This window comes from Equus caballus, chromosome 27 (assembly GCF_041296265.1).
Source record: "Equus caballus isolate H_3958 breed thoroughbred chromosome 27, TB-T2T, whole genome shotgun sequence".
NCBI classification, from domain to species: Eukaryota; Metazoa; Chordata; class Mammalia; order Perissodactyla; family Equidae; genus Equus; species Equus caballus.
In genome coordinates, this window is record NC_091710.1 from 37,767,894 (window position 1) to 37,828,841 (window position 60,948).

General features: G+C 37.0%; 1 protein-coding gene across 1 annotated transcript; it reads right to left on the reverse strand.

The window, feature by feature from the left end:
• Positions 1-32,030: 32,030 nt before the first annotated feature.
• Positions 32,031-41,210, reverse strand: FGF20 (fibroblast growth factor 20). The gene is made up of 3 exons (XM_001488229.7): positions 40,481-41,210; positions 34,986-35,089; positions 32,031-32,893 (listed from the first exon to the last, which is right to left on the reverse strand). Exons 1-3 carry the CDS (start codon positions 40,764-40,766, stop codon positions 32,648-32,650), a joined length of 636 nt encoding a protein of 211 aa, XP_001488279.3. The 5' UTR covers positions 40,767-41,210; the 3' UTR covers positions 32,031-32,647.
• Positions 41,211-60,948: the final 19,738 nt, after the last annotated feature.

A 60,948-nucleotide genomic window follows, 5' to 3' on the forward strand; every position in this document is an offset into this window, starting at 1 on the left:
AACTTTTTTCAAATTATGTGACATTCACATATAGTCTATTTCCCTTTTATGTTTCATCACTAGCATATATTTTAGAGCATATGATAGCTTTAACTAGCAGAAGCCAACTATACAGGCTATTTGTTACAAGGTCCTTAAAGCTAACCATGTCTCTAGTCCTGTGATATATTTCATGCAAAGTTGGTGTCTGAATAAAAACAATTTGGGTCCAGTCCTTCTAAAATTCCAGGCCCAGGTAAGCTGTTTTTGAATCCCAGGTGCAGAGAAGAAAATAAACAATACTTTCACTCTCCCAAGTCTCTTGCCAATTTTCCCCTTAGGCTCCGTTTTATGTTAAAGAAATTCCCCATGTTTCAGTTCAGTACAAGGTCAAACCAGAGGTTTATTTTGTAAGCAAAGGTGTGACCCATAAAATGATTTGTTTCACTTTCCAGTGCAAATGTTATTTGAAGTAAAGATAATACATTTGTAATTGATATAATCTTTTACTCTGCCTCAGCTTTGTACGTGGGATGCTTTCAGACTTCAAGAGAGCTGTTTGCATGCTTTTACTTGCACGCACCCAAGGATCTGGATCAAAATTTACCAGTTAACATTCCCCTCAAGTCTTTGCAACTCTATGAAGTTTAGGAGGTATTCTTGACGGAAAAGCTATAACAACAGCCGAAGAAAAGGACATTTATGTAATTTATTTTTACCTCATTATATGGCAGCACAACATCCAAAGCCAAAGCCTAACATTTTGGTGAGAAATGTGATGTCTCCTAGAAGTTGTAAAAGAGAATTAAATGTGCTGAAAATAAGTGTTGAGGTGAGCTTTCTCTATCACATCTTTAACGTACCCTTCTAAACTCAAACATATTTTTTTTTAGTTTTTTTTTCCAGTTATTGAGAAATAATTGGCATACATCACTATTTAAGTTTAAGGTATACAGCATGATGGTTTCATTTACATATATTGTGAAATGATTACCGCAATAGGTTAAGTTTCTCGTATAGATACAATAAAAGAAAAGATAGAAGAAAAGAAAAAAGGAAAAACATTTTCTCCTTGCAATGAGAACTCTTAGAATTTCTCTCTTAACAATTTTCCTGTCTTTCATAGAGCAGTGTTAGTTATAGTCATCATGTTGTACATTACACCCCTAGAACTTATTTATCCTATAGCTGGGAGTTTATACCTTTTGACCCCTTCCTCCAGTTCCCCCTGCCTCCCACCCTCTGCCTCTGGCAAAATTATATTTCAAAAATGTATTTTTTGAAAACAGATTTAACATCACAGAAAATTGCATTCGTGTTCATTCATTCAAAAAATACATATTGAATACCTAATAAGTGACAGGAACTGTTCCAGATGCTTCAGTTAGTTACACATATGAACAAAATAAAGATCTCTGCCTGCCTGGAGCTTACACTCCAAAGGAGGAAAACATTTAATGGAAATGGAAATGATACATTCGTAAATTACCTAGTATGTTAGAAAATGATGAATGCCTATAGATAGAACAATGTAAGTCGGGTAAGGAGGGAATCAAGAGTGTGGGGTAGGAAGTCAGAATGTAACATTAAATAGGGAGGTCAGTGTAAGTCTTATTGGGAAAATGACATTGAGCAAAGACTGGAGGGAGACGAGGGAATTTGTCATGTGGGTAACTGGAAGAAGACTCTTCTAAACAGATGAAATAGCTGGTACAAAAGGCTAGGATATTGCTGAAAAAGAGTGAAAATGGGTAGATGAATAAGAAGTTAGATCAAAGAGGTGAGTAAGTAGAAAGAGGGAGCAGAAAACACAATGTCTTGCAAGTTGTTCTAAAAACCTTGGCCTTCACAGAGTAGAATGGGGAAGTGTTTCAAGGTTTTGAACAAAGAAGTGTCTCAATCTGAGTTAGATTTTAAAAGCGTGACTCTGGCTGCTGTATTGAGAAGAGAGCAGCCTGGAGGTGGGGACATAGGTGAAAGCATGGACACCAGTTAGGGGGCCATTGTACCATCTGTGTGAAAAGTAACAGTGGCTCAGACCAGGACGATAACAATGGAGGAAGTGAGAAGCTGTCAGATTCTAGATATAGTTTGAAGATGGACCCAACAGGATTCTGGGCAGATTGGATGGAAGGTGTGAGAAAGTAAGGGGAGTCAAAAATGAATCCAAGGTTTTTAGCCTGAGCAACTGGAAGGATGGAGTTGTCATTAAATGAGATGGGAATGTCTGTGGGTAAAATAAATTTGGGTGGGGGGGGGGAAGTAGTTCTGAACATGATGAGTTTAATATTAGACATCAAACAAGGATGTCAATACAGCATTTGGCTACATTATTAGTCTGGAGTTCAGAAGGAAGATCCAGGTTGGAGATATATAATTGGAAGTCACCAAAATGTATGTGATATTTAAAGCCATAATGCTGGATAAGATCATCAAGCATGGGAGTGTAGAGAAAGAAAAGAAGAGAATCGAGGTCTGGACTCTCTGGGGTACTCTAAAATTAAAAAGTTAGGGAGGAGCTACTATCAAAGCAGACTGAGGAGAAAGGATAAGTAAGGTTGGAGGAAATCCAAGAGGGTAGGGTGTCTTGATGTCAATGGAAGAAAGAAAATGTGCTGTTAGCTGGTGGGAGGAGTGAGATCAAGAGAAAGTTTGTTGTTTGGGTTTTTAAGATGAGGAGATAACAGCATACTTGCGTGCCAGCTGGAATGATTCAGTAGAGAGAAAATATGATGATGCAGGAGAAAGAGTGGAGAATTACTGGAGCAATGTCCTTGAGCAGATGAAAGAGAATGGGATCTAGTGCAGGAGTAAATGGATTGGCCTTAGACAGCAATGTGAAAATTTCAAAAGGCAGGAAAACAAGAACATAGATGAAGACGCTAACAGATGAAGAGGGTGTCTAAGAGTGACTGGGGGAGTAAATGCACTAGGGAAATACAATGTGATTGCCTGACATTAAGAGACCACTTGAGGTCTGTGGTCATGATTATGAAAGTAAGACAGGCAGCATGGTGGAGTGTCTCTCTCTGGCTTCATTCAGCTTCACAGGTGCAGGTGGACAGTAGGCAGGGTTAGATTTAACCAAGACTGTGATTTTGACCAGTGAGTACAAGTTCAACAAAGCCGGAGGGGCCAATGAAGTCATCATAATGAGTGACCACGAAATGTAAGTCAAGCAGGAAGAGGAGAAAGTACATAAAGGAGGTGAAGAATATCAAAAGGTTGGTAAAATAAATGGACTGGGGATGCCAGAGGGGTTGAAAGATCACTGGGGACAGGATGCTGACAGAGCGGACTGGAAAGATAAGCAATGGTGGTCACCGCATGGGATGCGTGGAATTGAAATCATATAGAAGTTAGGTATAACAGGCTGTTCGGGGAATGAGTGACAGAGGCACGGTTTGACTATTATATGTTGCTATCTATGGTCTTCATCATTCTGGAAACACTTTATTATTTGAAACTCCTATATACTATTTACATATAACAGCTAGAGTCGACTTTAATATTTTATTCACCCTTCATAAAATCTTTCAATCTCGGCACAGTAGGTTTATTCTTTGTAGTAAATTAACTATGACAAGAGAGTAAATTTCAGCTGTGCCATTGTACCTACATTACTTGCTTTTTTCTAACCTTTCTTAGTCAGATCACTAGTTTCCATCCTCTCATCATTGTTTCCGATTGTGCAGTCCACACAGAATTACTTGACCAGCTGTCTTTCATCACAGCTGTCCTTGCTTCTCACCAACTTGCATTCTGCTATTAATGAATGGAGAGCGTTATACTTCAGCGTGTTACAATAAAGCATCTATTACTGGTTCTTGAAATTCCTGCTTTTCTGTTTGTGTACTTGTTTATTTGTCCTGTAAATATTGTAGCTTCTGGGAAGCCACACACAGCTCTGTAATTAGTTTTTTTGCTAGCAGCTCCCCGCATTGAAAGATTTCAGAACACAGAGATTCTTTGAATGTTATCTTATTGACCCAAACACTAACAGACCTCTGATTTTGATAACTCTTTTTACAATCATCTGTTTTACAAAGAGTATGTAGCGTATCAATCCATGGATGCTGTCATTTTCATCTGGTTAAAACCTGATGTTTATACACATAGACCCTATTGAAGCTTTGAGATATGGTTCCTCTTCTCCCCAATTCCTTATAAAGTTTTCCTTGTTGAAGAAACCACTTTTTTACTTTTTGATTTTTCTAGTTATTTTCAGAATAGAGTATTAGTATTTTCTAGATTCTAATTAAACATGTGCCTCTGTAGTTTCTTCTTACATATAACATTGCTATAAACCAATTTGGAGGGGATAGCGTATTGTCAATGGATAAAACTGCTGTTCCTAAATCCAAAACCTCATTTATTTTACCAGATATAATTTGGTTTGTTGCTATTTCATGACATCTTTATGGACAAATAAACTTTGTTACTTTATTTCAATAAATTTTTGTCTGTCATGTATACAAGTATTATACCTTTTATATAAATGTCTATGCATAATAGAATAACAGAGTTAAAAATAGAAAATTATCTATGCCATTCCACGACTTCTGAAAAGCATTACAAAGAAACTATAATGGCAAAGAAAATAACCTACCAATATTTAAAAAATATGTATATTCAGAGAAACTCAAAGCAACTCTTAGAGATGCATTCCAACTCTCACAACCCTTATCTGGTCACTCAACTTTTTTTCTTTGCCGATTAGGCATCTGCTGCATTAGGCACAGGGAAAAAACACAGAGGAAATAAAGCAGTGCCCATGCCCTACAGAGCTAATTGGTCAGCGATGTAGACAAATACTTACACAGCTCATTTCAGAATAGAAAGATGTGCTGAAATTGGGGCATCAGTATAATGTTGGTGAATCAAGGATCCAGGGAATGTTTCACAGATAAAATGGTATTCAACCTGGAACTTGAAAATTGAGTTTATTTGGTAAGGAAGGAAAAATGAGATTTTTCAAGCAGAGGTTAAAAAAAATGCAAAGACACTAAGAAATTTTTTTAAAAAATGGTTTTCCAGGAAATCAAAATAAAATTTTATACGTGTGAGTCTTAGGTTTAGAAAAGGCAGGAGAAATTCTTTTTTCTTGTTCAAACATGTGTTCAGTGCACATTTACCTGCCTCTAGCTGTATCCATGCCGTGTGTATGGTGCTAGAGCTGAAAGAGACATGGTGATGATAACCATGGCTATTCAGCATTTCTTACTGTAGACAGGACAGCTTAGTGAGTAAACTGAGTGACTGAAGTAAGGCTACCTGTGTTGGACCCCACTTATACTATTGACTAATGATGTGATCTCAGTTATGCTGCTTATCTTCCCTGAACCTCAGTTCTTTGGTCTGGAAAAGAGAGAAACATAGTATAACAAGGAAGGCATTCCCTCTCCTTAGAGTTATTTGGATTCAATGAATTGTCAATAAGTTTGCATCATCTGGATGCCATAAATAAATTTGTTCTTAGAAATGTCACTCTAGAAATGATCTAGAGAATAAGTGAATTGCAAACGGAAGATTGAAGATAAAAAGACTAATGAATTGCTAGACGTAAGAGACGTGAAGATCCTGTAAGGAGAACAAAGCAATAGCAGTCTAGAGGGGAAGCTAGAATGAATGGTCATTTCTCTGGTGGAGCTGCCCTCTGCTTCTGCCTCCACAGAACACCAAATGCTCATCTGTCTTCAACGGTCCTTCCAGTTGCCTCATTTTCTTGTGTTTTTTTTAAGATTTTATTTGTTTCCTTTTTCTCCCCAAAGACCCCCGGTGCATAGTTGTGTATTCTTTGTTGTGGGTCCTTCTAGTTGTGGCATGTGGGACACCGCCTCAGCATGGCTTGAGGAGCGGTGCCATGCCCGCGCCCAGGATCTGAACCCACGAAACCCTGGGCTGCTGCAGTGGAGCGCTCGAACTTAACCACTTGGCCACGGGGCCAGGCCCTCCCTCATTTTCTGAGCCTGCGAAAACAAAAACCGAAGAACTAAGGCTGTCAAAACAAAAGTGAGGGTGCAGATGAATCAAGAAGGCTTGATCACAGCGTACAAACTTCATCTATTGCAGCTCTTCCCACTTTTTGCACATGGCACTGGTGCCCAACCTCTTGCAGTGTTGCTCGTGAAACCTGGTTCAAGGTATCAAAAATAATACTCTCTCTTCTGAGTGTGGGATAATATCCATAGCCGGTAATATCCATAACTTGTAGGAAGTGCTAATGTTTATAGCCAGGCAAAGCTTTCATAATAGCTAAGCATCTTGACACTGTATTGAAAGTGTCTGTATGTTGAAAGAGGAAATATTGAAGCAGCAATTTGCTTACATTTGTATCCTTTATAATCAGTGACAATTTTAAATAGCAGCCTGATAGATGAGTGCTATTTTAATGTTTGCAAACATATAGTGATAATGTGGCATCTCCTCTAGGCCACAAGTGTCTCTTACTAATCAAAGGCCTACTTGATTTTTAATAAAGTTTTCTCCACCTTGAGTTGTATCTAAATCATATTTAAGCCTGTTATTTCACTTGCATTTTCTCTTTAGTGGTGATCTACAGTCTTTCTTTTGAGATAAACACATAGGAGAATTTTTGTTCCCTTATTCCTTTTTTTTTATACTACATTAGTCCCTTTTTAGAGGTCTCAGAGGCTTTTACTTAAGTAATTGCCCTGGTTAATAGCACAAGATAACTAATACTCAGCATATAATTTCTTATGATTGACATATAAAAAACTTTCAAGGACTTTTTGCAAGTAAATTTCCCATGGATGTCAATTATTTGTTAAACAGTTTCATCCACATTTTAGCATAAGATTGATTGTGCCATGAATTATTTGGAACACACATGAGGATGAGAATTTGCCTTTGATGAGAATGAAGCTGTTTGTGCCCAGCTGACTCCTCCTCCTCACCATATTCATGTTACTTCCAGGGAGTGAAACATCATTTTCAACTGCATTGTTGCAACAGGAGACATTAAGTAACCTATTAATGTTGAAGGATGGCTAGTCGAATTTTTCAGTTACTTAAGTGTTACGTGGTAATTTTAGGTTGGCCCACGGGATCTGGTATCCCAAAGAAGACTTGGATTTCCTTGACCCTTTGGGTCTGTGACAGCCCAAATCTCTGAATTTATGACTTTCTGGGGTTAGAACAATAGAGTTTCTTGAGAAGGTTAACACTTCTCCCTTTTTATTACCTTCCCCTATCCTAGTTTCCATTTCTCATCTTTCAGTTTTGTTTTCTCTCTGTGCTCTCTCAGCCTCCCTGCATAGAAGTTTTCTCTGTGAGAGGTCTGTGCTTAAACAAAGTGGAGGTGGTCTACCCAACACATTGTTAGTCTGACTTAGAGCCCTGTTAGAACGTTGTGATGGAAGACACTAGTCGATACAGTTCTGTGCTTTGATGGTTTCCTAATTGACCAGGCAATAATTCACCCTGTAATCACCTGATTTCATCACTACCCGAAAACATTCCTTGAAAGCAGTACTCAGATGAATTTCTTTTTCTAAAGTAGCAAAACAGCTTGTGGGGTCTAGCAATACGCACATAAAATGTTCTTGTTTTGAGTTTCAAGGTTTCTCAAAATGAACTCCCTTGTTTCCTGAGTTTCTGATTAAAAATATATGATGAAGTTGGATTCTTATATATAATAAAATGACTCTTCAAAAACTTTCGTGATTTGAAGAAATTTTTATTACTTGAGGTGAAATTTTATGATATGTTTATGACTTTTATGATTTGAGAAATTAACTTTAGATTTGAGGATGAATGGAGAACATGACTGATATGGCTTTGAGATTGGAATAGCATATGTGATGGTAAGACCGATTGCGATATGTGCCTAAAAACACAACTAAATAGCAGTTCACCAGCTCTTCTAAGATTTGCTTTTTTTGCAGAATCTGTAACTTTTTCTTTTCTGTTTTGATTTAACACTTACGCAATTATACTAATCATATTCTTTAAGGGAAATGTGGAAAACAGGGTCAAATAAAATGAAAGATAAGGGGATGATATCATAGATTGGTTCTAACTAATCAGTGCTGGTCTTTTGGAAGCAGAGTAATTAATGCCTGTCTAAAATTTGGAATCTCATTAATAAGGAAGAAGGGGAGAACCAACATTGCTAGACAACCTGGAGTCTCTTTCAAAGAAGACAAACAAGTAACATGACAGTTGTAATAGCATGATGACAATTAAAATAATCAAAATCACTATGTTAAAGGCTTACTACGCACTAGACTCTGGATGACCTACAGACATAGGATCAGTTAATCCTCAAAACAACCCATGAAGTGGCGTACTCGTTTCCAAGGGCTGCCATAAGAAAGTACCGCAAACTATATGGTTTAAAACAACAGGAATTTATTGTTTACAGATGTGGAGGCTAGAAGTTCAAAATCAAGGTATCAGCAGACCACACTCCCTCTGAAACCTGTCTGGGGTACCCCTTCCTTGCCTCTTCCTAGCTGGTACTGGTGGCCATCAATCCTTGGCATTCCTTCAATTCCTCACCAAAGACATACAGATGGCAAATAAGTGTATGAAAAGATGCTCCACATCATATGTCATTAGGGAACTGAGGATTAAAATAATGAGATATACTACATGCCTGTTAGAATAGCCAAAATCCAAAACACCAAATGCTGGTGAGGATGTGGAGCAACAGGAACTCTCATTCATCTCTGGTGGGAATGCAAAATCGTACACCCACTTGGGAAGACAGTTTAGTGGTTTTTTACAAAACTAAACATACTCTTACCATATGATCCTCCAACAAGCGCACTCTGGCATTTACACAAGGGAGCTGAAAACTTATATCCACATTAAAACCTGCACATGGTTGTTTATAGCCGCTTTATTCATAATTACCAAAATTCGGAAGTAACTAATATGTCCTTCAGCAGGTGAATAAATAAACTGTGGTATATCCAGACAATGGAATATTATTTACTGCTAAAAAGAAATGTTATCAAGTCATGAAAAGACATGGAGGAAATTTAAATGCATATTACTAAGTGAAAGAAGGTAATCTGAGAAGGCTACATACTGTTTGATTCCAACCATGTGACATTCTGGGAAAGGAAAACTATGAAGACAGTGGTTGCCAGAGGAGAGGAAGGAAGACTAGACAGAGTACAAAGGATTGCTAGGGCAGTGAAACTATTTTGGATGATACTACAATAGTGGATATATGTCGTCATACATTTCTCAAAATCCATAGACTGTACAACACCAAGAGTGGGCCCTAATGTAAACTATGGACTTTGGGTGATATCGATGTTTAATGTAGGTTCATCGACAGCAACAAACGTAACAAATGGTGTGGGATGTCAATAGTGGGGGAAGTTATACACATGTGGGCATGGGGATATATGGGAAATCTGTGTGTTTTCTGCTCAATTTTGCTGTGAAACTAAAACTGCTCTTAAAAAAAGTTAAGTTTACTGAATAAAAAAGAAGATGCTACAAAAGGTTAAAACACTGTTTATTTAATCACCTATCAAAGTACATTTTCTCAAGATCATGGACAATAATTAACAGCACTTGTATAGCTCCTTCCACTTTATAAATAAACTTACATGCCTTATTTAACTTAATCATCACAATAAATGAACAAAGCAAATTTATCCCCATTTTGAAAATGATCAAACTAAAGCATGGAGCAGCATTTTTAAAGTTTGAGACAATTTATCATTACTATTAGAAATGAAGGTTGTCAATATCAAGATTGAAATTATTTTTACAGATTTGTGAAGGTATATGGATCTGAGTGTCATTAATTCCAGACTTTTTACTACTTAAGAAGAGTCCATTATAATTGATCCTTATTTTAAAGGTGATTCTAAAGCATAAAGTTCAAACATCTAGAAAGTGACAGCACCCAATTTATAGATGGAAAAGCATTTGACATATGTTTATTATCACATTTGATCTTCACATCAAGTCTTTGAAAAAGATGGGAAGATTACCTCTACACCCCTTTCTACAATGAGAAAATTAAAGCTAAGTTTATTTGTCCAAGACCGTACAGCTAATAAGTGGCAGAATCAGAACTCATACTCACATTTTCTCACTTCCAAATCTATACTCTCTCTCTTATACCCTCCCCCCTTAATTTGTAGGTACATGTAGATTACAGACCACCTCATCTGATGTGTGATTCTTTTTGATACAGAAAGTGTATTACATGTGCATTATTAACTTCAAGGGAAATATACTTTTAAAAGTCATGGGAATTTTAATCACATGGATTACTTGATTCTGAGACTTTGAGAAGGCAACAGATTCAGTTCTAGAAGTCGTTTTAAGTTGAGTTTCAACTTAAAGAAAGTGGAAAACATACGCAAAGCTTTCAAAGGCTATTTAGCATTAGATGGTTAGTGTAGAAATGAGGCACAGAAAGTTTAGGGCCTGAGAATATAGGTTCCCGTGACAGCCTTGATCATATTACTTAATATTTCTGGGCCTCTGTTTTCTCATTTGGAAAGTGGGCCACGTCATTGGTAGTATTGTTATTAAATATCACAAAAACACATGCAGTTAACATAACGCCTGGCATGTAGTAAGCACTCACAAATGTTACCATTGATCATTACAGTAGTCACTCAATATTTTGTTGATTAAATTAGCAATAAAAATAGAGAGAGAACTTATGAAAAATTACGTCTAACAACCTTAAAAAGAAATGTGAGTAAAACTACAGGTATTTTATATCTTATAGAGTGTAGACAATTTTCAAAGCTTAGGCTCCATTTGTCTTTTTGCATAAAACAATCATCAGAATCTCTTACCAGGAAGAGAAAATGAAGCACACGTATTCCTTGTCCTTTAATATCCTTCTAAATAATTTTTTTCTTCCTGTAACTTAGTCCCACACTGTCTGGAATTTTCTTTCTCTCCATTCACTAGAAAACTGTGAATTTAAATTTTGACTTGCTACTTATTAACTATATGCCCTTGGGCAAGTTAATTAACCAGAGATGAGGATAATAATATGGACATTATAGAGTTGTTGTGAGAATTAAATAAAATAATATATTTTAAATATCTGGCACAGACACTAGTGCATTGAAACTTTAATTAGCCTTAGTTTCCTCTTTCTCTTCTGATATTTGAGACCAAAGAAGAGTTTCCCCTACACATATTTGTTCTCAAATCAAGGTGCATAAGAATCATGTGGAGTTTGTGAAACAGTCAAATTTCTGGGGATAATCCCCTGAGATTTTGATGCAGTAAATCTAGTATGAGACCAAAAAATTTTTATTTATACCAAGCAATTTAGATGTTCTCATGAAGTATCATACTTTTTAAATGTTAGTTTAAAATATGACATATAACTCAAAAAATATAGTAAAAGAAGCCACAAGAGTATTAACGTGGTACACTAGAAAACATCTATTTAGGACAGAAGAAAGCAGTAATGGAAGCATAGAAGAAGAAAAAAGACATAAACATACAGAACAGCAAAATGGCCAGCGTGAATATTATCTTATAAGTAACTTCATTAAGTGTAAATGGATAAAACACTCCAATTAAAAGACACATATTGGCAGAATGAATTTCTTAAAATGATCCAACTCCATGTTGTCTACAAGAGACACATCTCACATTTAAAGACACAAATGGGTTGAAAGTAAAAGGATGGAAAATGGTATACTCTTCAAACAGTAACTAAGACAGAGCTGCAGTAACTAGACTAACATCAAACACAATAGATTTCAAGGGGCCTGCCCTGTGGCCGAGGAGTTAAGTTCGTGTGCTCCTCTGTGGTGGCCCAGGGTTTCACTGGTTCAGATCCTGGGCACAGACCTAGCACCGTTCCTCAAGCCATGCTGAGGTGGTGTCCCACATAGCAGAACTAGAAGGACCTACAACTAGAATATACAACTATGGACTGGGGGGCTTTGGGGAGAGGAAGATAAAATAAAACAAAAGATTGGCAATAGATGTTAGCTTAGGGCCAATCTTTAAAAATAAAAAATAGATTTCAAGACAACAATTATTGTTAGGACAAGAAAAGGACATTTCATAATGATAAAGGGACCAATTCATCAGGAACACATAATAATTATAAACATGTATGCATGCACCTAATAACAGAGTCCCAAAATACATGAAGCGAAAACTGACAGAATTGAAGGGAGAAATAGACAAATCAACATTAGTAGTTGAAGACTCAAACCATCCCCCCTCAGACTCCATAATCCCTCCCTTGTGTAGTCAACACAACATGATTCAACAAACTAATTGTCTCAAGCCAGGCCTGAATCAGTTTCCTGACCCCTTTGTGCCAAGGTTGTCCACATATTGAAGTCCACTGTGTACCCTTGGATAGCATATGGTGGATTATACCATCTCATTCGCTTTATTATCATTCATACTTTTTAAAGGGTAAATTTTAAAGACTAAAGATTTACATGATAGGCATTTAGAAACAAATGCATTTTTTTTAATGTAAGTGGCTTTCCACACCTGACCCAACAGCTATTCAGTGACATCCACTGTCTCTTTGAGTTTTCTGTTAACGTCGTTCAGGCAGATCCAGGAGCAGTTCTATGCTGTGACTGTAGGTGGCTCAGAGAGTGATTGAGTCACACACTGTATCTTCTCAGGATAGTCATTGCTAGTCTCTAAATGACCTTCTCTGGTGTCCCAACCACTTTTAACTTCTAGTTCAGTATGAAATGTTCAGTTATTAATTTATGTCTGAAAATTTATCCATCACTTTAAATTTTTTCCTTGAATTAAAAAAACTCCTCAGGCTAACACAAATCCTTTATACAAAGGAAAATTTGAGGACAGATTTAGTTGTAACTGTAAATTCTTGAAAGGTGAGTATCAGGCATTGCGCGACACATATTTAGCTTTTTTATAATTTGCTTTATATTTCTATAGGCTTTCTTTGTCATGATTCTCTCTCACGGAATCTTTCTTTTGCTCTGACCTAAATTCCTCAGTTTCTTTTGATAGCTGTTTCTGCTGCCTACCTCTTGAATATTAGTACTTCCCTGAATTCCATCCTTAGCCCACTTTTCTTTTTGTTTCATCTTTCATCACTAGGAAATCGAATCCTCTCTTATGGTATTATAGACCTATAAGCCAATGATTCCCAAATCTCTATCTCTTCCCTAGAAAGTTCTTCTATGTTCCAATCTTTACTTCCACATTCTTACTGTGTAGTCCATTTGCATATCCCATGGATTTTAATGTAAACATCTCCCCTCAAAATACTCAAATCCAATCCTGGCCACCTCCCAACAAATATTCCTTTTGTATTCTTTGCTTCAATTAATGCACCACTATCTACTTCTCACTTGAGTCATCTTTGATCTTCCCTTTTCCTATTTCCCACATTTCATTTTCCCCTAAATACCATCGACTTTGCCTCCAAAATTCCTCAAACCATTTGTGATAGATGAAAAATGGACACAAATTATTTGCCACTCCTCGAAACATAACTAGATCTGGCCACGTGATTTGGCCAATGGGACGTTAGTAAACGTGACACCTATAGAGGTTTAATAAGCTCTTGTACCTTAGGGCTTCTCCTCTTGGAACTCTGCTCTGAGACCACCATTATGTAAAGAAGTCAGTCTTGCCTCAAGGATGAGAAACCAGCATTTCCAGCCATAATCTGATTGCAAAAACAAGAATGTGCCCCAGCAAGACCAGCAGTAGAACCATTGAGCCAACCCATATATTGGTGAGAAATAATAAATCATTCTTTGCTGTAGCCACTAAATTGGAGATGGCTAGTTAGGTGACAATAATTAACAGAAACACCATCCCTTCCTCTCTGTGTTGATGGCCCTACCTAAGGCTCCCCAAATCTCTTCTGAACTTCAGAAGTAGCAAGATAACCATCTCCCTAACTCCTATATTTCCTCTTCCAACTTATCCAAAACCACTATCTTTATTGCATTCACATATAATCATACCATTCCTATATTTAGAAACTTTCAATAAGCACATTGCTGTGAATAACAGCCAAGCTCTTTATTATATTTTTAATGCCCGTTTTACTCTCTATCCAACTTTCTATTCCAATCTCATTCCTCACCAAATCTACCTTCCTGTATTCCTGTAGGATTTTGCACGTTTTTATTATAGCGTTTATCATCTATTTACATGATACTTACGTATTTAAGCATCTGTTCTACCATCTGTAACTATAGGTGACCACCGTACCTAAAACACAGTAGATATTAAGTTACTGCTTGTTGAATGAATGGTTTACCATGATAAAAAACTTGGTTTTACTTTCACTTGAATTTCAGTCTTGAAAACAAGGCAGCTCTATGTCCATTTTACTCTTGAGGAAACAGATTCAAAAAAGCTGTGAGCTCTGTTCAGGTCCCAGAGTATTAGAACATTTAACAGACATGTTGTTATCTGATTCCTAGCAGAGGGTGCTTAGCCCCAGTTAACTACTCTACCCCTTCAAAAATACTATGTATTTGCATATTTTCAAAAATAAAATTTAAATAGTCTACTAAAATCAGGCTGTCTGTCAGCACTCTATAATCCTCTATAATATTTCTTTGATTTCATGCTATAAATATAAAGTGAATTCCTTTCCTTTAGTCTAATTTAAAGTTGTATGGTATTAAAATCTTTAATTAATGCTTCTTATTATGGTCAGCCCTTAGGTACCCAACGTCCTCCCCCAGTATCTTTAGGGAAAGCTTATCATTTCAGTAGGGTCGGCCTAGTGAAATCAACGGATTTAATCTTCATGTGTAATAGTTGGCTGAAAGCCAATGGAATCAAAAGGGCAGGTCTGAGCAAGGGAGCAAAGAGGCAAGTATAGACGAGCGCAGGCGTAAAAACCCCTTCCATAGATGCAGTAGACAGTGTGTTCTATTTTACAGGGAACAAACAATTCTGATGGGTTGAAAAAGTCACTGATTGCTTCTCCCACTTATCTGATTGTGACCTGGACATTTGACTTGATTTCTCTAAGTCTTGGTTAACTTGTCTGAAAAATAAGAGTAATTATGCCTCACAAGTTTGTTGGGGGTTTAGCTGAAATATTGTACATAGAACACATTGCACAGCAAGTGTCATATGGTAAGCAAGCAATACATTTTAATAATTATAGCAGCCGGCCCTGTGGCCAACTGGTTAAGTTCAGTCACTCTGTTTCAAAGCCCGGGCTTTGCCAGTTTGGATCCTGACACTGCTTGTCAAGCCAGGCTGTGGTGGCATCCCACATAGGAGAACTAGAATGACTTACAACTAGGATATACAACTATGTACTGGGGCTTTGGGGAGAAAAAAAAGAGAGAAAGATTGGCAACACATGTTAGCTCAGAGCCAATCTTCCTCACCAAAAATAAATAAATAAAAAAGAGGGAGAGAATCATAATTTGTGGGTTTCTACTGCTTAAAAAATTTTAATAATTATAATTGTTATGTTAGATAGTAAGATATTTTAGGTTAATAGAGTAATTGCTCATAATCAGTACTAGAGTTTGAACTAACACCCTTAAATCGAAGCTATATTGTTATCTGGGAAAATATTTTATTTAAAATGTTCGTGTTATCCAAAGCTAAGACTGGGACGAAGATACAGCCAGAATGTGTAAAACGCTCATGGCTAATCCAATCTCATGGCAAGGTGAATGAGACTACTATGATTGGTTTGGACGACATCAATTCCCTTCCTTAAGAGACTTGACCATTGAAAAAACTGGGATTCTCTTGGCATTGGGGAAATAGCTGTTGGGTAGCCAACCAGTTGTGTCTACCACTGTAGTCTCTACATCTTGTCTCTACTTCCTCTTCTCCCTTTCACTCTTGAATCCATTTCAATCCGACATCTGTCCCTCTTGTTCTTGTATTCACCTCCTAAAGTGACCATTGAGTCCCACATTCCCAAATTTAATCAACATTTTTTTATCTCTCATCTTATTTGACCTTACAATAACACACAACACAGTTGATCGCTCCATCCTTCTACAAATGCTCTTTTTTTGGTCTATGTCATGAGAAATTTTACTGATTTTCTTATCTAGCATCTCACTCCCTCTGTTTAGATGACCTTTCCTCTTCCATTTGACCTACTGTGACTCAGAACTTTCATTTTTTTTCTCCCTACCATCTATATGCCAATAACTCCCAAACTATGTCTCTAGCCCACACATCCAGACCTGTACATGTAATTGCTTACTTGACCTATTCACTTGATCATCTCACTGGCACCACAAAATTGACATTTCCAGAATTGAACTTTTGATTTTCTCCCAATATTGTTTCTCCTTAAGATTTACATTATTTCAATAAATGATACAGTCACACCCCTACTCACTCATCCATTTTCTCAAGCCAAAATTCTAGGCACATCTTGACATCTCTCTCTCTTATCTTCACATTCAGTATTATTAACACTCACCAATTCTACCCTCGGAATACCCCAAATCCATCCATCGCTCTCTGTTTTCGCATCCAACACCACAGTGCCAGCTATACCAACTCTCATCCAGACTAATGCAATTGTCTCCTAACAAAGTCTGTCTTCCCCCACTCTTACCCTAAACCAATGCAATACACTGTCCATATTGCAGCCAATGAGGTCTTTTAAAGATATGGATGAAAGAGTGTCACTCTCCTACTTAAAAATCCTTCTATGACCTCCTATTGCACTAAATAAGACTCAAACAACTCAGTATGGCCCACAAGGCCCTGCCTGATGTGGTCCATCCATGCCGATCTCTTCAAATCTCATCTCATGCTATGTTTGTCCTCACTAACTGTACGCTAGTCATCTGGGTGCTATTTTTCAAACATATCCCATTCTTTCCCAACTACAAGGCCTTTTTCATGCTGTTCCCTAGATTGCCCATATTACTATCCATAGACACGCTGCCTCCCACATGTATGCACAAATTCTTTGTCTGTCTAACTTCTATCCATCCTTCAAAAAGGCTTTTTACAATCATCTCAACTAAAGGAATTGTCCCTGGGGTCTTTCTTATAGCATCTTGCTCTTTTCCTTCATAGTATGTATCACAATCTGTAATTTTTTAATTTTACAAACAAATTGCATATTTGTGGTAATGATAAATTGTTTCATGCTATTGCTGATTGGTTGAAATTAGGTGTAATTTAGAGTATTTGTTAATTTACCTCCATGCATATATTCTTTACTAGATGCTTGGACTCCATCTCCCTTTGTAGGTATTACTATAAGAAAATACAAGGGCTGGCCTGGTGGCACAGTGGTTAAGTTTGCACATTCTGCTTCTCGGCAGCACAGGGTTCGCTGGTTCAGATCCCGGGTGCGGACATGGCACCACTTGGCACACCATGCTGTGGTAGGCATCTCACACATAAAGTAGAGGAAGATGGGCACGGATGTTAGCTCAGGGCCAGGCTTCCTCAGCAAAAAGAGGAGGACTGGCAGTAGTTAGCTCAGGGCTGATCTTCCTCAAAAAACAGAAAAAGAAAATACAAACATACACACATGAGTGTGCAGAAGTTTCTTATAATTTTGAGGAACTCATGAAATTCTAAAATTTGTGCACATAACTATGGGATTCTGCCATTTTAATACAACAAAATTTGTCTTTGCTAAAAGTTATTTCATTCTTATGAAACAGATCCAAAAAGGAAATATAAATTCGATAACATCCAGCTTCTAGTTTCATATCAATAATGAATGAAAAACCTCGAATCCAACAAAATCTAGTTTATTTCAATAAGTATATACCAATAAAATACCTGTATATCTTTATGGATCTCTGTCTTGTCCTTGCTTTTAATTTACTAGAATACATCAATTTCTCTATGTCAATTATTTTAAAAGAAATAATAGTAACATTTTGTCTTTAATATCTCAAATAGGAAATCCCCATTAGTGTAATAAATAATGTATTTGGAAGGGAATTGGCAAGCTATCTTAATCAGAAAACTTCCTGGCTGAAAATCACACAAAATTGAGACCACAAAGCATATCTTAAATGTTTCAGCACTTGGATTTTCCTAAACACTTCTTTTAAGTTCTTTCTCAACAACTTGCACAGAGATCAAAACATACTAATTTCATCATTGCTGGCCAAAATCATGAAAGAAACTTATAAAAGCATATGGATACATTTACTAACTTATAAACAACAAAATGTTTCATGACTTTATTGAAAAGTCAATAAGATAAAAGATTTTCCTCATTTATAAAATGAAGAGCTTGAACTAGATGACAGCGAAGATATCCTCAAGCTCTAAAAATTCTAACTTTTTTTGCTCTTAGACTAAAGAAATAGTACAAATTTTCCTCTTCTCACAAGGAAAGGTAATAGTATCTGTGCTTCACCATTTCTATATTTTTACTCTATATATATTAATGTGTAGTGTATTGAACCAGTATACGAGGAGATCTGAGCTAAGTCTTGATTCTCTGAGAAGTAGAAATACAAAAGAATAACTCATTATCACTTCTTAGCTTGAACAAATAGCTAATTTGGGGACTTTCTGCCACCCCTCCACCCTTTCCTTCCATATCCTCCTTTCCATGCCAATTCTATTAAACACACTCATACACCACTAGGATGACCATTATAGATACAATCATTTCTAATCTGTTGAGGGCAACGGAGAGCATCCTCAGGAACCACAGAGTAGAAACTACCCTTCCTAGAATCTATTTCAGGTGTCTCCAGAAGCAGCTAGAGTTGCTGCACTGTGAAGGCATTTTGCTCAGATCCTGTTCACAGACCTTGGAAATGGTGCTGAAATGTAATAGAGTTCAAATCAATTCAAATTAAATATGCCCCTAAGCAAGCAAGAGATTTCAAGACTTTCTATAGTCAGGTCCAAGCCGCCACTTGAGCCAACAGGCCTTCTTATGTTAGACATATCAATAATGGGAGAAGACACCATGTGGAATTTATGGGGAGCCCCAGTGGGAAAGTCACACAACACAGGCCCCTGGGGTACTGGAGCAAGGTCACACAATTTGCAATAAAGAATATACGTCTTTTGAAATGCAACTCTTGGGGTGGTACTGAGCCATGGTACAAATTGAAAGCCTGACTATGGGACACCAAGTGACCATATGGCTAGAATTTCCTATCATGAGCTGAGTCCTGCCTTATCTACTAACTCAGATAGCCCAGATTCCTGTCAGTCACCATGGCTGGACCAGCACCTCTTCGTCAGCTCACGCCCACGGCCCAGAAGATGGATGTCTGAGGACTGGCTGGTGGAGAATGAAAATGCCCAAGCTTGGCTTACAGATGGATCAGTTCAGTGTGTGAATGCAAGTCACTGTAGCCTAACTCAAGAAAATCCTCCCAATTGGCAGAGTTTGAGACAGTGCATCTGGCCATCTATTTTGTGTCATAAACGAACATCTACTTTGTGTAAGATTTGAATATATAAGAACTCATGAGCAGTCTGGCTAGCTGATCAAAATCCTAGAAGAAAAAATATTGGAAGATCAGAGACCAAGACGTATGGCAGAAAGGAAATATGTATGGATAAATGGGAATGTGCCTAAAGTGTGAAGATCTTTGTATTCAAAGTTAACACCACGACTCTATATATATATAGAAAACCCTAAAGAATCCCCCAGAAAACTATTAGAAATAATCAACAACTATAGCAAAGTTGCAGGGTACAAAATCAACATACAAAAATCAGTTGCATTTCTATACACTAACAATGAACAAGTAGAAAGAAAAGTCAAGAATACAATCTCATTTACAAATCTCAACAAAAATAATAAAATACCTAGGAATAATTTTAACTAAAGATATGAAAGACATATACACTGAAAACTATAAGATATTGAAAGAAATTGAAGAAAACATAAAGGAATGGAAAAATATTCCATGCTCATGGATTGGAAGAATAAACAGTTAAAATGTGCAATCCCAATGACATTCTTCACTGAAATAGAACAAACAATTCTAAAATTTCTGTGGAACATCAAAAGACCTCGAATAACCAAAGAATACTGAGAGAAAAGAACAAAGCGAGAGGTATCACAATCCCTGACTTCACAATATAGTACAAAACTATTGTAATCAAAACAGCATGGTACTGGCAGAAAAACAGACACACAGATCAATGGAACAGAATTGAAAGCCCAGAAATAAAACCGTACATCTGTGGACAGCCAAACTTTGACAAAGGAGCCCAGACCGTACAATGGAGAAAGGAAAGGCTCTTCAATAAATGGTGTTGGGAAAACTGGACAGCCACATGCAAAAGAATGAAACTAGACCATTATCTTACACCATACACAAAAATTAACTCAAAATGAATTAAAGACTTGAATGTAAGAACTAAAACAATAAAACTCCTAGAAGAAAATATAGGCAGTACTTTCTCTGGCATTGGTCTTAGCAGTATTTTTTTTGAATATCATGTCTACTCAGGCAAGGGAAACAAAAGAAAAAATAAACAAATGGGACCACATCAGACTAAAAAGCTTCTGCAAAGCAAAGGAAACCATGAACAAAACGAAAAGACAACCCACCACTTGGGAGAAAATATTTGCAGATCATATGTCCAACAAGGGGTTAATTTCCTATAAAGAACTCATACAACTCAACAACAAAAAAACAATCTGATCAAAATATGGGCAGATGATATGAATAGACATTTTTCTGAAGAAGATATACAGATGACCAACAGGCACATGAAAAGATGTTCAACATCACTAATAATTAGGGAAAAGCAAATCAAAACTACAATAAGATATCACCTTACATCCTCCAAAATGGCTATGATTAACAAGACAAGAAATAACAAATGTTGGAGAGGATGTAGAGAAAAGTGAGCCCTCATACGCTGCTGGTGGGAATGCAAACTAGTGCAGCCACTATGGAAAACAGTATGGAGATTTCTCAAAAAATTAAAAATAGAAATACCATATGACCCAGCTATCCCACTATTGAGTATTCATCCAAAGAACATGAAATCAACAATTCAAAGAGAGTTATGCATCCCTATGTTCATTGCAGCATTATTCACAATAGCCAAGACTTGGAAGCAACCCAAGTGCCCTTCAATGGACAAATGGATAAAGATGATGTGGTATGTATGTGTATATGTATATATATATATATACAATGCAAATAGTACTCGGCCATAAAAAAGGACAAAATTGTGCCATTTGCAACAACATGGATGGACCTTGAAGGTATTATCCTAAGCAAAATAAGCCAGACAGAGAAAGACAAAAACTACATGATTTTGCTCATATGCAGAAGATAAACAAACACATGGATAAGGAGAACAGATTAGTGGTTACCAGAGGGGAAGGGGGTCAGGGGAGGGTAAAGGGGTGAAGGGGCACATATGTACGGTGACAGATAAAAAGTAGACTATTTGTGGTGAACACGATGCAGTCTATACAGAAACTGATGTGTAATAACGTACACCTGAAATTTATATGAGCCAATATGACCTCAATGAAATAATTTAAAAATACAAAAAAGTTAACACCAATCCAAGAGCTCCCACCATGGAAGAGGCACTAAATCAAGCAGATAGAATGACTTATCCAGTTGATGACAGCCAGCTTTCATTGGCCAGTCCACTGCTGGAACAATGGACATATTAAAAAGTGGCAATAGTGACAGAAACGGAGGTTAGGTATCATCCCAGCATCATGGGCTCCCACTTTCCAAAATGAATCTAGCTACTGCTGCCTCTGAATGTCCAACCTGCCAGCAACAAAGACCAATGCTGAGCCCATGGTAGGGCACCAATCCTCAAGGAGACTATCTGTCCACTCGACGGCAAGTTGTCTACACCAGGCCTCAAGGAGACTATCTGTCCACTCGATGGCAAGTTGTCTACACTGGGCCCCTTCTACCGCAAAAAGGCCAGTGATTGATTCAGATAGGAATAGACCGTCTGGGTACGAATCTCCTTTCCTGCCCACAGTGTCTCAGCCAGCGTCACCATCCAAGGGCTTGTTTTACCTGCACAGGATCCCATATACAGCAGCGTAGGTATGAGAGCAGGCCATGACAAAGGGATATGCCAGTCATATCACATTCATGAAAGCATGGATCTGAGCAAGAATGGGTAGAGTGCTATGGACATGGAGATGCAATGTCTCCATGCCTCTACGAGGCAGGATTCATTGCCCCAACTGCCCAGGCACTGTCACCCCTTCAGGAACTGCTTCCGCTGCAGGGACCCCCACTTCCTGTGGTAGCTCACATCCAGCAACTGATCCAAGCATGAGTTAAAAGTTTCAGCCAACTCGTCCCAGTGAGTTAAGGCCATTTTAGCTCCAGAGCTCAAGATGGCCAAGTCTGGCATCATGTCTGTATTACAGTTCAACTTCGCTTTCTCCAGCCCAATGTTATTTTTTTCCTTTTTTCGCACAATTATTGATTCCAAGGGCACTGCCTAATAGACATCTATTCTCTAAGCTCCATCTCAGAGTCTAAAAGAACCAACCTGGATTATATTTTCTGAATGAGTCTCAGGGCAGAATGAGCCTTAGGAAGCCCCAGAATATATTAATATCTGAGGACATTTTTGTGAATTTATATAATGCATTTATAAGCATGTATTTTTAAATTACTCTTGGGTTTGTACTTGTAGCCCTATGATAAGTGAAGGGGCATGTAAACAAATTCTCAAATGTCTTTAGCAGATATGTGTAGGAAATTTACATCACCTATATTGAAAAGTTCTAAAAATTTCACAGGCAAAAATAATCTCAAGGGCTGGCCCGGTGGCACAGCGGTTAAGTTCACACCTTGTGCTTTGGCGGCCTGGGTTTTGCCGGTTCGGATCCCCAATGTGGACATGGCACTGCTTGTCAAACCAGGCTGTGGCAGGCATCACACATGTAAAGTAGAGGAAGATGGGCACAGATGTTAGCTCACGGCCAGTCTTCCTCAGCAAAAAGAGGAGGATTGGCAGCAGATGTTAGCTCAAGGCTAATCTTCCTCAAAATAAATAAATAAAATCATCTCAAAATGGATCATAGATCTAAACGTAAGAGTTAAAACTATTTAAACTTCAAGAAGAGAGCACAGGAGAAATTCTTAGTGACTTTGGGTTTGGCAAAGATTCCTTAGATACGAAATTAGTAGCAGGAACAAAAACAAAATTCATAAATTGGACTTCATCAAAACATAGGACTTCTTTTGCTCATCAAAAGACCCTGTAAAGATAAACCACATTGGGAGAAAATATTTGCAAAACACTTATTTGAAAAGGATTTATACCTAAAGCATGGACATGGCACCGCTCATCAGGCCACACTGAGGCGGTGTCCCACGTAGTACAACCAGAGGCACTCACAACTAGAATACACAACTATGTACTGGGGAGCTTTGGGGAGAAGAATAGAAAAAAAGAAGCTTGGCAACAGTTGTTAGCTCAGGCGTCAATCTTTGAAGAAAAAAAAAAGAACTCTTACCAATCAGTAATAATAAGATAAATAACCCAATAAATATAGATAAAACATCTGAATTGATGTTTTACCAAAGAAGATATACAGTGGCAAATAAGCTCATGAAAATATGTTTAACATTATCAATCACTAGGGAATTTAATTAGTTAAATAAAATGCATATTATATGTAAATGAAAATTACATGAGACACGTCTACATCACTAGTATTTCTAAAACGAAAAAGAATGTTCATATCAAGTATTGATGAGGATGTGGAACAACCAGAACTCTTACGCAATGTTCTTTTACATGTAATAGGGTACAACTACTTTGGCAGTTTGTTATAAATACAACTCAGCGATTCCACTCCTGGATATTTATCCAAGAGAATTTAAAACATGTGTTCCAAGCAATTTTATTCATAATAGCCCTGGAAATAACCAGATATCCATCAACTGTTGATTATATAAACAAATTATATTATGTCTGTATAATGGAATAGTACTCAGCAATAGAGAGGAAGGTACCTGCAACAAGATGGATAAATGTCAAAAACATTGAGCTCATAGTGAATGATTGCAACTATACTAAATTCTAGAAAATAAAAGCTAATCTACAGCGACAGTAAGGAGATCAGTCACTGCCTCGAGCTTTGATTAGAGGAGGGAGTAACTGCAATGGGCAGGGAGGATAAGTCTGGGCTGATGGAAATATTCTTTATCGTGGGTGTAGTGGTGGTTACGTAAGTGTACATATTTGTCAAAAGTCACAAAACTCTACACTTAAAATCTTTGAATTATTCTAGGTAAATTATATTTCAATAAAGTTTTTTTAATACTCTCTTAATTACAACAAAGTTTTTTTTAAAAGAACATTTAATAAAAATTTTTAAGTAATAGAACCAAAAGAAATGAAAGCAGGGACTTGAACAGATAGCTGTCCAACCATGTTCATAGCGGTTTTGCACAATAGACCACGTGTCCATCAACAGATGAATGTATAAATAAAATGTGGTATATACATACAATGGAAAAATATTCAACCTTTAAAATCTGACAGCATCTGACACATGTTACAACATGAATGAACCTTGAAAAGTTCCTTGCTAAGTGAAATAAACCTGTTATAAAAGGACAAATCTTGTATGATTCCACTTATATGAGTTTCCTAGAGTAGTCAAATTCATAGAAAGAGAAAGTAGAATGGGGGTTGTCAGGGGCTGAGGAGAAAGAGCAATGGGATGTTCATTTCTAATGGGTATAGAGTTTCAGTTGGGGAAAATAGAGTTCTAGAGATGGATGGTGGTAACAGCTGCACAACCAATGTGAATATACTTAATGCCACGGAACTGTACACCTAAAAATGGTTTAAAAAGGTAAACTTTATGTGATGTATATTTTAGCACAATAAAAAAAATGAGAAGTAGTGAATACAATATGTGAGGGGAAACACCTCCATCGAAATTAATGCTTTGTTTCTATGGTGGGACAAGTATGGAAACCACTTGATTTGCAAGCAGTGGTGGGGTAACCCTGGCCATGGAAAACTGATAAGCAAGAGATCAAGGAGATTAGAAAGAAAGAACTTCATATAGCTACAGCTCTGAAGAACGGGATAGATGAACCCAACAAGCCAGATGATTATCTTCATGCTGAAATGCAAAGAAATGGGTATCTTAAGTGTCTCCCAAAGTGTTAGGTTTCTACCTCCCCAAAGCTTTTCATGGAAGCATGAATATGATGGGAAATTGCTGGAGAATTTGGATTGGAATTGGGCCTGCTGTCTGCACAACAATCTCCCCGTGGGCTAAGACAAAGGCTCATTAGATTTGGGATAACATCCCCCAATTTGTAAGAGGAAGACTGGCAAGTTGCTAAGATTCAGAGGAGATCAACAGGACAGAAGAATCAGCTAACCTTGCAGGCACTGCAGCCATAGCAACAACCTTGGCAAACCCTCCACACGGATAGCAACAAGCCACTTCCAAACTACTGGGAGCTGAGCCAAGAGAGGGAACACTGAGACAAGGACTTCATAAATCTTAAGGATAAACTCCCTTCACATGAAAAACAAAGGACAACTTCTAAAGCATTTCCTTTGATTCCTTCTGATCACTCTTACTTTAAGAAGGCTGGCCCTAAAGTCTGGAGATCAGGCCTACTCTCTGAAATGGAAGGACAAATTGCCCCAAAGTCCTTAACATTCAGATCCATTAAAACATTAGATCTGCCTGGAGAGACTCTAAACCTTGCAATCTGTTTTGAACAAAGGATAATACTCAAGAATCTCGCGGGCTTTTAGATACAGGATCAAAGATAACAAGTCTGGGAAACTTGAATATAAGGAGAAAAATTATTTTGACTATTGAAGGATATGGGGGAGAAAGTAAACAGCCCTGTGTCATCACAATTGCAAATATGAAATAGTACCAAGGTGCAGTAGGAGTATAACAAATTACGTAACAGACGTGTTGAAGAACCTGGGAATAATCCCATACACCATTTACCCCTTTAACTCCCTACTTTGACTAGTCCAAAATGGAGATGGACATTGAAATCAACTTTTTAGTAATCTGTAGTCACCAGTGTAGCAAATGCATTCTTTAAGATCCCTATTAATTTGGGTCACCAATGTAGTTTGCCCTCATTTGCCAGAATTATACCTTATTGTCCTAAAGCGATAAATTCTCTAGCACTATGTTATAATCTAATAAGGTAAAATTTAAATAGGTGTCCTTGACCTAATTCAAATATATTCGTTTCATGGATGGCACACTGAGTAGCAGTCGGAAATAATTGTATCTGCGGCTCTGTCTGCCCTTATTAGTTTGATGACTAAAACTGATAAAAGAATTTAACAGAAAAAAGAAATTCAAGGGCACTTCACCAAACAATAACTTTTCTGTGAGTACTGTTATTCAAAACAAATAAATTATGCACTAAATAAGGCAAAGTTTTTGTTCTTGAAATCCACATCACTAAACAGAATGCAAAGAAAGTAAGTGCCATGTACAGATATTGACACATCAGAGTATTATGCTGCAGTCTTGTCAATAGATTACATGGCCTCCTGAACAGCAGGTTCCTTACAGTTTCTCAGATATTTGACCTCTCAGCCAATATTACCAAGACACAACTCTCCAGCAGTCCCTTGACATAGAATCATTGGCATGTCCCTGAGGAGATGACAAAGTCGTCAGGTGTCCAAAATGGTGTACTCATTTTGAAACCAGTTATCAGCCATTCATTGGGAGATAGTTAAAACAGAGCAACTAAAAGAGAGAATATCAAGACTTTTGCCACCACCAAGAATTTGATTATATCTGACACCCAAGTACTCTCAAGGAAAAATGGGCAAATGAGCTCTCCATTGTTAAATGGAAGCAGTGTAATCAGGATAGATTAATGCCCTTCACAGAAGAGTGCTGCACACTGGAGGCCAGCCCTTGGCAAGGGCACCCTTACTGATTCCCAAGGTGCACTGCTTCTTCTAAGAGACACTGTTCTTGACCTCTGCGCTCTTCACTCTGATACCTCCAAGATTGTTACTTTCAAATACCACAAGCTATGGTAGCCACCCAAATCTCAGTTTCAGGGCAAACAATTGATTGGAGGTAGAGTCTTCCTCAAGATAATAATTTATCTTCTCAATAATTGTTCCCCTTACTGTGCTGCCTCCCAGAACTCACACCCCATGGCAAACGAGATGAGGCAACAGTCTGGCCAATAAATTTTCTAGAACCTCAGACATACTTGGTCATATTCACCACTAAGAAGGCATCTGGTGCAATACAAATGATAAGTCCTGAATGCTTCTTTGTTAAAGCACCAGAGAGAAAACAGAAGTAGAGTTAACATATTTACTGAATTGGGACAGAGTACATGGCTCATTGGGGAAAAAAACGTGGGTTGGTTAGAAAAATAAAAGTAAACATTTGGGTCTAAAACTATATTTTCTTACATTATAACCACGTTGGGGAAAACCCGTTGATGAAATGAGGAGAGATATTCATTTCTGGATGCCAGAAATCTTAAAACAAATATTCAAACTCCCTTTGATCAAATGAATGACAAGATACATGTGAACCACCTGGAAGCCAAATCAGACAGGGAGCTTTAGTGGCAGACTAGGTACAAGACTAGGATACGGCTTCACTACGCCCAACTTATCCCAATCAACTGCACTCCTGGGGCCTGAATGAGAAGCAAAGCCACTTTCAGCATATATGGAAACATTTAACCCCTGTCATGGGCCTTTTGATACGTTTCAGCATCCCTTGCCAGAGTGGTCTCTATGCAGAGAAGAGCTGTGGTCTCAAAGCATTAATTACATCCAACCATACACTGAACAGAGTGATGGCTGGGACATGTAGGAAAACAGTCCACCAGGAAAGAAAGCAATCTGTTTCATTTTAACAACTAGAAAAGTTAATAGATGCTAATGAAGGTTGATTTAAATACTTTCCAAGATTGTCTCTGGGTGGTTAATGAATCAACATGATTCAAAAGAACACTTCCAGCAGCATTACAATGTAAATTAAATGTTTCTATTTGTTGGGTAGAACATTCAGCGTCTGTTGCCACAAGTCCAAGGCAATGCACCTGCACCATCACAGCATGATGAGGCCTTTGGTGCAGAAATATGAAGGATATGAAATAGGATGGACCACTTAGTCTCCTGAGATCTGATTGGCTTTAGGGTCATATCCAGATTATTCTGACACTACCCACACATTAAAAATCTTGTGGCATATATAATTTTGGTTAAGCTGGAATAGAAATATATTAACATATCTGATGCCTGTAGGAAACGGTCAATTCTGCGCCCCCGGGGGGCACGCTGACAATATTACAGCCAACCTCACAACAGGCTCTCCACAGGTATCCTAAAAAAATTAAGCACTAAGGAACCCACTATGTGTAATACATTACTTATGTTCTATAAATCTAAAATGATACCAGATATGTTCCGAGGAAGAATTAAGACATAGTCACTCGCATTATTTTCTATAGGGCTTAATTCTCTTGCAAAATCCTGTTGAAAAAAACTAACCATCAACATATCGCTTCTCTAATGAGGCAGACTCTGCAAAGTCTGCCTGTGCCCAAAGAACTAGAGTTACGTTGGGGAGAAAATAATTACAGGAACAATGAAACCTGCTCTAACATGCTCAGGAAAAAGTGGGAGGAAGTGTTTTAAAATAAATCATCTTGCACACTTTGTAAGTCAAGTCCACACTGGAAGACAAATTGGTGCTAGGTATAAATATCACCAGTTTAAAACTGTTTCTTCAGTTCTGCACTATTATTTACATATTTACAACCACATGAAAGAAAGAGACCTTTTAAACAACTTAAATGTCCAGGTGTGAGCTGCAGAATTGTTCTGTTCAACCAGAAGTGAACCATTCAACCAATTGCGTTAAGGATGTGTCTACCCTCCACCCTACAACTTCTTCAGGATTGTCCCTGTGCACACTATTAGTCCACAGTAGGTTTGCTTAGCAGGCTTAGCTTGAGACCCTTAGAATAGGATTTGTTGCAAGTTCTGTAAAAATATTTAGGTTTGTTCTGAAGAACTAGACCCCTTCTCTGTCAGAAGGAAGAGACTGAACAATTCTAACATTGGGTCAAGGAATTATATGCGTCAAATTAATCACACCAACCAACATTATACTACTAACCCAAATTCCCTAAATAGTAGTACTATATTGTTGGCTAGAGGAAAGTGATATGCCTTAGCCTCACATATCATTTATCTTGAGAGCCAAGATATCCTGGAAACCAGCAGGCTGAGGTTAATTGGGCCCAACATCAGTATGTAGCTCTCTGTCTAGAATAAACTGAAATGGAAACATAAAAGTGTTGATTGTCAGAAACTTGAAATCAGGATTTATCTGGACTAAATTCTCCCTGGATGTCCTAAATTATATTTGCTAGTGGAAGCAGCATGCACTGAATACACAGGAGTCATTTTATGTACTAATTCCTCACTTACCAATAACGTATAACAGCTTTTTTAATTTTATCGTTAGAAATCAGAAATTGCTTATTCATAGGCATAATAACTTATCTATTGAAGTTAGAGTTTTGGTATATACATATAAAATATTTCTGATGGTTAGTTAATTCACAAAACTGGCAATTTCCATAAACTGCATTATAAATATTAAGTGATAGCCTGAATGGTTTTCTAACTTTTATATATTAAGTTTTTGATATATTTATAATCTCACAAATGGTCAATCGCTTTAAGCTCCTGAACTGTTTTGACATTGCATTTAACTAAAATGAAAATCTTTGAAATTGGCACAGCAAGAGGTCCCTCTACCCCCATGTATTTAGATTTCTGTTATCATTGCAGAAAATGTAGAGAAGTTTGGTAAATGATAGTTAATAGTCCAAGCAAGAAAGAATGGAAAATGTAAATTAATACATGACTGCTAATACAATATTTAAAAATAAAAGAAAATTAAAGAAGCAAGAGGTTGACTAATGGGTGACATATTCACCAAGCATGCTAAGGATATAATAAATGGTTTTCAAAATATTGATTTGATAATAAACCAAATTATTACCCTTCCATATATGAATTAATATGTTCACACACCATTTCCATTTAGGAATACCAAGGGAAATCTATTCAGATACCTAATAGATCATTTCTTCAAATAGTACAATTCAGCAGATGCAAATAGTTTTTCTGACATAGGAAGAGATGGCAATATAGAAATGTAATGAGAATACAAGATATAGTGACTTACTAGTTTTCCGAGAGTTTGTAAAGCCATTGCTTCAATCATAGTTCATATCTCAAATCACTGCAAGTAGTTATCACAATAAAAAAAATTTAGACCTATATTCCTGTTATATCTCAAAAACACAAAAATTTTGATTGGGTGACAATATTTATTGTGGGCCATCTTTGATCAATGTACTCTCTTTAATTATACAACTTCCTCCATAGATACAAGTTTATGCACCAGCATCATTTTGCAAAAGACTTGAAATACTTGCATAATGTTTGCTTTGGAACACATACTTTAAATACAGGTGTCAAACATTGAACCAAAACTATTCATTTCTAAGTAAAAGTAAAAATATGAATTACTTTATCCTGAAGATTTTTAAAATATTACTGCTAAACCATTTTTTTTACTATTTTTCACATTCATAAAACCAAGAGGTTTTGAGCTAAAACATTTCTCTCTCTCTCATGCTGCAGACACTCAAGTGTACACACAACCCTCCCCCAATACACAAACACACACATTCCCATGTAGCTTTATTAAACTTGTACGTTGAACTCCCTACGCTCACCCTACACATCACCGTCATTTGTTTAAGTAATGAGAGGATGAACTAATAGGAATAACTCCAGACAGCATTAAAGGAACAGTCAGTCTTGCCATTCAAAGTGTGGTCCATGGTCTAGCAGCATCAAGCATCACCTGGGATATTGTTAGACATGCAAAATCTCAGATAGCCTGCTCCCATAGGGCTACGGTTTAACAGATCCATCCTTTGAAAAGATCCCCAGGTGACGTTTTATGTACGTTAAAGTTTGAGAAACACTGCTCTAGACCAGTGGTTCTCAAAGTGTGGTCTCCAGACCAACTGCATCAATATGACCTGGGAACCCAGTAAAAATACAGATTTTTAGAACCCACACCAGACCTACAAATCGAATTCTGGGGCTGGGGCCCGGCAATCTGTGTTTTACCAGGCCTTTCACATTGGTAACTGGTGGCAGCTGCTACCATTATCATTACCACATCCCCAAAATTGACTGTCACATCTAAGAGTGGTGACACTGACAACTACTGGGCAAGAGAAAATAAAACCTCAGAAAGGCCTTTAACAACCTACAGGATTTGTAACTGCATAGCTTTCTAAACTCATCTGTGTCACTCTGCCAGTTGGTCACTAAGCTCTAGCCACAAAGCTCTTTCTTGCCTTAGTGACTCCAGACTCACTGTTTCCTCTTCCTGTAAGACTTTGATTCTCCTCTTAGCCTGGCTGGCTCTTTCTTATCCTTTAAGGTCCGTCATAAACATCACCTCTTTAGAGAAGCCTTCTCTGATTCATCCTAACTTTGTTCTCTCTTTTTTTCCATGCCTGAACCTTGTTTTCCTCACAGAGCACATCACAATTCACAATTATGGTATTTGTTAGTTTACTTGTTTACTATCTGTTTCCACTTTTAGATATTAAGCTCCATGATGCAGGGCTCACATCGAATCAAAAAAGTAAGTAAGCAAAATTTGCCTATAATGTTTGATAATTTTCAATATTACGAGTTCTCTAAATACCAAAGTTTTTTCTCTAGGGAACTTAGAATTTTATCATTTTAAAAATATGTTTTATAAATAGAATAACTTTTACCTGAAAAGAAATGAAACCAAAACACAAAATAAAAATGTTTAATTCCCTTTTGAATGCGTGAATTCAATACAAATTGATAATGCATTTTTCTAGGCCAAAGGAACCAATTTTACATTTAGAAGGCAAGTGAATGCAAAAAAATATAATCTATGCTATACTTTATTTTTAAAAAGAAATCCAAGATCTTATTCTATGCTTAATGTGTTGCATAATGATGTCTTCTTCACAGCCCAAGACACCACAACAAAGAAATGGCACAATAAAGGAATTTTTGTGTTTTTTCTCTTTGTATTATCTTCATATACCAGTAAAAAATAAACTCTTTAATAAATAAATATATATAATAAATATTTGCAAATTGAAAATGTATAAATAGGTCCATCCTTTAAAAAAATGTTCTGTCTTGGTGTGGCATGTTTCATAGTCCACATTTCCCCCAGGCTTTTTACATATAATTCTGTAACTTGGAAAATCATACAAGGTCCTTAGAATTTATGTAACAATAATCTTGGCCAACTATGTCAATCCATTTCTTCAACATGAAGTATCTATTTTTAATGTAACTTTTAAAGTAAACATAATCCAGAGAGGTGAGGCACCAGCAGCAAACTAGGTGGGGTTCCCATTATCCACAGTTTAACAGATTTTTCGGCTTCAATCTACTAGTAAGGACCGAGCCTGTGTTCCTAAGGGAACTTAATCCACTTATAAAGAGAGATCTTGATCTACTTCAAGTCAAAATATTTTTTTTGTTTGTTCTCAATATTCTTTCCAAATTCAGTCTCCCAGTGGAAAGCAGACTCTGTAACCTTCTGAACGTCTTCCTGGGTTATTATTTTATGATGAGAACTATGATAAGAAAGTATGGTTGTGGTTTAGTTCTTTAGCAAAGACACTGCCACACTTCAACTGTACATCAGTATGTCCTTGTACAATTCAGGAACTCTTTCTGGATCCACTGGTCTAGGCAAGAAATGTGTAAATTTCTGATGTCTTTTGGACCTGGCACCATCTCTTGGAGTTCCATCTTTGTTGAGTGCCACAAAATACCTGCGGCCAGTGTCCGCATGTTTATATATGTTGGATGAATAGGTATTATACCAATTCTCTTCAAATTGCTCCCTAAAGATGCATTCAGAAGTCAGTTTCTCCTAAAAGAAAGAAAGTAACTACCATTAAAAAGATGCCTTCGAGAGAATTTCCTTAGAAAAGCCTGAGCTCTATATTTTTATTTCTTTGCTTATAACTATATCCTTGTCAAAGAAGGAGGAAGATTAAATTGTTTTTGTGTTTTTTTGTTTTAATTCATATGTTATCTAGAATTCTTTCTTCCAGCTGACTCCATCTAGCAGTTTACTTCAAAGAACTTTAAGTTAAACATCAATTCTCAATTTTATTTTCAAATACTTAATAAATACTCAGAACTTTCTCATGCTCCGTTTTATCTCCTTCCTACCACCATCACCACCAAATGAGCCTGTAGTTTATCTTGTGCCATCATTAGATGACAAAGTTCAACATAGCAAATCTCTTGCATTATCTTGAAAGATTTCAAGATCTTGCTAACATCCAAATTCCTAATTCAAGATGATCATTCTAAATCATATATCTTCCCTCTATGACTATATTAATTGATGACGTATTCTCCATGATTAACTTTTTTTTTTTTTTTGAGGAAGATTAGCCCTGAGCTAACATCTGCTGCCAATCCTCTTCTTTTTGCTGAGGAAGACTGGCCCTGAGCTAACATCCGTGCCCATCTTCCTCTACTTTACATGTGGGACGTCTACCGCAGCATGGCTTACCAAGTTGTGCCATGTCCGCACCCAGGGTCCAAACTGGCGAACTCTGGGCCTCCAAAGAGGAAAGTGAGAACTTAACCACTGCGCCACCCGGCCAGCTCTCCCCATGATTAACTTTTATCTGGATGTTCCTATTAGGTAAATATAATAAAAGCCCAGCAATGTCTTGTCTTTTCAAGGTGGACTGTGTATTATTCTAAGGGATAGGCCATAGTAGCTTTTTTAATCCAACACATACATGAAGAAGGAAGATTATGTGCATATTTTTCTCTTTTAATTGTAATCCTATTCTTATGATTGTTACACAAGACATTATTTCTCTTTCTTCTGAGCTGACAGAAAGCCAAGAAAGGGCAAGTTTTGCCCTTACGAAGAACAGACGCTAACTGGAATACCACTTACTGAAATACTATAACCAATTTTTCTCATTGTATATTGAGATTGTAACTGTATATTGTGGTCTCAATTGATATTTTAAGAAAAATAAGGTACCAAATAGTGCCATTTGCTAAATCATAAACAAGTAAATTCTCTTTGGAGATAGTTAGAGAGACTTTGACTTTAAGAAGGGATTTCATACAAGAGGATGGGGGAAGAGTGGCACATATTTACACTTTACCAATTTTCTTAAAATTAAATAAGCAACTGGGAACAAATAAAAATGTTACTAGTGAAAGAGAAAAATCTACATTGTACTGCCAGTGCAGTTTTATATTATCCTGTTACTCTAATTTTTGAGTTGTTGCTGCTGCTTTGTTGTAAAAGAAAAAAAACACAACAACAAAATTTATACTGATGAAATGTTAACCTGAAAAGTTTACTTTAAGCCCCATATTTAAAACACTTATAGTAGACCCAGGAATGTGCTTTTACCCTCAGTGGCAAGTTAAAAATTGCCTAATGCAACTCTGAGTGAGTTCATGGCTATTGTAATTATCAAAGACTGTAGATATGGTCAAACCAGTGTGGTTGTCATTTTCTGTTGTTGCTTAAATATCCTAAAATTTCGTTCACTCATCTCCTATATATGAAGATCAGTGAGTAAGTCACATGTACTTAGTGATGGAGGATGATAATAGGTAGAGAAAATTTACATTAAACGAATGGAAAGGTGAAAAGAATGTAACATGGTAAGAAGAAAATGCTCTCATTTTTCTCTGTTTCTGTTGGGAGTGATCAAAATATGGAGGAAGGTAGAAAAACCCAGGATAATGGTCAAAAAGAACTAGCGAGCTGAAAGAAAAGTTTGAGGCTTAAAAAATGAAAGTGAGTTACTATACTATGGCCCAGACACGTGGTAATTTATCGGGATATAGGTTTTTAATTTTTACATAAATTTATTTTATATATTTCTTATGACATTCATTATTGGTAGATATTTTATTTACAAAATGGATAGTCATTATTTTAAGAATTACAACAATTTTTTAAAAATACATACTGATCCATAGAGTTCTCCTTTGTCATTCATTCCCAGATAAAGACCACTGTCCACACCTCTAATACTGACGAGTCCCACTGCCACACTGATGAACTCCAGGATACCTGAATTTATAAACAAAATAATAATTTGCATTTGTTAATGAACATATGATAATGAGGATCTTCCAGATAGTAATAGACCAATATTGCTAAAAATAATGATTTAGGTGAAAGTCTTTTGTAAATTGAAAAGCGCTATACAATTATCTTATTATGATGATCCTCCCGTTTTACAGATGAAAAAAAAAAACCTAAAAAGGAAAAAATTTCTCATCGTGGTAAGTTAAGGGTGTAGAACCTTTAACTAGACTAACCTGGGTTTGAATTCCAGTTCAGTAACTTACTGGCTAGTCTGACTATGCAAGTCATCTGTCTTCTTTGAACTTCAATGTCATTATATGTCAAATGGGTGAAATGCCCCCTACAGGAGAGAGGTAAGGACTAACACATTTAGGCATTCAACAAATGGAAGCTATTATTATCATAAACTAATATATAATAGAGGTGTTCTTAGTTCTCCATGATTCCACTAATTACCATCATGTTCTACTAATTGTTTTGTTTTGTTTTTGCTTACTCTCAATCAAGTCAATCTTTTACTAGCAGCAATCAGTATACCTTATATGGATATTTTATTATTTTATGATTTATAAGGGACTTCTACTTATATTTCCTACCTAGTCTTCAAAAACAATCCCCTAAGATAGGTATGGAAGATATAATTACCCTCATTTTACATATAAAGAAACTGAGGCTCAAAGAGGTTTATTGACTTGCCTAAGGATATGACATTTGTAATGAACAGGACTGATACTTGAATTCACATCTTCTGAGCTTTAATCCAATGTTTCTACTTCAGGACGCTCTTTCTTTAGGACAATACTGTAGTTTCAAAACTTTATAGACTACATAATATGCTGTTTCCTGTTACATCATTCTTAAAAATAAATTGTATAGTCCAAAAAAGTAAAAGAACTTTATAATTCATTAAAGGTGATAGCCAACTATCAAGAATTTAGCCTGCAAGTTGATTGTGCTACCAATAACTTTCTAGAATTATTTTCACTTATCAATAGGTAAACCAGCATCGAAAACTCTCCACTTAATACACTAAAACACCATAGTAAAACCAAAAAACCCTTAATACTTCCCTCTGCATCACTCTTTTTCACTGCAAACACTAACTTTTAGACTTATGTCTTTGTCTTGTTGGACTCTTGTGAAAAAGAATATAGACATACTTTCTATGCTTGGAGCTGTCTTCCTCAATAGTTTTCTACCTTTTCCCCCTTCACCCCCTCTTAAGCTCTACAAACAGTACAAACGTGTACCATTTAGCCTTATTCCTGCTCTTAAGTCATTTCTAAATTTATTGTACAAGTTTCTGTTTAGACACGTGATGTCCCCAAGACCAAGGGAAAGTACAAAATCTGGCTATTTGCTTATACGGAAGGCTCTAGTCTGTGCAGAGCCTAATTCACTCTTTAGCAGAAACACAGATTCTTAAGGTCTAACCATAGCTAAGAGCTCAAATGAACTCTTTCAAACTATTAGGCGATCATGTAGAACACTAGAGCTATCGAGGATCTTACAGCAACAATACACTCCTAAATAGTCTATAAGTGGCTTGAAAGAGTCAGTGTCACTAATTGAGAGCCTAAGGCAGAGAGAAGATATAGCCATTGACACAGACTCCATTGGATAGCCATTATAATGACAAATATGGAGATGGGGATCAAATGAAAATCAAAGTTACTATCGAGCTTCTCAGTGAGTGATTCCTGTTAGAAACAAAAATAGAAGCCCCAAACACGATTGACAGAAGAAGTTATATTAGTGGAATTTCATCCAGGACATACTTACAAATGTATAATTACTTGAAGTTGTATTGAATGTTAAATTCAAACTGAAAAGTGTACTATGGCTCTTATGTAACTTAATTCTCTTTAAGTATCTGATTTACATTAAGATATTCTTCGTTTTCAAAAAACAGACAGGAACTGATTAACTGATTAGAAAGTATAATAGAACCAGTTTTCAAGTACAATAAAATATAAGCTTCATTTCCATATGAACGAGTTATATAACAGATCTTATAAAGTATCCATTTTTCTTGCAAAACTAAATGGTACACCATCTAAACTTTAATCCTCATCTTAAAATAATGCTGTCATCTTGCCCAAAAAAATGTAGTTGTAGAAACACAAGAAATTACATATGTTCTTAGAATGATTATATTCAATAGTTTCAACATTATTAAATGACACCCAAAACCTCATACACAACCAGGCATAAATAATTTTGCAAGGGCTCATGGGGGATGATGGGAAAAAAGTTATGTTTTTTGTGTTCCTCTTAAAGTTTTTAGCCACACTTTTTAATTCTGATCCTTTTTCTCCTCAAAGAAATAGTATACCGCAGAGCAATTTGTAATCATTTGATTCTTAAATGAGATTTGACAAGTCTTTCTTATTTATAACATGAGGTGGCAACTAAGCTAATTCCTTAACAAAGAGTAGACATGAAAAACTTTCCTTAAGTGGTAATCACAGATTTTGGATAGATTTTCTAATGCCCAGTGTCCCATAAAAAGACTTGAAGGTACTTTGTCTTTCTGGTATCGTTTTCAAAGCCAGTTTTTTTTTTTTTCCCATCATAACAAACAGGTGAGTCAACCCACAATGCAACCACATCAGACAAATCTGTGGAGAATAGGGAAGAATAAAGGAAAAGCCTTTAAAGGAATACGTTTGATCTCAGGCTAAACTTTTTTTTTTTAAGTAATGATTCCATGTTTATGTATTAGGTGAAATCTTCCTGCCATCCTACTGTGCAGAAAAACTCTGTTATAAGTGTAGAGCTAACTCAGACAGGAAATTATTTAAATCCCACTGGGACCTTTTTGTTTATTTTCTATTGATGTGGTTTCAAAATTTTAAAATACAGGATTCTGACATTTTTATTTAATCACGGCCAAATTAGTATAATTATCAAACACATTATTTATTTCAACATCTCAAATAGCCATTTTTAAGCTTTTTTCAAAATTCTTACTTTGATGACACAGAAATGTTTAAAAGAAAAATAGCAAAATAATTTCAAAATTAATAATTGAAACACTAGAAAAAGAAGGCAAATATAGAGAGAAGCATATAATGTTATACAGGCTAAACATAAACTTTCTTCTCATCTCCACTCCCTTGTAGTAAATTATGATGTCTTAGCTATCAAAGGCCACTAGGATGCACTGTAATGCATTATAGAGGCTGTGCACTCCTTTAGGATACCAAACTAATGTGGGTTATCTTCTCCTTGTGTGACAGTAAATATTCTGTTTTGATATGTATCCTCCCATCAGAGAGTAACAAATCAGCACAAAATGAGTCTAACTCATATTTTTGCAATTACCAAATAATTACACAAAATTTTAGCAAAAAAAAAGTTCTAATAAGATGGTAATTCTGATATGCAACATTCATTTCTTAAGGAGTGGATTTAAATACGAGTTTAATGAATGCTATCAAGTCTACAAATATTTATTAATCTCTTCCCATAGGGTCAGTCTTACACAGAGATGCAAGTGGAAGAAGCAACTCTTGTCATTGGGGGAGATTACAGTTGAATTACAAGTGTCTTGAAAGCAGAATTTCCATGGCTATGCTATATATTGCAGGCAGGATGTCTAAATATTACCTAAGCTTAACTTCTGTGTGTTCTACTTAAGGGCTTTATCGCATTTGTGTCCATGTCTAAATCTTTCTGGTAGCTGGAAGATTTTTCTGTAACAAGCGGATGGAGCGCAGTAATTCTTAAAGGCAAGAGAACTGAGCCACCTGGTGTCAGCCACGTTCCTTAGAATCAGAATCTCAGCCTCCTCAATTTAGAAACCACTTTCCAAAAGTGACCCCACGGTTGGCCACTGGGTCATGACACTCTTGACTCATAGTCAATGGGAATTTGGAAGAGATCAGTGGAAGCTGCAAACATATGGGTTTTAAAAAGTTAATTTTCTAAGCCCTTAAGTGCTACTAAATGACCACCACATGCTCATTTCTACATTTGGAGCTACAAATGCCCCTCGAAGCGAGATTTACACTTCTCCAAAGTTTTAACGAGTGCTACAAGTCAGAAAAGGAATTAGATATAAGAACAAGGGGATGAGGACAAGATAAGAGAGGGCGACTCAGAGACAAGATTCTCAAAGAATCCCACAGGGGTAAGGAAGGGAAAGGGAGCTGACTCTGTGTTGGGTAGTTTCACATCGCTGCTGACAAGTAAATGGTACCTTTTAAAAAAATACAACAAATCTCTGCAATGATGTCCCAAGTTTAATGATCCAAATCCTTTGAGTGCTATCTCCTTGACTCTAATATGATGAAAACTTCTGCAATGGGGGAAAGATCGTGGGATGTTAGAACCGTAAAGCATCTTAAAGCCACCACTTAATTTAATCTCATCATCGTACAGGTGAGAAAACTAAGACTCAAACTGGTGAGGGTATTGCTAGTCACACAGCTAGTTAGGGAGTAATCGACAGTAGAAACCTTAGGATTTCTCAGTCTAGTGTCTTAACAATGTGCCTTAACAATCATTCGCTTGTTCCTTTCTTTTAACCCCTTCTGCTCCCAGGCACTGCTGGAGGTATTCTGAAATGTGTCCCTATGTGTTCCCACCCCTATCTTCTTTCGCTTCCCCATTTCCTCTTACATAGGGTCAATACCCAGATCTTTGCTTTCAGGCTTCCAAGAGCATCTTGGCTGAAGGACTGGGCATGCTCAGTAGCCAGCTAGGCTTCTTTTTCTCTCTCTCTCACCCAAAGAGAACTTGAAGAGCGCAGCAAAGTGCAGCCAGGTGAGCCTGACAGTAGCGGCGGGGCCCACGGAAAGTTAATCTGTTACCACTTCGGGTGAACATTTACGGTTCTCTAGGTAGATACATAAATGCTCACACCCTATACAAGAGCGACCCTCTGAGCAGCAGCCATGAACGCAGAATCAACTGCATAACTGTGGGGCATGTTTAAAGAAGCGGAATGCTTCCTGCTATTAATTTTCAAGTGGATGAAACTGGGGGAAATGTGAGAGAAAGTAGGAGAAAATAACATAGAGATTTAAAAAACTGCCTGCAAGATACATGTGATTCCGAGTCCAGGTCTTGGTATCCCAGGCAGCAGGAAAGGAAGGGCAGCAAGGTGCGTGGGGAGCATCCACGCTTTCCCCTCCCGCCTCCAGCATCTGGAGCAGCAGGCCTGCTAGAGATTGCAGCTGCAAGCGGGCAGGAAAAGTCCTCCTCGTTCCTGCGCTGGCCCGCCCTTCAGCCCCCGCCCGCACTCCGCGCTGGATGGGTCCCGGGACCTTGGGCTCCGCGCAGCCCTCCCGGAGGCGCAGGCGAGGAGGGAGGCGCAGGGGGTGAAGAGGAGCTGGGGGTGGGGGGTGCTGGGGTGCCGGTACATACCAAAGAGGCTGTGGTCCTGCCGGGTGCCCTGCACGCTGCCGTCGGGCAGGATCTGCAGGTGGAAGCCGGTGCGGCAGTAGAGCTGCCGGCGGCGCAGGATGCCGTGCAGGTGCGCCAGCTCCGCAGCCCCGGGCCCTCCACGCGCGCCCCGCTCCGCCGCGCCCCGGCGCTCGCCCAGCAGCGGCGGCCGCTCCCCGGCAGGAGGCAGCAGGAAGTGCGAGCCCACCTGCTGGCCCAAGCCCTCCAGGCCGCCCAGGAAGCCCCCGACTTCGGCTAAGGGAGCCATGGGGAGGCCCGAGGGAGAGGCGGAAAATCCGGAAAACAAAAGACCCCCAACAAAAAGTGTAGCAGGGATGGGGAGGTGAATGGCGAAAATTATAGCAAAACACGCGCAAAAAGTCAAGGCCCGGTTACTCCTGTGAGGTCGCTGAATGGACTTTGCACTGAGATAGCAGGAAAGCTTTCACTGTCTCGGAGCGATCTTCTTTCCTTGGGTAGGTGGGAGCCGGCTGCTTGCTTTGCAAAAACATCTATAGCTGCCGCTGCCAATACTGGGGCTGGGGCTCCAACTCCGCAAACTGATCAGATCAGAGTCCTGTGTACATACACACCGAGTATATATGCCGGTCCTCTTGACATATGCTAATCAAGTCCTTTCATGCGCGGTGGGGAGGTTCTGTTTGAAATCTTAAACCGGCCTCCTCTCAACACGTTTTTGCTCTTCGGAAGTGACCAAAAGGGGCCCTTGACGGTTCTCTACCCATGCAGTCGCAAAAAATCATTCCCACACTTGGCCAAAGCTAGCCAGCAACTTCGGGGAGGCGCAGTCAAGGCTCCTCTTTGCGTTTGTCTTTGGCACAACCGTGATGCTGTTCGGCTGCTGCTGTGCAACCGCCTTTGATGTGAGCTCCTTTGCAGTGATAGATTGCTGCTAAAAGGAAGCCAGCTTGGCAGGTATATAGAAGAGGGGAAAGAGGGAGGGAGGGAAGACGGGGACGGGGGAGGAGAGGAGGAGGAAAAGGAAAGAAGAGGAGGAGAATTGGACTCTTTGGGAGCTGCGAGGAGCCTGCAGTGGACAGGTGCAAAGAAAAGTAAGAGAGGGAGAAGGAAAATGGGCGTTACCTGAGGCTTAGACCTGCCCAGACATACATGAAAGGAAAGTCAAAGCTTTGACAGTTTAACTCACTAATTTTAAAACACTAATAAAATGTACAAGCATTACTCTTTTCTTTTATCATTTAGATGGGGGATTTTCTTTACATAATCAAGGTTAGGTTAGGAACACACACACCCCCATTCCCAGATTCTCTTTAATGTTTATCTTTACTCAGATAACACATGATATAACCAAGAATGCCTTCTATCCATATAGACGTTTTAAATTCTGTGTTAAGGTCATGGACTTTAATCAACATGATATAATAACATAATATAATCATGAATCTAGGGATTAAGAGTAAATCCAAATAGGCCATTCTTATATTTGCTTTGAATAGAAAATAATATCTGTAATAGTGTCATAAACAATGAGTGGCCTCTGGGGCCCTTATCCTATCTAAAAGCACTTCCCTGTTCTTCTTAGTTGCATTTTCTTTAAGGCTCAATTTTTTTGTTTACATTTCAACCATAAAAACAACTAAACCGAAAACAGTGTTGATTCTTGATGTGTTTTGAAACATGAACAGTTACTGGTAAACATGGAAGAGTGCCTGTGCATATTTGTGAAATAAAAAGTCTTGGAAGTGAAGGAGTTGGATTCATGTCTGCTTAAACCTTAAAACTTTGGTTTTGTACCACGAGTTAAGTTCAAGATCTTTCGGTTAAAGTTTTTCAGTGGCAGAAGAGTTGAGAATCATTTGGCAGATTTATGCTTCCCTTGAGCAAAAAGTTTCAGGAATCAGTAAAGATTAGCTTTTCTGTGTTGTTTCATGGTCTGTTCAGCAAAAGCCTAAACCTGGGAGCACAAATGGATGGGTCTGCTCTGTTTTATTTGTGCTGAAGGGGTTTTTTTTTGTTGTTTTTTTTTTTTGCTAATTAATTGGCAGGTGCTTTCAAGTAGGTAAAGTTACACCTTTTCATCACCACAGCCCTAAGTCCTGACCCTTGTGCAACCAAGTTATAAAAGAGTCCTTAAAGCAAGTGATTTACTGTTGATAGATATGGAATAAAACAAAACACTGGCTAAAAACAATAAATAGATAAATCACTTAAGAAATGTATATTGCTAAGTCTGGTTTAAAGGTTGCACCAGGTAAATGTCCTATTAGTTCACCTTTCAAATCACAGCAGTCTGGCTTGTGGTAGGACCCCCAAATCCACCATAATCAAGATTTCAAAGCACATCTGTGTAAACATTATCACAGCAGTGTAAAACATCAACCAATGAGCTTTTACTTTGAACCAAATCTTCTTAATTGCAGTGTTAAATCAAAGAAACTTAGATCAAAGTTGTATGAATCTCATAGCAGGATAACTAAAGTAGCCAATGCGTACATTGATCACTTTTAAAGAAGAGATACTTAAAGGTTTAAAACTAAGATCAAGTACCTTTTAATGAGGTTTGTTTCAAGGTCTAAGTTCTGCACAACACGTAATGCTGTTAATTATTCCACAATGGGCCTGGAGCATCGTCACTTGCTCCTTGAGGTACTAGTTTGGTCTATAAAGTATTTCCCCACGTGAACACTTTAGGTCTTGCTGTGTGATCTATAGCTCTTAGACTGTTCAAATCTCTTTTATTACTTATATATAGACTAAAATATGGAGAAATTTTACATATAGTCACCCTTCCAGATACTTTAATAAAAGAACTATCTTCTCTTTGTACAACTTTAGCATTTTCAAGAGCATTATCTTATTTGATCACCACAATGACCCTATGAGATGGGCACATCCCACTTTATAAAGAGAAATAATTGTCCTGTATTCCAGTTCAGGGTTTGGTCCAGAGTCCTACATCCCAGGGCAATTTTCTTAAACTCTCTAAATGCCTCTGCTCTCTCTTTTGTAAAGGCAGTACAATATACCTCCTGCTTAGTTCACTATGCCTAGAGTTGCTATGAGACTTAAACGTGAAAATATATAGGAAAGTGGTTTGAAAACTGTAAAGTTTTCTATGCACATAAGATGCTAGACAACTTCAGTTTAACAAATATAATTTGTTTTAAATAGAGAATAAATCTTTTTTCCTCAAACCCAACCTTTAATGTGTGAGTTTTGAATGGTGCTTAATGCCATTTTATAAAGGGCCAGAATAGAAACAAAAAGATAAGGATTTCTTTTGTTTGCACTAGTCATGTGACAGGAAAAGATAACACTAAAGATTTTTTTTGCACATGCTGTGATGATATCATGGGAAGTTAAATAATTTTGAAGAGTGTTTTACAAGAGTGCATTATTCAACTTTTAAGTATACACTGCAATCTAATCAACCTTACCTATACTTCCTAGAGACCACACTTGCCTTGCTGTTATACAAATATGTGGTACACTTTCTACTTCCACAAAATGTAGTTACAGTTTTCCAGACCATATGATTTCTATATAGCTTTTCAGCAAGCATATTGTCAGGGATCTTTGTTTTTATACATGAAAAAGGAGTTAATGCCTTTTAATAATTCTGCATATGTTTAACTTGAGAAAAAGAAAAACAGCTAATTTAAAAGTCATGACTTACACCCCCAATAAAATAAAAGGACATTTGCCCAACATTATTATTATTTGTAATTACAAAATATCGGCAACAGCACAAATTTCCATACATAGGAAACTGATTGAATAAATGATAGTACATTCACACAATGCAGAGTTATGCAGCTGGAAAAAACAAGACTGAGAAAGATCTCTATGAACTAACATGGAATGTTTCCAAGATATATTATTAAATGAAAAGAGCAAAGTTTTAGCACACTTTATATATAATATGTCACCTTTTCTGTAAGAAAGAAGGAAAATAAGAAACTTCTACATGTATATGCTTATTTTTTCACAAATAAACATAGGATGGATCAGCCAGAAACTAATGAAATTGGTTATCTGATTAATTGACTACCTGCGATAGATGTGAATGGAGTAGAAGAGATGGGGGAGTGACATTTCTTCGAGAACAACTTTCTATAGAATTTTGACTTCTGGGGAAATATTAATGTTTTGGATTTTTTAAAAAGTAAAATAAATTAAACAAGAATGAGGGAGGAAATGGAATACAGCCAGGTACAAATGAATCCAACTGAATTCAAGTGAGTAACATAACCACACAAAAAGGAATAATAACATTTTTTTTAAACCTAATTAACTTCCAAATACAGTTCTTTGACCATATAATCAAAGTCTAAAGACAAAAAAAGTTACACAAACAAATATCGAATTTCAGTTACAAAGATTGTTTTATTCAGTGATCAGGGTTAGACTAGCGTATTGTAAGATTGAGCAAATGAGTAAATATATTGACGATAATGATAGCTAGGTGTTTCAGCGTTAAAGAATGGAGTTACAAATATGAAAAAAGGGAAGACTAGAAGAAATCCTGTAGTATTGAATTGGAATTGCAGTTATCAGTACTAACACGTGGTGTGTATCTGTATGTCTTAGTTCTGTCCACTGAAAGGGCCTAGAAGCAAAGATATATCGGGGCAATTGAGCACACCTAGTGCCTACATCTTAGTTTCTCAATTCAATCTCCCACTAAAATGACCCACGAATCCCTGGAAAATGTCTGGTTCCAGGACTAGGGCATCTTCTTTTTTTTAGAAAAAAAAAAAGGCTATTTTTTTGTAGAGCAGTTTTATGTTCACAGCAAATAAAAGAAAGGTACAGAGATTTCACGTATACCTCCTATCCCCACACTTGCATAGCCCCCTCCATTATCAGCATCTCCCACCAGAGTGGTATATCTGTTACAGTTGATGAACCTATATAGACACATCATATACTCCAAAGTCCATAGTTTACATTAGGATTCATTCTTAGTGTTGTACATTCTATACATTTTGATAAAATTCATAGACACGTATCCATCATTATAGTATCATACAGAGTATTTTCATTTTCCTTAAAATCTTCTATGTCCCATCTATTCATCCTTCCCCCTTCCCAACTCCTGGCACCACTGATCTTTTTACTGTCTCCATAAGTGAAATTGGTTACCTACTTACCTGGTCTCCAGTAAATGAAATTGGTTACCTGGCCATTTCCAGAATGTCATATAATTGGAATTATACAGTACGCATTCTTTTCAGATTGGCTTCTTTCACTTCATAATATGGATTTAAGTTTCCTTTATGTCTTCTCATGGCTTTATAGCTCATTACTTTTTAGCACTGAAGTATTGCCTTGTCCAGATGTATTACAGTTTATTTATCCATTCACCTACTGAAGGACATCTTGGTTGCTTCCAAATTTTGGCAATTATGAACAAAGCTACTATAAATAACCATGTACAGGTTTTGTGTGGACATAAGTTTTCAGTTCCTTTGGGTAAACACCAAGGAGTATGACTGCTGGATCATATGGTAAGAGTATGTTTAGTTTTGTAAGATACAGGCAAATTGTCTTCCAAAGTGGCTATACCATTTTGCATTCCCACCAGCAATGAATGAGAGTTACCATTGCTCCATATCTTCACCAGCATTTAGTGTTTTCAGTGTTTTGGATTTTAGCCATTCTAACAGGTGTGTAGTGATCTCATTATTTTAATTTGCAATTCCCTAATGACATACAATGTGGAGCATCTTTTCATATGCTTTTTTGCCATCTGTATATCTTTGATGAGGTGTCTGTTAAGGTCTTTGGCCCAATTTTTAATCAGGCTGTTTGTTTTCTTCTTGTTGAATTTTAAGTGTTCTTTGTATATTTTGGATAATCGTCCTTTATCAAATGTGTCTTTTGCAAATATTTTCTCCCAGTCTGTGACTTGCCTTCTCATTCTCTTGACATTATCCATCCCAGAGCAGAAGGTTTTAATTTTAATGAATTCCACCTTATCAATTATATCTTTCGTAGATCATGCTTTGGTGCTGTATCTAAAAAGTCATCACCATACCAAAGGTCATCTAGGTTTTCTCCTATGTCATCCTCTAGGAGTTTTATAGTTTTGCATGTCACATATGGGTCTATGATGCATTTTGAGTTAATTTTTGTGACGAGTTTAAGGTCTGTGTCCAGATTCTTTCTTTTTTCTTTCTTTCTTTTTTCTTTTTTTTTGGATGTGGATGTCTGTTGTTCCAGCATCATCTATTGAAAAGACTATTTTTGCTCCATTGTATTGCCTTTGCTCCTTTATCAGAGATCTATTGACTATATTTATGTGGGTCTGTTTCTGGGCTCTCTATTCTGTTCCTTTGATCTATTTGTCTGTTCTTTCACCAATATCACAGTGTCTTGATTGCTGTAGCTTTATAGTCAGTCTTAAGGTCAAGTATTGTCAGTCCTCCAACTTTGTTATTTTTCGGTATTGTGTTGTCTATTCTGGATCTTTTGCCTCTCCATATAAACATTAGAATCAATTTGTCAATATCCACAAAATAACTTGCTGAGATTTTGATTGGGGTTGAACTGCATCTGTAGATCAAGTTGGGAAGAACTGACATCTTGGCAATACTGAGTCTTCCTATTCACGAACATGGACTATCTCTCCATTTATTTAGTTTTTCTCTGATGCCTTTCATCAGAGTTTTATAGTTTTCTTCATATAGATCTTGAACATATTTTGTTAGATTTAGACCTAAATATTCCATTTTTGGGGTGCTAATGTAAAAGGTATTGTGTTTTTAATTTCAAATTCCACTTATTCATTACTGGTATATAGGAAAGCAATTGACTTTTGTATTAACCTTTTATCCTGCCACCTTGCTATAATTGCCTATTAATTCCAGGAGGTTTTGGTTGATTCTTCTGGATTTTCTACATAGATGATAATGTCATCTGCAAACAAAGACAGTTTCATTTCTTTCTTCCCAGTCTATATAGCTTTTATTTCCTTTTCTTATTTTATTGCATTAGCCAGTAGTTCCAGTACGATGTTGAAAAGGCATGATGAGTGGAGACATCCTTGCCCCAATTGAAGGACATTCGACAAAACAACTGGCCTATACTCTTCCAAAATGTTAAAATCAAGAAAGACAAAGAAAAGTTGAGGAAATGTTGTAGATTAAAGGAAACTAAAGATACATGAAAATGAAATGTGATGTATGGTCCTGGTAGGGAGGCTGAACCAGAAAAAAAATAAAACCATAAGGGACATTATTGAAACAAGTGGCAAATTTTTAATATTGTCTGTGAATTAAATAATAGCATTATCTATGTATAAATTTCCTAATTTTGACAATTGTACTCTGTTATATAAGGAAACGTCTTAGGAAATACAAAATAAAACTTTATGGATAAAGAGTCATGATGTCTACAAAATTATTCTCAAGTGGTTCAGAAAAAAATGTATTTACGACTATAAACAGAAAAAGAGAAAATGTGATAAAGCAGACAGAGTGAAATGTTAGCAGTTGAAGAATGTAAGTAAAGGGTATGTGGAGTTCTTTGTATTAGTCGTCTTAGTTTTCTGTAAGTACGACATTATATCAAAATAAAAGTTTTTAATATAAATTTTGAAAGGTCATAACTGAGGTATTAGAATCACTTTAATTATAGGAGAGAAAATCTGAATACAACAGCTACTATGTAAGGTAATTGAGATAAATCAGAATTCCCAGATTTAACTGTTTGCATAGAAGAGTCTCTGTCTGCACAATGTCCCAAACCTTGACCAGAACAGGCTGGATGTTTTCTGTGGACAGTATTGAATACATGTGGAGAAAGGAACCTTAACTGACCGCGAAGTCACATAATCTGGGGGACCAAATTCAAGCAGAATGACAATTTTGCAGACATTGAACATCTTTGCTATTGCCTACTTATTTCAGGATTGTCGGCTATTCTAATCCAGCCCCACTCCCCACTTTACAAACTCTAAAAAGCAGCAAGAGTAATAAACAACACACAGTTTGATCTTTGCCTTGTGTTTTTTTTTTCTTTCCTTATTCATCTTGCTAGACACAAGCAAGATATTGCCACTCAATAGATATGAGACCTTGAGAAAATTACATTGTCTCCCTGAACTCGGTGTTTTCTTCTAGAAAATTAGGATGATAAAATATGTTCTACCCAACTCTCAGAAGTGTTGTTTGAATCACTTGGATAAATGTGTATGAAAGTCCATTGGTGCTACAACATCTAAGCGATTATTTTAACGATGATAATCATTATAAATTTTCCATGGGTTTTAGGCCACTTAAAATTCTAATTTCTGCTCTAGGTTGCAAGAAGATAAAGATGGTTTATGGGATTTACAGCATCATCAAAACTAACGGCGGTCCTTATTTGGAGCACAGAAGAAATTATTTTTATGCTTCATGCAATGAAAAGTTTAACTGATAGTATTTTGAGATGTGTCTGAATTAAATATACTTCTAAAATAACCAAGTTCTTTTGGAAGTAGCGTATTTCACAGCATCTGGCTAAATACATATCATTCATTCATATGTCATATGATCTGTCATCATTTAAATATATCACAAAATTATAGTGTGGAAGTATTTTATGTTTTTCATCTAATTCGCCAGGTCACCCCAAGCAAAGACTTTCTTTTTACAGTTGAGGAAGATGGGGTTCAGAGAAATGCCACCTAGTTAACGGAAAAGCCATAATTTAAATTAAAATATTTCACATCCATTTCCAATACTGTTCCTACCAAATCATACTGCAGATACCCAATAAAAGCAATAAAAGCTGATTCTCTAGAGCAACTGAAGTGTAGCTTTCCAAAAATTGTGGTTCAAATTGACACCATTACTCATACACATTACTTTATTTGGTTGATCCCAGAATCAGCAATTAAACAGCAGATTAAGAAAAATGATTATAGTTAGTTTTTTTCATTGCTTATTACCTGCTTACTATGAATGAATCTACAGACACCACCAAGCCTCCTTCGTTTTAATTTCCCCACTTGCAAAGTAAAAAAACAGTATTTCAAATTAAATGGGCTCATGCTTCTGATCATAATGCCACATAAACACTAAGAGCATTTTTATTATAATAAATAAAAATTAAATCACTGATATTCAAACAAACTGCATTTTTCTGAGGGCATAAAATTGCCGTCAAAATTCTGATTTTTTAAAAATGATACTCTTCCATATAAAAAAATCTATTTATAAAATTTAGGAAGTCAATAGATTTGAACAATTAATGAATTTGTTCATTGTTTCTCATTAGAATTAGCTTGGAATAAAAACAGCGTTACAAGACTGGAGATACAAGTGTTTAATCTATCGTTACATCAGTAATGTGGATGAATTACATTCCCTTTAAAAGTCAGAAAATGCGAAAGTGATTTATTAAACAACCTTGAAATTTCATATCTTTTGAGCAAAGTCATGTGATAAGAGTAACTAAAGCCTTATTTACCTATTTTCCCCCCCTAATTAGAGGCCTGAGATAACTAGACTGGTTTATGTGGTACTGGAGTCTAGCCCCAGGCAAAACCTGCTGAGGAGGTGGTTAGCCAAATCAGTGCTGGAGGAATAGGGATGAGCCTCATGCCTGTGGGGAGGAGAACTGGGTGAAGGCACATTCTGGCACATAATTTAGGAAGCTGTGAATAGCTCTCTATTGTGGTTACTCCAGAGGAAGAAACATTAGTACATGGGAGCCGAGTAATGCAACCATGTGGCATGAATGGGGCTAGTACCAGCCGTATAAGTGACTTGTTGCAAGTCACCTCCAACTTGCCCTGAAGGCCAGTTAGAGAAGATCAGACAAACATCAATTCCATTATGAGTGTTAAGTTCACAATAGTACAGTTATTGAAATATGTCACACTTACAAGTAGTCCGATTTGCACATTGTCCTAAGGAGAAACAAATTCCTAGGTGTGGTACTCATACTAGAATGTATGCTCCATGGTGGCTGGGATCTTTGTCTATCTTATTCATTAATGTATAACACCAGTGCCTAACATATTTTTTTATACTTGATAAATATCTGTTGGTTGGTTGACATACACTTTAAAGCTTTTTAGAAATCTGAGCAGTTGCTTTGATTTTTTAATTTATTTTTATATTTCCCCTAAGAATAGTTCTAAGTCACAGAATGTATATTCAAAGATGTAAAATTTAATTTGGCTGTTAGAAAACACATGCACACTAGGAAAAATATCCCTCATTTTAAAAAATTATGACCCCTGGCGTAAAACCATGTACTGAGATGAAAGGGCAGTCTTGGCCGCTGTGGCAGAGTGGCTGCCAGTCTCTCATGGGGTCAGCCGCTAGAGGACGGTGTGGGTACATATGCTGCCAGGCCCTTGGTAAGGCCAAAAGGGACCTTGATAGACAGGAATGAATGCTGCCAAGTTTCGCTTCTTCAGATCTAGTAATACTGGTGGTAAATTCCTCACCTAAGTCTCACTTCCAAACATGAAGACAGAAAAACAGCACAATCATAAAGAAGAAGTCATTGGCAAAGACAAAAGTCACAGAAAAATTGTGAAAATGTCAATAATCTTGATGGGGAATAAAATGTAGGTCAGCAGATACTGCGCAGCTGTCAGGACACCGTGAAAGTGCTGACGCTGAAAATATTTGACTCGAGCTAGTCCTGCGCACAACGCTGTAAGTTTCTACCTTGCAATGAAATTGTGAACTAGGTTCAAGGACAAGGAGCCGACCGAGTCAAGTAAATGAAATGCAAGGAACTGGATTCAGAGTAGTTTGCTGTCATGTAAAACAAATAAAAAGAGCAGTTCTTCTATGAGAACTGAATCACCCATAAAACTCCATAAACCAGGATCTGCAACAAAAAGACACCATCACAACAGCATACAACCTCTGTGCGGATTTTTTTAATAAGAGATGAAAGGTTCAGACAGCAGCCTTTTATGTCTGACTTCAGTAAACTCAGATCCACTATCAGTTCCTCAAAGTTATCAACATAATAAATTATAAGCATTTCTAATGAGCTGTTACAACTGAAATATATTTTTCAGGGCAATCATTATAACTAGCAGTTTATTGACTTGGGTTTCTGAACTTTGAACAATTCAATTCATATATTTATTATCCTGAAGCAAGAATTTCTATTCATGTTAAATTTGCATGGGTTCTAGGTAATTTTATAAAAACAAATATTTGTCTTTCATTCAAAAAATTCATAAGTTCTTACTGTGTAACAAGTACTGTCTGTGTTTGTTAAAAGGCAAAACACACTCTAACTTCCTGCCACTTAAAGTCTAGTTGTCCACTACAAACAAGTAAAGGAGAATATTATAGTGGTGGAGCTATGATGGGGAAGTTCAAGGTATTTCTTTGAAAGCAGGTAGCACGGTAGACTAAACTAGCCTTGGAATGAAGGAAGCATTTAGGAAGAAGTTTTATCTAAGCAGCATCCTGTTAGAGCATGCCAGAGAAAGGAGGGGAAGCAGACAGAAGCCAGATCAGGAAATTTCTCCTGGTAAGGCATGATCCATTCAGTTTCCTCCTTTCTCAAACACAGGTCTTGGACTATATTGTCTCTATGGCTCCATTCAACCTAACATTTTATGAATCTCTATCCAAATTTCAAGGTAAAATTTAATTGGAAAATAGAATTCAGTAACTTTGCTTTATAGACTAATTTTCACAAACCTATCTCTTCAAATTACTTAAATTCACCTTCCCTGAAAATCAGAATTTTAAAGTAGATAAGGAAGGTCTTCATTATGAGACTCAAATACTGATATTTTATCAAAACAAATATGAAGATAAAGATATTTTTATACATATATGAGCTTCCAACTTCTGAAGTTCTCTTAAACACAGTACTTAATATTTCTGTGGCTGTATCTGTAACTTCCTATTACGTAAATGCTATATGATTTATAATCATTTTTTTTGTGAGGAAGATTTGCCCTGCGCTAACATCTGTGCCAATCTTCCTCTCTATTTTTCGTATGAGAGATGTTTCCACTACATGGCTGATGAGTGAAGTTCAGCACCCAGGATCCGAACATGCAATCCAGGGCTTCTGAAGTGGAGCACGGGGAACTTCAACCACTTGGCCAGAGGGCCATGCCCAAATTTATAATTTTTGACTCTAATATAATCCACTTATAGCATATGTAAACCATCTTTCAAGGTATGTTATTTTTCACTAGTATCACATTTAAAACTCAACTAAATTTCAGTACAAAGTTGCATAGTGATCAGTCACCCCCTTTCAGACCTCACTCCTGAAGGTCCAGTTTCACATCTCTAACTACCTAGTGGCGTCTTCTGGTTGGATGTCAAATCATTCCTTGATAATTATCAGAGAAAGATTAGAGTGAAAATTAATTTTAATCTACACACTGGAAATAAGAAAAAAGGAACATTCACACCATGTTCTCAAATTCATTTCCCATTTGTTTCCACTTTGAAAAGACTTAAAATGAAGAATTACTCTATTAAAGGTCAACCTTAAGCTCTTCCTTCTTCTTCATTTGGTTCATTTCCAGTGTGAGAAAGCACCTAGTTTGGATAATGATCTTTAGTTTCATAGATTGGTTTCATCATTGTTTGATGTTCTTCTTTATGTAAAATTCACTTTAGGGGCAAACTCTTCACAGGCACATAGGTGTTTAATAAGTAAGTCAGTGTAATTATTATATTTAGCCATAGCCAAGAGTTCAATGATTAATTTGAGATATCCTAGAACAGCAAGTCTCTATTACATAGATTTTGATCAAAGCATATGCCCTGAATCAAATACTACACACAATAAAATCCTAATCAAACATGGTTTCCTTGTATAACACTGGAAGGATGGAGGAACAGACCTCCTCATTCTGGAACAATTTGTTCAAGGAGACCATGCACCTGCATGATGATGTTAGAGCAACTCATTTAGTGGTGTTCTATAAAGTCTTATCATCAAGTGAAAGGTTCACTTTATTTCCCTTGATGTGGTGGTCTGAGGTTTACAGCTTTCTGAACATAGGATTTGAGACAATCCTGAAAAAATTGCAATCATTTTCAAAGCACAAGAGTTTTAATATGCTTCAGTTGCCAGGGAATTTATGAACATCCATGTTTTCAAACTTCTTGCTTTTAGATCAATCTCTAGTGTTTCAGGCAAACTGATTTATTCTAATAGAAAAAAGATACTGCATTGTGATCTAAATCACTTGATTATTACTTTGGCTTAAGAATGAATAGCTTCCTGTGGACAAAATATGAACTTTAAGCGTAACAAATTTAAGTATTGTTTAAGTGTATTATATTGTTGTATTGCAAATTAGAAATAACATACTTTAATCAAACCTAAAAATTAACATTAGCATAAAGCAAGACCTGATTATCTCTCAATATCAAATGAGAGCTGGTCCAATAGGATATCAGCTGCTAAATGCAGCTGGTCTCCACCTGGTTCTGGGTAGTCAGTTGTTTCCATCCAGGCCTGAGATGATTCTTTAACTCCAAGTCTTTGGAACAACAAATACAACTAATGGGAAAGACTAAAGATAATTCCATAGTAATATCTACCTATAGGTTGATTGAAACCAATTGACAGCCCTAGGAAGGGAGGGGAGGTTGTTACCCTCCTCTTGACTAAAGGATGGGTAAATTCTTTTGCCACTTTTGGCTAAAGGAAAATTGTTAATCCTGATTTTTTATTTTTTTTTTTGGCTTAGTCTTATGTCCTACTCATACTGTTTCCTTCTCATGTCAAGCACCAGCCTTCAAAACTCTCTAATGGACATGATAATCTGTAAGTACCTGCTGGTAGTGTGCTGGAGCCAGCTTGCATTAGCTCAATAGAGCTGATGCTAAATTTTCAGGAATTTAGTGAGCCACATTGTTAAATAGAGACATTATTAAAAATTAAATTATATAAACTTGCAATTAGATAAATTATATTAAAATCAAAGGTAATAAGTACTAAAATCTCATCACTTCCCAATTATTTTATTATACCTGTTATGTCTTTTATATATATATAGTTGAAATTCTATATGATGACGTGCTACTGTGTATCCATTCACAACTCTGCAATCAGCAGTATCATGTTGGTAGCTTGACATGAGCCATGGTGGCAGTATTTATACCCTAGAAATCTGCAAACACTACAAATCAGGACACCCCTCTCTTCTACCCTAGACCCAGCTGTTAAACATTTGCCAGCACACCACTGGTACCTGCCCAGGGGGCCTTCGATGAGAAGCTTTCTCCCCATTGCCTAGAAACTGCTCCTCTGTATGACTCCATCCCTTTTCGTCCCAGGCACAGCTGATTAGCCTAAGAGTGAAAAACTAAGAAAGGTAGAAAATATTTGAAGACCAGACCAAGCCAATGCTTTCTCTTTAGAATTTGAACTAAGATTCACAGAGGTGGATGGAATTAGCAGCCAAGTCAAGTTCACAGCGGTACGTTGGAATAAATGTCATTGAACTCATCGTCCCTAGAGCAGACCTGGTTACCTCACTTCCTGAGACCTCATGGTACCACTTTTCTCTGGATTCTGTATGATTTTATTCATAAACTTTGTCTTTTATTTGAGCTAATGCAATTTCTATTCTATTCCTTGCAAATGAATGTGCCCTAAGAAAAACTGTTGTAAATTCTTTCACTTTCTGATTCCAATATAGAAACTAGATAGATGTGGGGCAAAATAGCTCAAGTTCTGATTGTGTGACTCAGAAAATTCTTTAACCTGACAGCCTCTCAATTTCCTCATCAGAAAAAACTAAAGGTATGTACATTGTAGTGGATTGTAAGCCCTAAGATTCTACAGAGATGCTTCAGACCCAGCTATGGGAGTTTAAAGGGAGACCTTAAGTGGACAGGGTCCAGATTCCCTCCTGTTTTCAACAAGAGACACCCGGCTGTTATTTACTTTGTTCTTTGGGGCTTCTATATAAGATTTCTTTTGACAGTTTCCACAAAAGGATTCCCCACCCCACCAAAAAAATAAAAAACAAAAAAGTTAAAAGGTTAAAAATTTTCCAGACTAAGCTATCTCTAAGTTCTTTTCAGTCTGCTATATCTTTTCAGGGTAAATACAAAATGTTCACATGAGTATTAGAGAAACATTTAAACATTTTCCAATTTTTCTGCTCCCGCTGCTGATTCACAGTGCCTTCTCTTATTGGAGAGTTGCGGAAGAAAACTTGGTGGACCTATAGCTCTGCTCAGCCCAATCTGATAGCCTGTTGGTAGCAGACATACTCATCCGTTCAGGCACTTTTGCCTGTGAATTTCGGACCTGGTAGGAAAATTTTGCTTATCACAGTGTTCTAGGTAACCAATACCAATCAAGAGAAGTTGGCAAGAAATGAAACTGGTTTGCTATCCTGCTAAGATTCACGTGTATGTGCACAGACCTACCTTATGCTGTGCTTGATTTCTCTAATGGTTCCCGCTTGGTGCTGAGCTTTCCATCTGTTCCGAAGGCTGCCCTTCTGTTTGGTTATCTGCCCTTAAAGCAATTTCCCATCCAACATCTGATGGTCTGAGGTTAGAGCCAGAGACAAGGGTATGTATTGGTTGCACTTGGCCTTACCTCCAGATACCTGCAGGGTCCATCCGTATGGTCATTTCACAAGAGAAAGTGGTACAAGTCAAAGAAGATACACTAGGTCATTGCTTAAAATACCAAGCTCCTTTTGTTCTTTCCATAGTAAATAAGGAAATTGCTAATGAGTATCTTCTTAAGGGTTTTCAGGTACTAAAAGACTTTTATTAAGATACTCTTTGGTTAAATCTCTTTAGGCTATATCAAAATTGTCTCCTTTTCCACTAGCTTCCAACTCTTGAATAAATTTTTGCTCTTAACTCTTTGGAAGCTCTATACATTCCTTCTAAATTGTACAGTTCATAACTGAGCAAGCCCTCTAGTAAGTAACACACTCATATAGGAGCACAAGGAAGAAAGTCTAATTTTTTTCTTTCTTTCTTTTTTTTTTTTTTTGCTGAGGAAGATTAGCCCAGAGCTAACATCTGTGCCAATAGTCCTCTATTTTGTATGTGGGTTGTTGCCACAGCATGGCTGACAAGTGGTATAGGTCTGCACCTGGGATCTGAACCTGTGAATCCAGGCTGCCAAAAGGAGCACAATGAACTCAACCACCATACCATGGGGCCAGGCCCTAATTTTTATTTCATATAAACTTTTTATTGAAGTATAACATACGTTAAAAGGATATACAAGTTGTGAGTAGACAGCTCTATGAAGTTTCAAAGAATGAATATACTTGTGTAACTGGCACCCAGATCAAGAAACAGAACATGAACAGAATTCCAGAACCCCTCTTTTCCCCCTTCCAGTCACTGGCCTCTACCCAAGGAGAGGGTACTGTCATGATTTCTGACAACATGTGTGTGTATGTGTGTATATATATATATATATATATGTTGTTTTTCAACATTACAAATAGAATAATACTATTCTAGAAATAGAATAATAATAATAATTGGTTCTTTTGTATCTGTCTTCTTTGACAACTTCTTGCTCACAAAATTCATCCACATGATTGCATGAAGTTGCAGTTCAGTAATTTTCATTGCTATATAGCATTCAATTGCATAAATATACCACATTTTTAAAAAAAAGAATCCAGGCCACCGTTGATGGACATATGAATACTTTCTAGTTTTGGGCCAATTACAAATATTCCTCTATATGTCTTTTGGTGCACTTAAGTGCTCATACCTGCTGTGTATTTCACCCAGGAGTGAAATTGATGACTCGTACGCATACGTTAAACTCGAGTAGTTAGTGCCAACAGTTTTAGAAAGGTTATTTGTTTGCTACCCAAGTGTCATGCTTGCATAATGAACAGCAGTTATTTTACTCTGAGGCTATCCTCCACCAGACGACAGTTTTTGATGGGCATCAAGCTTTAATAACTATCAGGCTTGAAAATAGGATACGACAATGGAGAAAGGGCTCACTTGTTTTCAGGCAGAGGTCTTTGCTGTAGCAAGTCTGAGCTGCCATTCGTTGTTTCCCAAATACGTAAGATCATCACCAAATGGAGAACAAAGATAATGACAAGAACTGAATAGTGAGGCACTGTCAGGAAAGACACTGGAAATTATATTAAATCAGAAGTTATACAAATCAGACTGGACAGATGTAATGGTGAAAGGGTCAAAGTGAGACTATTACTGGTCTTAAAGTTAGATAGTTAATTGTGTCCAACTGGCAGTTTGGTGGTGTCACAGTGAGATATATAAGAACAAAAAGGGAGATGTCAAGATCAAGTCACTGACCTTTGCCATGGATCATAGTGGAACTCCTCAAAGGACCCAATGAACCTGGCAGAAGCATATTGCTTCAAGGATCTAAGTCAAGCAGGATCATGCCAAGTTGTAATATGTAAGAGGATAGCTTCAAATCACAAAATTTTTTCCTGAATCAACCTTTCTCCATGACCACATTCTGTCTCTGATCCTTCCTTGCCAACACCTTGCTTTCTCCTTTTGGACTTCCATTTGCATTAATTGCTTTTCCAGATGTGTTGCTTGGTTTATCAACTCCTTTAGCATCTGATGAGCTACTTTATTTCCTTGTCTCCTAATCTGCCTTCTCATCTTGGCATTCTCCCTTCCAACAATAATACATTCCCTTTTTCATTTAACAAACATTTATTGACGTCCTACTATGTGCCAGCAGCTGGGCTAAATACATGCTCTGGCTTCATGGAGCTTAGATGGCTTAGTTTTGACTACCAAAAAAGACAGGGCACAAACCATTGTCAATTTGTCTTTAAGAGTGGGAGATAGTCAAAGTAGAAAACAGACCCCCAGTGCCTTGGGTAAGTTGGTTTTCCATAGCCCTGGATGCTGGGGAATTGAGTTCCAGACTCCTAGTGGCTAGCACTTTGAAGATAAAAGAACAAGAAAAGGCTGCAACCCCATAGGACACAGCCTCCCCACCACTTTTTCCTTTCATTTGGCCAACTGTCCCCGAAGGACAACAGAGCGGAAGATGGGGACAACGGGTATGACAACTTTCCCAAGAGAGAAGTTGCTTGCTACAGCCTTGCTCTTTGGCTGGTAGTGTCCCTCTGTCAGAACTGAGTAGACCTGGGGGTGAGGGTCTATGTGCCCTGATGTAGGGCCTCAGATATAACTGCTCCTCTTCCTCCTAGTCAAGATTCTAGTGCTCAGAGTGAGTAAAATAAGATAAGTAGCATATTTTAATAGGTTTTGTTAAACAAGATATTTCTGCCTAGCCATGACACATACTACACTTGAATTTCACATTTTCAAAATTTAAGTCACTGATTTATTTTTAATTTAAAAAGTAGTAAAAGGTTAAAATAATTAGGTCCTGGGAAGGATGGAATTTTAATTGGAAAGAATAAAGCCATTGTAGGGCAATTACGGGTTTTGAGAAGAGAAATGCCATGTGAAAAATGCTAAGAAGTATCTATATATGGTTTACTGATATGCTTGGAGCATTTTGGTTAATTAGGATCGTGGGTTCAGAAGGTAATCACCTATTCTATTTCAGTATTGTGGCCTCCAAAGCATTATAAGGTTATACAACTAAGATGTAGCAAAATCATGAGTCCAGATCATTTGCTTTCTAGTTTATCACTCTATCTACTGATGGATATGCTTTCTGAAAACCCTCTGGCTTAATCCCTGCTGTTGTAAACATTTTAAAATACTTCAGAGCATTTCTTATTACTTAGACCATAGTAAACATAAGTGAACATTTTTTTGAAGGTGTGAGCTCTCACTGTCTAGCAGGAACATTTTTTTGGATATTACTGATGCTCAGTAGAATTGACATAAAAGTTGAAGGAAATTGGGCTAAATCTATATTGATGTAACAACATTATCTGTCATTTCAAAAGAGTTTCAAATTCCTAATATCATGTTTTCTTATAATTTTTCCCCTTGAGAATCAAACTCAGAAAAATATAGAGGTACAAAGGGATCTGGGTATTTTTATGTAGCTATAGTTACAGAGCATAAAATATGAGAGCAAAACAGTAATTATTCTCAAGGAAATTTGGCTTTTAGAAGGGAGATACTGAGGAAAATTATGAGAATAACTTTTGCACATAGAGAGAACTTTTCTCCAAAGCTCTCTGAGTCCTCCACAAACCCAAACCCAGCAACTCTTACAGCAGAACTTGGCTTCCAGTCAGCGAAATGACTTGCAAGAGCTATATTAAATTTTTTAAAACTAGAGAGAAATTACATCCATATTTGAAGTTATCTTAGATGCCGAATTTGTCATTTTCCTTATCTATAATATGTTATTGTATGACCTCTCTAATTCTGTTTAGAGCTACTCAGCTTTTAACAGGCAACTAATAAAAATTTATCAGTCTGTCCAAGAATTCTGCCATTAGGCCATGTTGGAAATTTATGAGAAAATCTGGAAATTGTGTTCAGCTCAAAGTAAACGATGCCAGAAAAAGAACCCTGTCATATATCCAAAGAACAAATGCTTTTTGGGGAATACTAAAATTTTCCAGAATTCAAGAAAGGCAGAAATTGAAGGAATCTTGGTAATAAAGCGAGGAGCTACCACTGAGTCTTTCTTATGGCATTCGTTATTTATATAACCAACAGGACGCAAGTGAAAGAAATACAGAGATGGCATCCTAAAATAGACACATTTTGTTCACATGTTACAGAAAGTTTTTCTGTTTACCATTTTTAGTGGCTTTAACAAAGGAAAATTCGATTAACCATTATCAAAACAGTATAACTGAAATGTATGCGATAGATTATTTATAGGCAAGAAATTAGTGAGGAATGGGAATAGCACGATCTGAGTGCAAAAACCTCTTTTTTTTTTTTTTTTTGCCTCTGAAAGCCCTTAGTCTTCTTAAGAATTGCCAAAATCAACTGATCTAATTCCCTTGCGACTGCAGCTCAACTGATTGGCTACTGGATTTAGTTGTCTACACGGCTAGACCCAGAACATTTTAAGGGCTCCTGGCACTATTTGAGTATAGAGAGCAAAGCTAGCATAACTCAGTTAACCAAAACTGGGGTCAAGGTGGGAAAGTGATAAGAATGTCATACGTATATACGCATAAAAGCGATACTGACAGTGTAGCAAACAAACTAAATATTGCAATGCCAAAACTAAAGACACAATACACTTATCAATTCTTTATATTTATACCAACAGCTTTCCCCTAGAAGTAAGGGTATCTTTCAAGACAGTTCTGATTTGTTGAAGTGACCGCAGGTATGGTTATGTTTTTTAAAATTTTTAATGGTAAGTAAAAAACAGCATTAGCCTTCTCCCAGCAAAAGTTCAGAAGTGGTTATTGTGTAGTCAAAACATCCTTTGACTTAATTTACCATCTTTATGACTTGAGCCAAAATTTCATACTTCATTTCTGTTGTACACTTGAAGATACGATTGCAAATTATTCACGACCTTGCGTCAGAAGGCCAGAATAACGGTAAGGGATGTGACTTCTTAGA

Coding starts and splice junctions, on each gene's coding strand:
- FGF20 (XM_001488229.7), bottom strand. CDS start 40,766: ATGGCTCCCTTAGCCGAAGTCGGGGGCTTCCTGGGCGGCCTGGAGGGC. Junction 35,090..40,480: donor GCAGGACCACAGCCTCTTTG/GTATGTACCGGC, acceptor TTATAAATTCAG/GTATCCTGGAGTTCATCAGT. Junction 32,894..34,985: donor AAGGAGAACTCTATGGATCA/GTATGTATTTTT, acceptor TCTTTCTTTTAG/GAGAAACTGACTTCTGAATG.